General features: G+C 46.8%; 6 protein-coding genes and 1 long non-coding RNA gene across 7 annotated transcripts in view; all 7 read right to left on the reverse strand.

Annotated features, from left to right (window-relative positions):
* Positions 1-1,502: 1,502 nt before the first annotated feature.
* On the reverse strand, positions 1,503-8,279 carry LOC144180435 (acetylcholinesterase-1-like). The gene is made up of 2 exons (XM_077708778.1): positions 6,661-8,279; positions 1,503-2,474 (listed from the first exon to the last, which is right to left on the reverse strand). The coding sequence occupies exons 1-2, from the start codon at positions 8,220-8,222 to the stop codon at positions 2,327-2,329; spliced, it is 1,710 nt and encodes a 569-aa protein (XP_077564904.1). The 5' UTR covers positions 8,223-8,279; the 3' UTR covers positions 1,503-2,326.
* A 5,158-nt stretch (positions 8,280-13,437) lies between these two features.
* On the reverse strand, positions 13,438-30,522 carry LOC144180436 (acetylcholinesterase-1-like). Its single transcript, XM_077708779.1, has 2 exons — positions 28,894-30,522; positions 13,438-13,599 (listed from the first exon to the last, which is right to left on the reverse strand). Exons 1-2 carry the CDS (start codon positions 30,483-30,485, stop codon positions 13,452-13,454), a joined length of 1,740 nt encoding a protein of 579 aa, XP_077564905.1. The 5' UTR covers positions 30,486-30,522; the 3' UTR covers positions 13,438-13,451.
* LOC144179026 (uncharacterized) lies at positions 20,277-23,968 on the reverse strand. The gene is made up of 2 exons (XR_013324127.1): positions 23,527-23,968; positions 20,277-20,366 (listed from the first exon to the last, which is right to left on the reverse strand). It is a non-coding gene; the product is annotated as an uncharacterized LOC144179026 (long non-coding RNA).
* An 11,248-nt stretch (positions 30,523-41,770) lies between the features above and the next one.
* Positions 41,771-45,794, reverse strand: LOC144180437 (acetylcholinesterase-1-like). Its single transcript, XM_077708780.1, has 2 exons — positions 44,161-45,794; positions 41,771-42,163 (listed from the first exon to the last, which is right to left on the reverse strand). The coding sequence occupies exons 1-2, from the start codon at positions 45,750-45,752 to the stop codon at positions 42,016-42,018; spliced, it is 1,740 nt and encodes a 579-aa protein (XP_077564906.1). The 5' UTR covers positions 45,753-45,794; the 3' UTR covers positions 41,771-42,015.
* A 3,229-nt stretch (positions 45,795-49,023) lies between these two features.
* Positions 49,024-52,513, reverse strand: LOC144179027 (acetylcholinesterase-1-like). Its single transcript, XM_077707200.1, has 2 exons — positions 50,851-52,513; positions 49,024-50,320 (listed from the first exon to the last, which is right to left on the reverse strand). Exons 1-2 carry the CDS (start codon positions 52,419-52,421, stop codon positions 50,173-50,175), a joined length of 1,719 nt encoding a protein of 572 aa, XP_077563326.1. The 5' UTR covers positions 52,422-52,513; the 3' UTR covers positions 49,024-50,172.
* Positions 52,514-62,981: 10,468 nt separating this feature from the next.
* Positions 62,982-66,496, reverse strand: LOC144179028 (acetylcholinesterase-like). Its single transcript, XM_077707202.1, has 2 exons — positions 64,905-66,496; positions 62,982-63,143 (listed from the first exon to the last, which is right to left on the reverse strand). The coding sequence occupies exons 1-2, from the start codon at positions 66,437-66,439 to the stop codon at positions 62,996-62,998; spliced, it is 1,683 nt and encodes a 560-aa protein (XP_077563328.1). The 5' UTR covers positions 66,440-66,496; the 3' UTR covers positions 62,982-62,995.
* A 2,251-nt stretch (positions 66,497-68,747) lies between these two features.
* Positions 68,748-69,923, reverse strand: part of LOC144179833 (acetylcholinesterase-1-like) — a 3,996-nt gene continuing 2,820 nt past the window's right edge. The window contains exon 2 of the mRNA XM_077708263.1: positions 68,748-68,898. Coding sequence (XP_077564389.1) covers positions 68,748-68,898 — 151 coding nt within the window. The remainder of the gene's footprint in view (positions 68,899-69,923) is intronic.

Here is a 69,923-nt window from a genome sequence, read left to right on the forward strand (position 1 = left end):
ACAGCGGTCGTGAGATCAGGAACTTCTGGTCATTCCTTCGTGGCAAACTTCACTTGTTGGCCACGTGCCTGATGTGATCAAGATTCAAAAATTACCCAGGCAACACTGAAGTGTCGATTTTCCTTAGTAACGCATTGCACCAACCAAGAACGCACGGCGTGCCTATTAGCTTGCCGGTAACTTTTCAAGTCGCACCCGAGAGAAACAAAACGCAACAACGCAAAATCAAACTGTGCGAGTCTTTAGTCTTTATTTTTTCCTTCTTGGTGTGCGCATGCGCGTAGAAGGGGCCGCCAAGCGTGCGTCCCGCTCGAGCTTTCAACCAACAACAACTATTTTCCCCGACATGCTGCCCCTCGGCTTAAAGCAATGCCGTGAAGTGAGGGTAATAACGAATGCCCGCCGCATGTTCGCACGCGAGATAGCTGCTTACGGCATTTTTTTGTCGTGCTCATGCAGTCACGTAAGGCAGACCACGACACCAGGTTAATGCACGCACTGAGACTGCCGCCGCATAACACATACGTAAAGGCTGCGTGAAGGCTGTATGAATTTTTGTTACTTCGAAAGTCTTCTCCAGGTCGCTTACGCTGCGTGGAATGCGTGTCTATGAAGGCAGTCAACGCAAGAGACTGCGCTCGCTGGAGACTGTACGATTGCACCCCATAACAAATTATATATATATATATATATATATATATATATATATATATATATATATATATATATATATATATATATATAGGGTTTGGAAATGAGGGGCTCGTTAGGAAATACAGAAAGAAATGCCGGCAGTCTACAACGCCAAAGAGGGCATAGGGGTACGGTTAGACAGTTGTTTACCGTTAGTGACGTTACATTATTATTATTTTTTTATTAATTACGTGAGAAAGAAAGAAAAACACGCGCCCAGAGTGGGGACCGAACCACGCTTCTTTCTTTCTCACGTAATTAATAAAAAAATAATAATAATGTAACGTCCCTAACGGTAAAAAATTGTCTAACCATTCCCCTATGCCCTCTTTGGCGTTGTAGACTGCCGACATTCCTTTCTGTATATATATATATATATATATATATATATATATATATATATATATATATATATATATATATATATATATATATATATATATATATATATATATATATATATATATATATATATATATATATATATATATATATATATATATATATATATATATATATATATATATATATATATATATATATATATATATATATATATATATATATATATATATATATATATATATATATATAAAGCAAGTTCTCTTTGCTGCAACGTAGGCCACAATCGTGCTTTTACCTTGTTCGAAGTTTTTCTTCTGTTATATATATATATATATATATATATATATATATATATATATATTACAACGCCAAAGGAGGCGTAGAGGAATGGTTAGACTATTTTTTGACCGTTAGGGAAGTTATATTTTTTTATTAATTTACGTAGAAAGAAAGACCACCCTCAAGCGTCAGATACAGTTGTAGTAAATATAAATACCCCAGAAAGTGAAGGAGACCACAGTCGCCCAGATAGCCGAATTGGTAAGGCATTCGAGATCTAATCGAAAGCCCTGGGTTCGGTCCCCACTCTGGGCGCGTGTTTTTCTTTCTTTCTTTGTTTCTACGTAAATTAATAAAAAAATATAACTTCACTAACGGTCAAGAAATAGTCTATCCATTCCCCTATGCCTCCTTTGGCGTTGTAGACTGCCGGCATTTCTCTCTGTATTTCCTAACGAGCCCCTCATTTCCAAATAATATATATATATGGCAGTTTGTGGGCGCAATGTTTGGGAGCACTGTTGTCAAGACGCGCGAGCCGGCACGTCACGTGGTATTTTTTTTTGTATTTCGCGGGCATCTTCAACTTTCTAATTGGGATTTTTCGCCTAGCTTCGTTGGTTCGAAAGTTGGCTAGTTAAAATTGACTAATTACCTAATTAAGCAACATACAAAAAATAGCGTGAGAAACTACATAATATATATCTTCCCAATTGATAACCAAAAGTTACGTAAAATTAAATGTCATTACGCAACGACCACGAACAAATAATGTCCTGTTAGGACCAGGTTGTAGTATTTGAAGCAACCAAAAACCTTACACAAGGTATTTTCTCATCCAACAAGTGACATCCAGTTTCCTTTCCTTGAATTGATTGCAGTCACCATAGCTCAAAGGGAATAAAAAATGTCAGATACCAATACACCTCCACCTCCTACTCCAGAGGGCCATTTCTTGAACGATGGCTGGTTTCCAGTGGCCAGTGGGTAGGTCGGTTACCAATGCCGCTCACTCCTTGACCAGGTATGGCTTGTATAGGTGACAGGGCTGCTTGAAAAGTGTCCGCTTGAAGCTGTTCAGTTTCATAGCGACCAACTCGGGGTGTTCTGCGCTGTATTGGGGCCAGGTCTCATTTGTGACTGGGACTACCAACTTCCTGCGAATTGAAAGCGAAAGGAGTCACACGTCGAAATAAAAGTAATGTGTGCGTTGCACGTGTTTTGGGCGTGACTTAGGGCATTCAAGGAAGGACCTGCAGAAAAAAAATGACAGACTGGCTTTTTTTTCGTTCATTGCGTAAAGCGCCAGACACAATACCTTCAATCACACCACCGCTGACTTTTACTGCCTTCTTCAAAACAGGGGATCGAGTTATCACTACGTCGGCAGCCGTCCAAATGGTAGTATCATTACTTGGTAGTAATAGCAGTACTATTATTAATGCATAATACATCGCCCTCCTGAATTCTACTTGCCCAAGCACAGAACGCTGTTACATATGGGTTTGTTGAATCTGTGGCTGCCAGCGGGGGTGCAAATTGCGAAGAGTCAGCTTTGGCTAAAGACGAATGATGTCGAATTACGACAGCGTTTTTCAACCGCTTCCGCAAAGAGACTCCCTCTTATCTCCCCCCTGCCCCTCCCTCCTACATCTCACTCTCTTACCCTGCCCTCTCGCTCCCTTTTCTGACAAATACAATGATGGTACCGTCAAAACTGGATCTGACGAAACCCGATATTAGGAATTTCCCGATCTAACGAACAAAGTTGGAATCCCACGCAGGTGCCTATGCGGCTCAATGCTTTTGTGAACTCGAGCTAACGAAATACATTCAGCGTCATTCCCGATTTAACGAAGTTTTTTGAGTTCCTGAAGCTTTGAACACCAGCAAGAAGAGGAAGTCGCGCCCAGTTCCTGGCAACAGCGTCGTCGGCTTAACGAAGTGGCAGCAGATCCGAGCTTCCGCGGCAATCTGAGCGCCGAAACAGACAGAGACGCCGACACGCCGGAGGTTTTGAGCTATGAAGAAACCGTAATGTTAGTTTCCGACGCACAAGATGTGTCAGAGAATGCTGACGGCTTAGAAAACTGCTCAAGATACTGCGCCTACTCCTGGCCACTTGCTCAAGCGCTTTGCTTGGACTCACGGAGGAAACGAGGGCGCGTTCAACGCGCTTGCGTGCGAAGAAAAGTCTGTCCGCCCAATGCTAACGAAGCGCACGCGGGCAAAAATCACAGGTTTCTTGTTCCAGGAAATAAATTCGTTGCGCCCAGAACCCCTAACGTTCATAGTTATTATTTTCACCGCGCACTTTTCGGGCATTGCTAAATTATTCGGCAGGCGAGCGCCCCGGCCCCCCACAATTACGATGCCATGGTGGTTACTGGGATGCGCCTCTCTTTACACATGAAATTTATGGAATCAACTGCTTGTAAAATTGCAGTCCCAGGTTTATGAAATTCTGGATTTATAATTCGCGTTTTCTAATGACTTCGTTAGATTGGGTTATAACTGTATTTGCGTTCAGATAGTGGTTTAGCCTGCGAAATTGGTTCCGCTCGGAACCCGTGTCCTCGCTAATATTAAAATCTATTGTTCAGGTGAAAAAGGCATTCCCTTAATAGCACGGTTGGTGGGGCTGGTTTCCGCTGTTGCCTTGGCACCGTGATCAATTGGCGCAGCTCTACTGATCACCAGGGCACATGTTTTGCTTCCGGTGTCCGCTGCGGCTGTTTTTCAATGTGAGCGAATTATGGGCCTCGGGAGGCAAAAACCCCGGTGTTCTAAGCGGCGGACGGCCCCGAATAAGTCCGTACAGCCAGACAAATTGAAAAAAAAAAAAAAGAGCCCTGGCACAAAACGCATATGAAACGCCGGGATGACGGGCAACAGGAGAGTGTCCTAACTTCTACGAAAATGCGGCTTTCGAGGTGTGCCTACCCGTTTGCATGCTTTTTATGCTTCTAATGCTTCTAATAGCTACTGGCGACACCTTTCTGCTCCATAGCGTGGTTATAACGCTGGTTTTATGAATCCACCAGAATACGGATTCTCAGTATCTCCGTACGGGTTCCGATGGGTCTTCGGACTAGCTAGTCAGATTGTCAAGGGTCTTTGGGTACTGAAAATGGTATTCGGACAAATACTTTGGCCAATGACGATGACATCTGGCGACTGTGGCAGAGACTAGAACAAAACCCAGGGACGGGTGGTGATAGAGAACTGACGCAGCCATTGCTGTACGACTACGCCTCACAGGACACTGCTTTCGAGCTGCACTTGAGTCGGCTTACGTGTTGTGAAAGCAGAAGCATTAAGGCTTATGAAACACCAAAATCGTGTCTTGTTGATTTCATGAAGCTACCGAAGTACAGATTCACAGCTTCTCAGTACGGAGTTCGGAATGGTGTTCGGACGATCAAGTGCTCACTGAAGTGGATTAGCCTATAACAATAACAGATATCCATTTGGGTGCTACGTAAACATACCAACCTAGAAATCCCTCATACCGACTGACGTGAATTAGCGCGCGAAGATGAGGGCCCACCACACGCCTGCGCTGATTCATCCTGATACTACTGTCCAGACCAGGGATCAAATCCTCCCGGATCACACGTGTGTTCTTATTTATTTACTTCTTACAGCGGCAGCCGTCTTCTTAACCGGAAAATATCGGCGCGTTTTCGCAGAATGCGGTACCCGAGGCTTTGGACAACTCCTGCATGTACTAGCGCGTCAAAGAGCCATGGGTGGATTAAATAAAACCATAGATAACCAATTAGGCGCGCCTCACAACTTCGGCACAAAACAGTCTACTTGAAATTTCGAATGTTCATTTTTTACAGACGCATTTAGCTCCCTTATAGCCAGGGGTGCAAGCATAAAGGTTCAAACTGCAGCGAGAATTAAGTGCTCATTTCAGAAAAAGCGACGTGGGTCAGTGTGTAAGAGGCCCATCGAAGCAATGGCCACCTCCCTATGGACGGGGTGACTACTCACACTTTTTATTTTCATCTCTAAAGTCTAGTAGAAACCCAACTTTTAATCCTGTACTAACAGGCTCAGCTCATTAGTCAGCTTATAGCATCAAGCTTGCTGTCACAATGTGGTGGGTTCCGTGCTCTTGTGGCATTGTTAGAGATGAAGCCGCTGACCAAAGAGCTGCTGCTGCTGCTCTTCGTGACAGCACAGGCATTAAGCTGGTTCCGTATCAACACCTCAAACCTTATTTGAGAAGGAAGCTTCGAGACCACTGGCAAAAACAGTGGGATAAAGCAATAGATAATAAATTGCACGTCATTAAACCCAAAATAGACAAACCTCCTACTGAAAAGCATGCCGGATGCATAGAGGTGGCCTTATGCAGACTTAGAATTGGTCACACACACATCACGCACTCACACCTGTTAACGGACACAAACAAGCCACATTGGCATCGATGAAGGGGGGGGAGGGGGGGAACTATGTGTCCTTCATATGCTTATTGAATGGGATATGCATAACATCGAAAGAAAACGTCCCTTTAATGAAGCTTACACATATAACATCCCCTTGCATCCTTCATCATTTTTCTCAGACCATCCCATGTTCTCTTATAAAAAAAAGTTTTTTTGTTACTTTGCAGATGTAGACTTTTTTAAAATACATACCATACAGCTCATAACCTCACCTGTGTTCAATACTTGTTTTAACCGTGTCGGCACATGAGGCTTTACACCTTAGGTGCCTGTGCTCATTATGTTTTAATTATGGCCCTATACACCAACTTCCTTAGTAAAGTTTTTTAAACTATTTCCTTTACTACAAATCATTCCCATCTCATTCCACCATTTTCATGGCGCTCTTTGCCTTTATCGGCCTTGCGCCATTGAACCCGAAATCATCATCATCAACTCACGCTTATTATAAGTGCATGCCGGGAACCGTGGGAAACTTTGGGCTGTGGGATGCGCTAAATTTACAAACACTCTGAAAGAAGTGTTTTGTTAATTATCAGCTACCGTAGCAGTTTCCGCTTCTTTAAAGACAGATATAGTAGAGTCATACAAGGGTAACAGCAACCAATTATCCATCCTCTACACCACGAAAGCCATTTTCTCTGAAAAACCCGTTCACCAACAGCACCCTTTATAAATGACGTAGAGACATGTGACATTGCTAGAGATCTGAAATAGCGTGTATACTATCAATAAACACAGGAACAATAAAGAGCCAAACCTTATTAAAATGAGGAGCGACAGTGCAGTGCGCATTCTACGAACTTTACAATAATTCCGGTCCAAAAACAAACTTAGAATTGTAATAAGAAGTTGTGCGCTGCTTTTTTTAACGGTCACGTACCCTTTGATGAACGAAGACCAAACACCCACGACGTCTCGCATGAAGGAGAGTTCCGAGGGCGGAAACTTGACTGACTTGGCAAGTGCTATGGTCTCCGCTGTCAACGCAGGTGTGAATCGGCTCTCGTCTCGAAAGAATGGCAGGCTCCCAATTGTAAAGGGGATCTCTTCAGAGTGAGTAGGGCCATACTGCTGGGGCCAACTATTGTACGAAGGCCTGTGGTCGAACCGGTACATGTACGAGGACACTTGGTTGTCTGTGGCCGCCGCCGCGAAGAAGTGAGCTGGGCAGTTGAATATTAAGTCAGCTAGCATTCTTCCGAAGACCAGAATAACCCTTTCCCGATCGTGTTTAAAATCTGGTTCGCCGAAGTACTGTTTGACGATGACCTTAGATTTGTCCAAGGGAATCTGAAATAGGACCAAAAGGCACACGGCTGCCCCTTTTCTGTAATCGTCTGACAGCGCATTTTCCAACACTGGCGATCCCTTGAGAAAGAGTTCGCTGAGAAAGGCTCCTTCTTCTGACGTGGTACCCATGAAAAGCTCTTTCACGTGAATTTTCTTCCAATTTTCTGCTGAAAGCAGGTTGACCGGAACGAACTCGTCCCCCAAATGGGGAGTAACAAATTGACCCTCTATTTTGCTTTCGCTTAGCGCTTTGTAGATGATCTTGGCGTCCAGTCTACGCAGGCATTCCAGCGTTTCGGAAACTGTCTTCCTAACTGCAGCTTCAGGGTCGTAACAATTTAACCTTGCCGCCTCTTCCTGGAACTGGTCCAAACCCGGAAAGGCATTCCCCCAAATCAATGAAATTGGCGTTCCGCTCTGCAGTATCGCCCTTTGAAACAGGCCTCGACTAGCGAGGCTAATACTGTGAAGTCCCACGGCCGTAGCTCCAGCACTTTGTCCAGCCAGTGTCACGTCCTCTGGGTTTCCTCCGAAGTGGGCGATGTTTCGCCTGACCCACCGAAGAACTGACAGTTGGTCGTAAAAGCCCATGTTTCCAGATTTGCCTTTTCCAGGAGGCGGGAAGAATCCCAGGATCCCGAGTCTATGGTTGAAGGTGACGTACACGACGTCGGACAGGGCGACAAAGTTGGCCGCGTCGTAGATGAGAAGTCCCGCATCTCCCCAGTGAAATGCACCTCCGTGAATGAAGATTACAACTGAGAGATTTCTTCTCGTGCACGACACTTCGCCGTCGCATAGGCCGGAAGGTCTCCACACGTTCAAGTGCAGGCAATCCTCGGTGGCTTCATCGTACGTTAGGGTTAGGTTTCGAAATAAACTGAAGTTCGTCTGCCAACAGGCCGTAGTCTTTGTTGTCGCGTTGTAGACTCCTTTCCAGGGCTGCACTTCGCGAGGCTTTTCGAACCTCAGTTCACCTACAGGTGGACGGGCGTATGGTATTCCGTAGAAAGCGTCGACCAGTTTATCGCCGACTTTCAGCTGCTTACCCGCCACCAGTCCCGAATGTGTCCGGACGACTGGAGGTTTTGCTGCCGAAATGTCTTGAACACCGTACAAAATGAGCAGGATTAGGCCAAGCTTTAAGTGCATGTCACACGCCAACACGTTCACTGTGGTTGAAAATTCGCTGTACTTGTAAAGCGTATAGCTGTTGAGCTGTAGCAACGACAGTGGAGATCGCGTGCGCAGGAAGCTCGCTTTTTATAGCTTGTTCTGAAATAAGACAAAAAGACGGAAACTTGCGTTTTGTGAGCAAGTTGCCTAAGTTCTCTTCAGAAGATAGCGTTAAGCAACTGCGCTGAGCAGGAAAAAAAAATGAAAAGCACAGTTGTTACTCCGCTGTGGTAATGGAATTGAACGCGATGTTTTATTTGTGCCCCTTGATTCTCTGTATAATTTTGAGTTGCCTAGAAGTCCGGGCAGGTTTTGGACGTGCTACATTCTGCCTTCTTAGCTTCGTTCAATAAAGGGCGTGCGACCGACTAGCTTTGCTGGCTGCCCGTAAGTCTCATTCCAAACTGTTGGGGGAAAAATGTAATTTTTGTTGCCCTGCTGTAACAAGTAACGTATGCAAGTAGCGTTCACGCAGGTTCGCTGGCCAGTGCGTCACTTAACTAGTCGCGTAATCCGAACAGTAAAAACAAAGAATAAAACAGTTTGCTCATTAAATTCCTTGAGCTTCGCACTTGGGTAGAACGCATCCGAACGCTGTGCGTTTGTAAAGCGTCGTAGAATGCATGCAATGAGGACTGCGATGTACCGCTTTCAACTTGAGAGAGCTTAACGGTAACTTTTGCGCACTCGATACGGGGACACAGAAAAAGATGACATCTTTTTCTGTGTCCCCCTATCGAGTGCGCAAAAGTTACCGTTAAGATGTCAAACCAACTAGCCCGCCTATCCGTGTTATTGAGAGAGCTCTGCAGTCACGGGGGAAGAAGAAAACATTGATGCTCCACCCTTTATTTTGTCTCCACAAGCGAACCAAAACATGCAAGCTGTGTAAAAGAGGTGATCAGTGATTGCAAAGTTACTGAATTGCTGTTTAATAGTTCATAGTAATGATTAATAAGGATAACATGTATTACGTTTGTTATGTATTCTAACATGTTACGTTATGAATATTATGTCATGTATTCTAACACGTATTACGTTAGAATAAAGATAGATTAGGGATTTTTTGTAATGATTATGAAGACCGAATAAAGGTGGATTAAGATTACGTAGGGTGGACCGGGATGAAATTAGGTGGTTTAGAGTGGATTAAGATGGGATAAATTGGATTAAAAGAAATGCAGGTGGTTAAGGACTGTAAAATAGCATGGCTGCTGTGTCTACGAGTGGACGTGCATACAAAAGGCCCCCGCCACAATATTAGCCTGGCATTCGCCTTCAACGAAACTATGAAGATTTAAATGCTCAGAGAAATCTTCTATTCATTCCTTGAGCAGAGTCTGTTGACTTCAAAGGGGCTTTCATGGGCGAATTCTCTTCCGAGTGATATAAAACGCGAACTCCACTAAATACGAACCTAAGGGCGACATACTCAAGTTGACGCCTATTGATTGGAGTTTCCATAGTGCAAAGTTCATTTGCAGCACAGCGCTCATGAAGCGGATGTTTAGACAACGTGACGTCATTCGCACCGTGGCCAGCGTTTGCTTTTGCAGTTTGCTGGGCTGTTGCTGGTGCGGATGATGATGATGATGATAAATAAAGCCCGTGGGTCCTAGAGAGATTTCCGGCCATTCAAAGCCCTCGTACTTGCCACCGCACATCGGTAAACGCTGGCGCTGTTGGTTGCACGACTTTCGAGGGTTTCGCTCTGGCTTCTCTTTCGAGGGTTTCGCTCTGAATGGGGGACTTTATGGATGAGAGGAAATTATATGCCAATGTTCACAAATTATATAATCTTAATGCTAGTTAGGCGACGCCCCTGCAATATTATTGCTAGTTGGGAGGCTGTAGCATATGCTTGGTTTCTACACGTTTATTCAGTTAATTTTCAGTTTTCTTTTTGTTTTTATGCTATTGATTTTTTATGTTTGTTATTAATCACGCAAAAGCGCTGGATTAGGCCACCCTCGGCGACTTCCCTGCTGCATTTACAGTTTTAATGCGTAGCACTCTTTGCCGAGTACAACATTAAAGATTCCGCGAAAGTTTCACCTGTAACCGTCATAATAACGTAATTGGAGGTAATTGGTCGGGCAATATTTAGAAAAACCAAGCATTTGGCTGGAAAAAACTCACAGACAACACAGGAGGCATAAAAATGCTACGCAGCAGTAATTCTCTGAATTTATGCAGAATTTTTTCTTTTGATTATTTCGATTGTTTAGTTTTCTGCCACAGGGGATGGTCGCCAGATTTTGCTGAGTCAATAGCCAAATTAGGCGGCTTTCATTTGCTTTATTTACAGATGTGTTGTTCCTTGTTCTTCTTGGTGTTTGTTTCTTACGATGGTCTAAATTGTGGGCTAACGTACGGGATAGCAGAGGACCCCGGCTAGCTTTGCTAGAGAATGCCACGCACCGTACACTAGCCCCTGCGGAATGCGAAGACTCACGCACGGGTTCGGGTACTCACATGCAGCAGACAGGCTGCGGCAATCCAAAGTGAAGCTTTATTGCCTGGCAGATACAGGGCATATACCAGACAACACGACAATCGCTTGTGGGGAGACAGTGCTGAGTCAATAGTCAATAGTGGCTGAGTCAATAGTGGCTCCGTTCGCTCGCTCAAGCCGTGGGACTCAAGACCTCGATATCCGTCATCACGGCCGCGGGAGCAGGGGAGGCATCCCGTGCGACCGATAAGGGCAGAATCTCTCAGCAGAGTCCGTGGAGTCAACTGGGTTCACCGTCATCGAGGCATTCGGAGTGGGCACTGCCGAGCCAACCGATTCTGACCAAATCGCCCAATCGACTCCCGGCGGAATGCGTGCGCGTCTCGCAGTTCAGCTCAGGAGGGTGAGGAGGTCTTCCCCGGTCGGGGAGAGGGTGGCGGGAAGGAAGGGGTCAGGCCGGTCCTCCTTCCTCGGCGCCCTCGCGCACACGTTCGCGGAGAGCCAGTTCGGCACGTCGCATGGAGTCCCGAAGAGATCTCGACTCACGTTACGCACCGGCTGCCCAAAACGGCGGCTGCCGGCTTGAGAAAACATGTGCAGGCGAGGCGTAGGGAAACAAGGGTCCCCACAAAATGTACACCATGATGATGAACTAATTAATGTCTTAACGTCCGCAATTTGTGCAGACCCACAGCAGTACACTGCTCTCTTTGGGATGCGGGGCCAGGAATGCTTACGCAAAGACTGAAAGTCACTGACCGAGAGATCGGGCCCTCTTCGTGATTGCCACGTGGCGAAGCTAACTTGTTGGCGACATGTCTGACGTAATCAAGAATCGAAAATTACCCTATCTGCGCCTTATTTTTCTTCGCAACGCGCTGTATCCAGCCAGAAAACATCGCGAATCTCATGGGTTGCCTCTAACTTCTTCGCCAGGCGCGACGGAGAAACCAAGGCCCGCAAAGGCAAAATCTAAGCATGTGATTGTTCCTTTTTTATTTTTCTCTTATTGGCGTGCACCTGGGCAAAGAGCCGACCTCCAAGAGCGCGAACACTTCGAGATTGCAACCTACAACGATTATTTTTTCCTGCATGCTGCGCTTCACATTTATGCAATGCCTTGAGGTTAGAGGAGTGGGGATTGTAATAGCGATTGCTGGCCGCCAGGTTTGTTGTGTTGTGCGACGGTGTGCTGCCCCTTTTTGGGAGGAGGGGATGTTGTGTTGTGTAATGTAGTTCTGTTCATGCCACCAGGTGGCGCACAATGCTAAGGTGGCCAATTTCCAGCATCATCATCAGCAACCGCAAGCCCGGTTATAAATATCGTGTAACAAGAATAAAGTCTGTCTTTTCCGTGGGTACGAGGTAGCGTCTGCGTCTCTCTGCCACGTGTGGTGACTCGGTGGGCGGAAGATACAACATGGTTGAGCGTAAGGTGGCTGCTTACGTTTAATACTTTCGTGTTCCTGTGCCGTTACGGACGATACACAATGGCACAAGGTCAATGCATGCGCCTAGACGTCTGCGCATAGCACATGCGTGACGTCTGTGTTAAGGCAATCTAATTGGCTCATTTGACTGAAAGAGTTTGCGCCCATCGCTTTCACTTCGAACCATCTATGGCTCCGAAGTCGGTTAACGCAAGTCACTGCGCGATTGCAGTAGTCGATAAATAATAGTATATATATTTTTTTCTATCTGCACGAAATGAAGAAGCAAAAGGTGCGCGAAATTAAATATTATATTGAAATAAACACCGAACAACTGGTGTCATTTTAGGACCCAGTGGTGGTATTCGAAAGTAAACAAAAGCCTTGAAAGAGAAGTTTTTTTTTTTACCTATAGCGACCGAACGAAACCGCGGACAAGAGACGCGGCACCCGTGCCAAGGGGCGGCGGCCCTCTCCAGTCCCCGGGAGTAGCGAGGACGCTCGACCTCTGGGAGCACGAAGTCGAGATTACCGTACAGGCCACGTTGGAGTAGCATTTTCCCTCCCTGAGTGGAGGAAGTGTTTACTTCTGCAGGCAACTCAATTAGGTTCTTCTCTCTTTCTTTCTTGTAACGATGACGTTTAAGATTAAGCGTTACTTCAGTGAGTGACTTCTGACATACCCGCACAAATGTCACATGGCACGGGCATCCCATTCATATAGGACAGTTGCAAGTTGGGCGAGTTGGTACGTGTTCATACTTAATCACAGCGCGAAGGACGGGACAGACAGAAAGATTAACCACTGGACAGCGCCTGTCCAGTGGTTAATCTTTCTGCCTGTCCCGTCCTTCACGCTGTGATTAAGTATCCCATTCATAGAATTGGGCAGTTGAATTGCTTCTTTGGTACGGAACAACTGTAAATGTGGTGAGAGAAATAAAGAGACTTGTTGAAAGTATGCCCCAAAGGGCTGTCAAACATGATGTTGTGCTTGTCATAACCACAACGATGCTTCGAGAAAAAGAAAATGAACACGTGATAATCCTCCCTTGTATCGTTTCCTTGTATTGATAGCAGTAACCATAGCTGTCAGAGAATGCGGCTTTTTAGATAGCAAAATTCCTACGTCGAGGAACGACCACTTCAAGGTTGAGCCGCCAGTGAACCGAGCCGCGAGACACCCGATCGAACTTTTTAATGGAGAAGAAGGGCAAATGTACAATGATGATGATTTCCAACGTACTCTTGGACCTGAGTCTTTCAGGCCATATTGTGATTGCCTTTGAGCGCAGGCCGCAGGTCGGTTACCGATGCCGCTCACTCCTTGACCAGGTATGGCTTGAAGAGGTGACAAGGCTGCTTGAAAAGTGTCCGCTTGAAGCTGTTCAGTTTCATAGCGACCAACTCGGGGTGTTCCGCGCTGTATTTGGGCCAGGTCTCATTCGTGACTGGGACTACCAACTTCCTGCGAATTGACAGTGAAAGAAGTCACACGTTGAAATAAAAGCAATATGTGGGTTGCACGCGTACTGGGCGCAATATAGAGAGTGCAAGCTTTGACCTTCAGAAAAAGAGGGATAGACGCGTTTTATTGCGCATTGCGTAACGTCCCATGCTATCACACCATCGCTGACTGTTACTACTCAGACGGACTCAAAATTCTCGCAAGGCGTACGAGAACCAGGTTGGCAGCGGGCGCCGAAGTGGGGCTCCTGGCAGGACGGGGCAGACGGAGGGGCACCGCGCGCAGCAAGTGCGGGGGTTCGGGTTCCACCGGGGAACGTAGCCCCACCTCTCCCTCGAAAGAAGGGACAGCGAGTGGTGGGAAGCGGGGTTGGGGGGTTGGGGGGGGGGGGGGGGTGGGGGGAGGGGCATTAGGTTTGTTTAATGAATGCGGAATGGAAGGTTGTAACCTTTACACACACACACACACACACACACACACACACACACACACACACACACACACACACACACACACACACATATCTATATATATATATATATATATATATATATATATATATATACACGCAAAAAATCGTTCAGTTTAACAGGAGTTCCGTTTACTGTGATAGATGTGTGAAAGTGCAAATTTATGTGCGTGCCCACTCTTAATACAATTTCATGGAAGTCCAAGCCCTAGAAGGCGAATGTAGCTGATAGTTTTTCACAAAGCAAGAAAACTACAAGAGGTTTAGGCACAGCATTCACAAAGTTGATTGGGCAACAATGAGTCTCTGTCCACTAGAAACTGCATCAATTATTTTTGTTTGAGTCCTTGCAACTGCATCTTCACGGAGGCTAGAGGCCTCAACTTCGCGAGTGCTTACGAGCCGCCGAATTATGAAGAGGGCAACGCGGTAATGAAGCGCGAATTCCACCCCGATGGCACGAACGAGGCGTCAGGAGCCGAGCCCTGTAACCTCGGGGACTGGAATCGAGACCGAACGACTGGAACAAGAACTGCGATATTGCATTCGTCGCGCAAACACGGCTGGCCACTTACGAGACGAGACTTACGAGGCCAACGAGACTAAAAAAAAAAAACACACACACAGAAAGAAAAAAAAAAAAAAACGGTGACGAAACAGCCCGAACCGTAAAAAAATAATTCTCATGCCAGTGGATTTCACAAGCAGTTCCATTTCTGGTTCTGTTTACCCGGTGATCTGGAAATGTTCGTTCCGATTACCGAGAGTTTTTTTTATGTTATCTGAATACAAAACCAACCAACTAACAGGCTACAGTTCCGTTTAAGCGGCAATACCGTTTAAGCGGTTTCCGTTTATCGAGATTCTACTGTATATATATATATATATATATATATATATATATATATATATATATATATATATATATATATATATATATATATCAAGGTTGCAGTCGTCATTGCCAGTGCTATTCGGCTTTTTTTTTTTTTTTTCGAAATATTTAATAGGGCCGAATGACGTGTGCTTGTCACGTTTCTTTTTTTTTTTTTTTTGATTCATTGATAAATAACCGAAAATATAAGTCGAGAAAAAATCCGCCGTTTTCCGGGAGCGGGACTCGAACCCACATCTCCGCATAACCGGTGCGGTGCGTTAGCCATTACGCTATCCCCACAGCGGCTTCTCTCTCGACTTTAAAGCGGGGGTTTATATTTACAAGAGCTCTGAGGCCGGTCAACTCTGAGGCCGGTATATATATATATATATATATATATATATATATATATATATATATATATATATATATATATAGATAGATATAACAAATCAGTATGGGAAATGAGGGGCTCATTGAAATAAGACACAAATAATAATAATACTAATATTTTTATTTTTCTTAGAGGAACAAAATACATGACGGGTCAGCCCAAGCCAGATAGGCTTGTCGGGCTGTACTCGGCAGCCAGTGTCAGGACACTATAAAATACTGCAGGGGTAAAAGAAGAAAGAAAAGAAAAAGAAAAGGGAGAGGAAAAAGAAGCGGTAGTACAATGAAACCACAAGGAAAAAAAATCAAGGAAGTAAGCAATATGTGATGCATACATACAATATGGCACAGGGTTACGCAACTTCAGAGAAGTTTTTCCTTAAATACATTTTCAGAGCGCTTTTAGATGAAATGGAGTAAATAGCAGTGGGCATAGAATTAAATATATCGGAAACATAATAATTGCGTACAAAACGTCCATATCGCGTATAACATCGGGGCGTGCTAAACAAAGGATGACGTCTCAGTGGTCTTGTAGGGACAAAACGAAACAAAAAATCGCTATTCCAAAAATTGCGAGAGACAACAGTGTGCAAAAACAAAGCGTCAAAAGAAGGGTAGGCAGTCAAGAAAGCGAAGGGGAAAATGTCGTAGGCCATTTCATTAACATTGCATTTCATACAGTTCTTTGAAAGAAAGAAAATGGAGAAAAACATGCCCATAGGGTAGGATCCGAACCCATGACCACTGTGGGTTCGGCACGGCAAAGTATGACGATCTCCGTCCCAGCTGACAGAATAGAAACAGCGGAGCTTTCGATGTTAATCAATAGGCGTAATTCAGCTGACATACGGAAGCGTAATATGGAGATGATCGAGCATGTTGTAACGAACAGAGGCATCCTGAAAGCAGTGAAGAGGCTTCTAGGCATGGGGAAAAATCAGATGAACGCACTTTGAGACAAGCAAGGCAATGCCATCACAAATAGGGGTAAAATATTCATAGTAGCCTAGGAGTTCTATAGAGATCTGTACACTAGCCGCGACATTCAGGATAATACAGAAAGAGAAAGTAGTTGAGAGGAGATACACATTCCACCAGTAACGACAGAAGAAGTAAGGAAGGCTTTGAAAGAAATGAAAGGGGGCAAAGCACCTGGTGAGGATCAGATAACAGCAGACCTCTTGAAGGATGGCGGAGAAATTGTACTCGAAAAACTGGCAAACCTGTACACGCAATGCCTAATGACCTCGAGTGTACTGGAGTCTTGGAGGAATGCAAACATCATCCTAATCCAGAAGAAAGGTGACATGAAGGACTTGAAAAATTACACGCCGATCCGCTTACTGTCAGTCGTCTACAAGGTACTTAACAAGGTAATCGCTAAAATAATTTCTGCCACATTAGTTTTCAGTCAACCTGAAGAACAAGCAGGGTTTCGTAAAGGCTATTCAACAATGGACCATATCCACACGATCAATCAGGTGATAGAGAAGTGCGCTGAGTATACTGAACCCCTATATATAGCCTTCATAGATTATGAGAAAGCATTTGACTCAGTCGAAACCTCAGCCGTCATTCAGGCACTGCGGAATCACGGTGTAGATGAGCATTACGTAAGAATATCATCATCATCATCATCATAATCATCATCATGATAATGATGATATTCTTACGTAATACTAGAGGATAGAATACTAGAGGATATCTACAATAAGTCCACAGCTACCATAGTCCTCCATAAGGCGAGCAGTAAAATACCTTTAAGGAAGGGCGTCAGAAAATGAGGCACAATCTCTCCAATGTTATTCACAGCATATTTACAAGGTAAACAGGTGCTCAGAACATTGGATTGGGAAAAGGTGGGCGTAAGGGTTAATGGAGAATACTTCAGTCCCCTCAGATTTGCTGATGACGTTGCCTTGCTAAGTAACAGGGGAAACGAATTGGAAAGCATGATTACCGCGCTGGACAAGCAGAGTAGAATCGTGGGCCTGAAAATTAATGTGCAGAAAACTAAAGTAATGTACAATAACTTCGGGAAAGCACAGCGTTTTGAGATAGGTGGCGAGGCAGTGGAAGTGGTGAGCGAATATATCTACTTAGGCCAAGTAGTGACCCCGAATCCCAGCCATGAGGCAGAGATAATCAGAAGGATAAGAATGGGGTGGAGTTCTTCCGGCAGCCATTCTCAGATAATGACTCGCAACCTACCATTTTCCCTGAAGAAGAAAGTGTATGACAGCTGCATCTTACCGGTACTCACCTAGAGGGCCGAACCAAAAGGGTTCAACTTAAATTGAGGACGATTCAGGGAGGAATGGAACGGAAGATGATAGGTGTAAAATTAAGGAACAAGAAGATGGCGGAGTGGGTCATGGAACAAACGCGTGTTAAGGACGTATTAGTAGAAATTAAGAAGAAATGGGTTTTGGCAGGGCATGTAATGTGAATGCAAGATAACCGTTGGTCACTGAGGGTATCAGAGAGTGGATCCCTAGAGAAGGCAAGCGTGGCTGTAGGCGGCAGGAAGTTAGATGGGCAAGATCAAGAAGTTTTGGGGCATAAATTGACCGCAGTTAGCACAGGAACAGGATAAATGGAGATCTATGGGAGAGGTCTTTGCCCTGCAGTGGACGTAGACTGGATGATGATGATGATGATGACGACGACGACGATGATGATGTAGAGAAGACGTTTATTCCACGCCAAGCTCCGAGTTACATGGATTACATGTACGTACTGCCCTTTAGGTGAAAGGGGCGATAAGGCGTTACGGGCAAGTGTGCGCGTCGTCGCCGCGCAGAACCAGTGGGCTCTTCGTTCAGGGCAAAATCCGGGGCGCGGAGCACCGTTGAGTGCGAATCCCGGCGCTGGCCAGATTGGCTCGCAGCAGCGAGAGAGACGCAGTCCGTTAGCTCCCAGGCGCGTACCGCACGGCGTGATCGTCGAGTGTTAAGTACGGCCTACATGTAAATTCGGAACAAGTAGCCAGAGGTGCAGACGGGTTTTCACCGGCGCAACAAAATGGCGGCCGGATGGTAGAGATAGCGTCGCATACCTTCGGCGTTGTGGAGAGCGTCTCCAGAACCGTCCCTCGCGCAGGGCGAGCATTCCGAGTCCTACCCGTTCAAAAAGAGCCAATAAGTGAGGTTAACAACGAGCAATGGCGGAGCGGCCATCGCGCTGACAGTGTTTTATCGCGCGACGGTCGCTGACGCGTACACCTCGGCAGAAATTTGAAAGCTTTGGCTCCGCCCAATGAAGTGGTGCAGGGGTGAGCTGGCCCTTCGGGAAGTGACGGGGGATGTCGCCGCGCGATTGTACAAACGTACCGAGCGCTCTCGCAATTGCAGCGGACGCTAGGATTCCCACACCAGGTACCGCTGAGTCGAGGACGCTTCTGGGCGATGCGAATCTTGAATTTCAAACTGTGTAAGTAGAAGAAATAATTGAAATGACGAGGAGATATGTGTGTACGACTTCGAAATGCGCGAAAGGAATGCGAGAAAAAATTCATAAGCTGGGTGATCTGGCATTCTGGAGAAAGTTTTAGCTGCGCAATAAGCCCAGCGAGAAGGCGCCGGAAAGCGCAGCCCTTCTGCACGTGTAGGGAGCTCGTGATGTGCATGATGTCGTCAACGGGCAGGCAGGATTTCATCGTAGAGTGCAGGGTACCGCTTGCCGACGAAAAACCCCAGCGAGTTTGAGAATACGGATCCACCTTAATTTGCTTGCGCAGTTAGTTTTGTACGATATTCCTGTGGTTGCTGTGCACCATCAGAAAGGCCAAGAGGTGTAGTTGCGGGTAATGTCGTACTGTGTTTGGACGTCTATTGAGTAAGAAAAAAAAAGGAAAGCTGAAACATCAAAAATCGTATTTTGATTTACCGGTGGCAGCATCTGGAAACAGCTATCGAAAACCGCTTGACGTAAATTAGCGCGCTTTGCTGCGCACTTACAGTACACGCCAATTGCTGCGAAGCAAAAGTAAAATTGTTATTAGCCACAAACATGTATTAATCTCTCTACCGATGGCGGGGTAAAAAAGCTAAATCAAAGAAAATTAACCCAAGAATGATCCTTGCATGGTTCAATGCAGAGGTATAACATTTTGTATGCGCGGTTCAGTTGCCAGTGCACTTATTCTCCGCCAATGAAAATTTGCCCGTATTTCGTTAGGAAGATCCTCAGTTATTGAGGTTTAAATATCGTATTGCACACATGGCCAGGAACGAGTTAAAAAATATGGGAAGTGTATCTCTATACTGCCGCAGCAGAACCTCAAGTGATTAAAGTAATCAACAAAATGCAACCGGATAATATTGTACCAAAATAATTATACTGCCATTGCATGTGTGTAAAATATTCTCACGTCGCAAGGAGGCGTCCCTTACAAAAATGGTTATTGAGATTGAATTGAAAGTCAATTGACTTTACTCAGTACATTGTGTTGACAGTCAATTGACTTTGAATAGAAATTTTGTATTGAGTTCTCGTTGAAAATTGGCCGCCGCGTTTCAATTGAAACTCAACGCTGAGTTTCAATTGAAAGTCTATTGACTATAGTCAACATGTCTGTTGATTTTCAATTGACTTTCTGTTGAGTCTCAATACACTTTTCCTGTTGAGTTCCTGTTGTGACGTGTCAATTGAAAGTCTATTGAGAAAAGTCTGTTGAGTTCCAGTTGAGTCTGTGTTGACTCTCTATTCATTCTCCTGTTGAGTTCCTGTTGAGAAATGTCAAATGAAAACCTACTGAGCATATTCAAGACAGCCCGTTTGATTTCCTGTTAGTTTTTTGTCAAGTTATTTCAACAATTGCATAGTAAAGTTCAGTTAACTGTACTAAATATATACTAAGTCTGCTTCAATATTGCAAAAACATTCTAAAAACTGTCGTCAAGGTGTCCAATGAGCAGGCGAAATAGTGAGGTGTTGCATGGCAAAGCTTGCTTTATTGCTCACGAAAGCATCACGGGAGGGCTGGAGCCTCGCAGGGTCCACTTGCCTACTTGACTGTGTAGCCTGCAAAATACAAGAAACAGACTTGTTTGTTTGCACCAGTCAAGTACGAAATGATGATTGCATCCCTTCTCATTAAGCATGCTGGTTTAAGTACCTGGCTATTTTAAAAGTTACCTGGCTTGTATGTTTGGAAAGCAGGGAGATAGCAGTTCAACAAATGTATAAGCTTTCCTCAGATTTTAATGCCGTAAGCCAGGCTAGCCGCATCAATTAATTCTACAATTGGTAGGGAGTGGAATGCCTTTAGTTGAATGCCTTCCGCATTAAGGCGCCTGAAATCTACAGGAACGACTATGTTTCAAGGCGGCAGGGAGCCAAAAAATCACCCGCATGGGTCCGTAATCGTGTCTTCCACATCTTTCAGGCCCAAAAGAAATCCAAATAGGCCTATAAAGACTGGTAGAGCCACTACCTGACAGGAGAAACCCCAAACCTGTGCAAAAGCATACCTGTCAACCTGTGGATTTTGTTTTTTGAAATTTTAATGCTTGAAATCTCGTAAAACAAAATTAGAAAATTGTCAACTTGCATGAACTTGTTTACAAAACAAGCCTTGATTAAAAAAAACTAGGATCAGATGGTACTGTAATCTAAAGTTACTACATCAGGCAATCATCGCAAATGGCTTTATGAATGGATGAGCACATAATACTTTGTGCTTACCGACTAGTGGAAAAAAATACATGAACCGTGATGGAAAAAAAACGTGGCAAAAAGAACGTGACAGGAAAAATACATAACTTGAATTTCGCAGTCTTTTACACTCTTGTAACGCTGAAGTATGGTGTGTGCCTTGCAGTACGTTTACCAAACAAGTAGCACTAAGCAGCAGCTTAAAGGGATCATATGAGACATGGGTATATCCACATTTTTGCCTTCATCATAACAATGCCAGAGGGGTATACCAGTATAACAAGGCCGTCTAATGCCAGTTTACACACAAGGAGAACACGAAACAGTTTTGTTTGGTGAGGGGAAAAACATCAGTTTCTGTAAATGAGAAATAATTTAAAAGCTTGTATCCCTTTGCTTGGCGAGATTTTCTATACACTAGCAGCACTAAAACAGTATAGTGATACCATGCCGACCAATCATTTGGGTAATTCCTAGAGGCTGAACATCTGTCAAAACAGATTGACTAAGCCCTCGCGCAATGCCGGTGTAGCATCAGTCAGTGGCATGTCTGATGCCACATTCAGCCAAAATGTTATTCAGTGATTTTGCTATTACTCACACCACATTCAGTCCAACTTATTCAAAACTGCTCCGAGAAAGGCAGTCAGCAGGTTGTGATTAGAAGCAATGGCAAATTTCAATTTACGCTAGCAAGTCGAGCAAGTGCTTAAGTCAAAACTGGTATTCATCAGTTTGAAAGTTTGACGCCTGTGCATGTTCTAGCGCAAGCTGCCTAGCACCTGTGACAAAAATTGGCAAATGAGAAATTCACGGAAAGATACATGGAGAGAATTGGCACTTAGTGGTAAAAGACTAATATATGACAACAGTGTGCAGTCTGTTTCCAACTACTACTAACGCAGCAGGTTTTTTTCTGCATTGGTTTTAAAGCCAAAGTGGCTGCTTGCCTTTAGGGTGCCGAGGTAACACATCAGACTTGTGTAAAGATGTTTTGGGTTTAAACCCTACCTTCTGCGGATACATAGTCTCTATTTTCCAAAAGCAATCAATGAATTTGTTATATTCTTGGGCATTATTTTTTTAGCTGGGATGAAATACGGTTTAGGCCACATTTGTCACTGCTCTGCACTCAGGGAACGCTCTTTCTCCAAGCAATCGTTCAAATTAATACGCAAATATATTGCTGGCTGCCAGCACTTTAGCTTGCAAGTATATTTTACCGCCATGTCTCCTAACTGGTTGAACACACTATCCTGTTTGTGACTGGTAGATCTGCCTCTCAGCCTAGCGCTGTCAGGTGTGCTTGCATGGCACAGTATTCGTGCGTTTGTTATTGATCCGACAGGCACTTGTTTGATTCAACCTCTTTCATTTTTTTTTTCATTTTCGTTAACTTCGTTCGTCAAACATTTTATTTATCTTCATCATGGTGTTCTTTCTTTTTTTATGACACTTCGTACTAGGTAATTCATGGCTGCTGCTCCGTTCTGTAGCGGCACTGCATCTGGGATTTTATTCATTCGTCAATTGCCTTCAAAGGTTTTGTTAGATCTTTAGCTTAAGATACATACAAATATAGAACACGCAAAAGCAATACAGCAGCGCGGAAGACAATAAAACACTGATTGATGTCAAAATGTTGTGTGCCGGTACAATAGCCTCCCCCTTCAATTTGTTACACTTACGTACAGTATTTTTGCAAGGCTGAAGTGAAATCATACCCTTTAGGTCGATCTGGAGACGGCGGGAATAAAAACACTGTTCATATACCGACAAATAACCAAGTCGTGAGTATCGCCATTCAGGAAGGTCTGCACAACATTTGTCATGATGAAATGTACAGTGTGCGTCAGGCTTGTCTAGGGCAAGCGAGCGCACGGCTCCGGAGCGTGCTGGCGACATCTGCTGATAACTGCTGGGTTAGAGATAGCTTGCCATTGCGCGTGCGCGGATCTCGGACAGGGTCGGGCCGGTCGTCATTTCGCATGGGCCACTGTTATTTGCAGACGCCACCACCCACGAGGGGCACTGGTCTTCCCCAGTGCCAGCCATGAGCGGTGACAGGCCAGATAGACGTGCCGTTTGACGCGTTTATCGCAGGCAGTTACGTAATCGCATAAAGCAACGAGCGCCAATCTTCTGCATCTCAAGCGCACCAAACGGAAAGCACGCAACAAGAATTCACTGCAGGGATTTCGGTCGAACCTGTTGTGCGATTACGTAAGTCCCTGGGGTGATAATGCACCGCGTCAAATAACGCACTGATCTCCGGCGTCACCGCTCACGGCTGGCACGAAGAAAAGAAGCACCCGTTGCGGGTGGTGGTGTCTCCAAATTTTAGAGGCCAAAGCTGAACGACGACCGGCCAGGGCCTGTCCGAGATCCACGCACGCGCAATGGCAAGCTATCTCTAGCCCAGCAGCTATCAGCAGATGTCGCCAGCATGCTCCGAAGCCGCGTGCTCGCTTGCCCTTGACAAGCCTGACGCGCACTGCACAAGAGCGCTCGGAAAGAATGAACTTACCTTATAACAACGTCGCTCCCAGCGGGGCTCCCAGCGTGGTGAAATTGACGGATTCCAAAGCGTGGCTAACAGGGATGGTAACACCTCACTTCGCAAGCTTCTTCACCGTACGATCACAGCGCACAAACACAACACGACACACAAAGGATGTTCACCGGCGGTAGAAGAGCGCATACGATGGCTTTTCCTTCAATAAATTCGATGTATCGCCAGCTGCACTGCAATGTCTGACCTTCGATGCTGGTTGAAAAGATTCGCACACGGCACATAAATCGCCAACAACACGAGGAAAGCTATAAATTTGCACAGAACAGCGAGAACGACCGCACGACCGCACCACGCCGGACCCCGCACATCCGGGATTGCGACCAAGCGACATTGGCTTGGTTTCAAGTCGGTTTGCGATGGCTATGCCACAGCTACGCATTCTTGTGAAAACTGAGCGTGAAAACATTGATACGAGATATCAAAAAAACCTACGGCGGCTTGTGAGTCCTATGTTAATATTTACAATAATCTTTTATAGAATTATTACCAACCCCTCTAGCAGCAGTAATAATATTATATTGCAGATAACCGAACTCCGCCGAGGTCGCAATGTTGGCTGTCAGCGCCACTGGCGGCAGTGGCAACGCCGCGTACTAGACATTCGTGACAGCGCGGTCACTTCAGCTTAGCGTGGGAGGGTGCCAGAGGAACCAAAAAAACTGGTTATCGCCGGGTGTGGAGGTGGATGGCACGTCTTTTGTGTCCGGGCGCCCGCTTCGGCGAACTGCAGCAGGAGAGAGGACGGAAGAATTCTGGAAAGTCCAATCTTTGAAAACAGCTTCAAAGTTCTTGATCTGCTTGCGGGCGCAAGATATTTGCTAGGCGCTTGTGTTTGAGAAACGTAGTCCGCGGACGTGTTGACATCGTTAGCGAGAGAGCGGTTCGGAGTGTAACAAGCGGCACGCCAGCCCACTAATTTGTTCGGTTTCTCTTTTTTTTTTTTTGTAGTGGCGTGAAGCAGTGTCAGGCTCGTTCTTTCTTTTTGTGACCCTGTGCAGTAAAGATGAGTTGTTAATCAGCGCTTCAGTTTGTCTTTCTTCATTGTTTTCTTCGTTTGTTCGTTCGTTCAGTTCGTGTGAGCGGCGGCGCCTTGGACTGGCGTACGGAGTTCTTTTGCAGTGAAAGAACTGTTTTCACCTGTTTTAATAGAGCGTAGATGCGCGTTTGCTCCTTGTGGAATTCTCTGCATTCCACATTGCTGTTCTGCTGTTGTTATCATAGACAGTTCACGGTATCCTCAAGGAAAGTTATGTATGACGGGGAATAGAACTCGCGTCCTTGGGCTCAGACCACGGCGGGGTGCGCGAGTGATAACTGGAGTAATGAAGTTCACGAGTGAACGACGATGAGGCCAAGCCTGCGTTCGCTTGTTTTAAAAGTTCGCTGTGTACAAAAATTTAATTGTTCTTTTTTCGAAGTTTAGGGATTTACACCAAAGTTTTGCTGTTTTTTTTCTGAGTGTTTATAGGCACAATTTCGTCACTGGAATATTCTTGTGCGTTTGGGTTTATGAGATAAGTATTCATTTCTGCAAAACAGCGCTGTTAGTATCGTGCCTCCACAGAAAAACACTGAATCATCGCACTAGGATGCGATGTCACATATGCCTTTTGTAGATGTAGCAGATTGAATCGCGTTTTAAATGTACCTCCTCCCCACCTACCTTCCCGGAACACAAGGTATCACAGCATTGTATGTGTGAAGAGGTAGGGGGAGTGACGACTTTTTTTTGTCCCCAGAACTGGGACCCGAGATGTGTATCCTGCCCCCCCCCCCCCCCCCCCCCCCCCGCCTTTCCGTTTTTTCCCGGCGAGATATGCATGCTTCATGATTCCGCTCCAACTTTCCCGGAAGACTGACTTCGAGTATGTCCACTGCCGCTAAAGCGGAAGCTTAGCAGCAGTAGTGGAGATTGCTCACTCATTATGTCAATGCGTGCTAAGGTATAAAGAAGAAAATGCGCTGCTATAGCAAGGAAACGATTCCGCGGGAGTCACGTGCCAGAAGAGATGAGTCAGTAGAGTTTTGTCAATGTTTATTTCCATTGTTTTGTGCAAAGCATGTTGCGGCAGTATTTGAGGAAATGCAGTCAAAAATTGTCCAATATAATTGATTTCGCCACTTAGCAGGTATAATTATTATTTGGGCGAAGATGCTGCCAGGCGTTGCGCTGCTGAGCACGAGGTCGCGGGTTCGATTCCCGGCCGCGGCGGCCGCTTTTCTGATGGAGGCGAAAAGCAAAAACGCCCGTGTGTGCGAGATTTCGGCGCACGTTAAAGATCCCCAGGTGGTCAAAATTAATCCGGAGCCCTCCACTACGGCGCGCCTCATCTTCTGCGTTGCGTCGGCGCGTTAAACCCTACAATCAATCAATCAATCGAAGATGCTGCTGGTAAAGGCTACTGGCCTAAGGAGTTTTATCAGCTTTGAAAATTAAGCTCGAACCATAAAACATGGACAAAAAAGAAGGACACTGGTATATATTTAAACAACGTAGCACCAACTAGCTCGACTCTCAATTTTACTTTATTTTTGTCAGTAGAAACTCTATTGAGTTTCAATTAAACGAAGTCATTTGATATTCTGTTGAGTTTTGTCCATTGAAACCTTGTTGACTTTTTATTGACTGCACTCAATAGAAATGTCAATGTATAATAAAAAACATAAAAGTAACCTAGTAGTCTTAATTCAGCAGACACAGTGGGCAGCGCTGAAAAAAATAGCCCTTCAAAGTGTATGTTTCAGCCTGATGAGTTTTGTCAATTGGTTCTCCAAATAGTTTCAATAGACTGGTGTCAATTATTTTTGTATTGCGTTTTCTCAATACAAATCCTTTTGAGTTTCTACTGACACATCTCAATAGCCAATTGAGTTTGAATTAAGTTTCTGTTGATTCAATTAAAACTCAACAGGAAAAGAATTGAAACTCAAAATCCATTTTTGTAAGGGGTCTGTTTACAAATATTTACAAGGCGGGATAAGCTGGAAACGTTGAGGTTACCAGAAACGTAAGTCGGGAGCCGAGCTTCGTCGTTCTCGTCCAATCCCGTGCACCAGCCGCATAGCATGGATCGTATGCGTACATCTTACACGAATTGCCCCGTCGCATGAGCCCCGGAGCAATAACCAAAGTCTCGGTGCTCGCTAAGGAGAATCGGTTCGAGGAAGTTCATAAAATGTCTGATGGGCGACTTAAAAAATACTGCTGGGCGGGCAAGTAGAGGAAGATGTTCTTGTACTCGCCCGTGACAATATTATTCCTCTACATCGAGCCACGTAAAGGGTATTTGTTAATAAAGGTTGCGGCTTGAAACATATTTTGACCTTTTTTACCACACAGCTGAAGAATTGTAGCTTGCTGAAGTCAATTTTTATGTCGTCCCTCAGCCGATTGACATGTCTTCTAAGCTCGCAGCCGGCCGCACTGATTTACGTCGAATAGTTTTTTTTTCTAATTCTCAAATGCAGGCGCAAGTCAACCAAAGTGCGTTTTAAAAAGGACACAATAAATGTCCTTTTGCGGGAAAACCTGACGCTCGTCGGCGGCCGTTCTGAGCGATGCCCCCCAAAATGACTGGTAGCGCAAAAGCATAAAAGGGAAAAGAACGGGGTGATTTTGATTTCGGCATGCGAACCCGAGACCTACGATATGCGAATCCAACACGCGCCTCCTGCAGCCCGGCTGATTGGCACCATGGACCTCGTGAATGCATTATGGCCTTCGACTTATAAACGTTTCCTTAAGTAGGAGTATTTTGATCGTGGTAATTATAGTAGTAACATGGTACCTTTACGCTGACAGCGTATATGCATGCCTGACAAAGGGGAGGGAGAAAGCAAGACACAAGGAGATGACCCAAGAGGAAAAGGATCTTTACGATGCTACTGAGGGGACATAATCGCATCACCGGACGCCTGCAGGAGTAATATGAGCATGCTAATTGCAAACGTTGGAAAACACGTCTCCGCTAGTACCGTATTGGTATGGCAAACAAAGTTTATCAGGCAAGCATGTGAGGCACGCTAAAAAAAAGAAGAAAATGACGCACTGGGAAAAAGGGCCGTGTCGATGGTAATAAGAGGGCACAATGACACCACTGTATACGTTTCTGCATGTCTGAGCCGTCTCTGCTGCGATGAATTCTGGAGCGTCTACCTCAGCGGCAGCTGACGCTCCATGTGTCATGTGTGCTCTCCTAAACTGCCGTAAACAGAAAGTAACAGAACTTTAAAAGGGGATTACAATCCACAGAAACCAGGCCACAAAAAGGGAGAATGAAAGGACACAGCGCTCTTTCCTGTCATTCTCCATTGGTGTGCCCTAGTTTTAACTGCGGAGATGTTTGGCAAATCGTTCGTGTTTGGTGTCCGCAGTTAAAAAGACTAAGAAAACGCCGAGCGCACGTGAGCGCGTGCCTCGCGGTGACCGCCCAGCGCTCTTGGGGCACATTTGTCAAGCCAAGCATACCGACTTTCGGAGATTGGCCAAGATTGTGGCGACTGCCCGGCAGTTAAAAATACCAAGAAAAGGCCGAGCGCACGTAAGCGCGTGACTCGCGGCGACCTTCTAGCGACACCGGCCCACGTTTGTCAAGCCTAGCATACCCACTTAGGGAAACTGGTCAAGATCGGCACAAAAAAGAGAGAAAAAAAACTCCAGCGTTCGCCATATTCGGGGCAACACTTTCGCCATCCCAATCCCCCTGCTGACATTACTCGCTAGTTATGGCTCCGCCCACGACATAGGGCTATGCGTTCATCATTCGCATGCGCTAGGAGGCAGTATAATAGTTCGTATTGGAAGTGCGCCGCCTCACCCGTAGGGATGGGTCGCCCACGGGTCGTCTCAACGTCCGAAGAGGAGGCCACTCACCTCGAGGCTCGTCACGCTAGGTATGGAGCACGGAAACGAGTACACAGAGCCAACACGGACCACGTGGCCACAGAGCGTGCTGCCAATAGACGTCGGTGGGCCAAGTAAAGGTCGTTGGAGTAGCGAAGACTCAAATCGGCTGCCATCGTGGACTAAAACCGTCGTGATGGTCGTGAAGGTTGCGTACAGCTTCGATACCTTCAAGTCTCGCGCGTTAGTGTGGGCTTCCTTCATTTTTTTCACTGTATAGCACCATATAAGATGAAGTACTAACTAGCCAACCAAGCAAGACATTGCCGTAAAATAACAAAAGCTATTTAAAATGAAGAACGCCAAGCTGCACGCACTGCAGAAAAAAAACGCTAGGGAACCCTACAGAGAACAGAAACAAAATAATAATTGCCCTTCACCAACTGCACGAACTCCTGTTTAATAAGGTCACGTACCTTCCCTTGACGAACGAAGACCAAACACCGACGACGTGTCGCATGAGGGCGTGTTCCGAGGGAGGAGACTTCAGGGATCTGAGGAACGCTCGGGTCTCCACCGTCAATGGAGGTGTGAAGCGGCTTTCGTCGGAAAAAAAGGGCAGACTGCCGAACGTGAAGGGAACATCTTCGAGGTGAGTAGGGCCGTACTGCTTGGGCAAAGTGCTGTACGAAGGCCTGTGGTCGAAGCGGTACATGTACGAGGACACTTGGCTGTCTGTTGCCGCCGCCGCGAAGAAGTGAGCTGGGCAGTTAAATACTAAGTCAGCTAGAATCCTCCCAGTAGTCTGAAGCACGGTTTCGTGATCGTGTTTAACATCTGGTCCCCCGAAGTACTCTTTGACAATGACCATGGACTGGTCCAAGGGAATCTCAAACACAATAGAAAGGCATGTAGCGGCCCCTTTTCTGTAATCATCTAAGAATGCTCCTTCTAAATCCGGAGCCGCCTGGAGCAAAGCCTTGATAAAAAAGGCGCCTTCTTCTAACGTGGTGCCCAAGAGAATTTCTTTGACGTGAATTTTCTTCCAGTTTTTCGCAGAGAGCAGGTTGGTCGGAATGAACTCGTCTCCAAAATGGGGCGAACCAAACTGCTGTTGTAGTGAGCTTGCACTTAGCACTTGGTAGATTGTCCTGGCGTCCAGTCTACGCAGGCATTCCAGCGTTTCGGAAACTGTCTTCCTAACCTCAGCTTTAGGTTCGTAACAATTCAGCTTTGAGGCGGTTTCGTGGAACTGTGCAGAACCCGAGAAGCCAGTGCCAAAAATCAACGAAATCGGAGTTGCGCTTTGCAGTATGGCCCTTTGAAAAAGGCCTCGACTGGTCGGGCTGATACTGTGAAGTCCCACGGCCATAGCTCCGGCACTTTGACCGACCAGTGTCACGTCCTCTGGGTTTCCTCCGAAGTTGGCGATGTTTCGCCTGACCCACCGAAGAACAGACTGTTGGTCGTACAAGCCCATGTTTCCAGATTTGCCTTCTTCTGGAGAGGGGAAGAAGCCCAGAATGCCGACTCTATGGTTGAATGTGACGTACACGACGTCGGACAAGGCGACGAAGTTGGCCGCGTCGAAGATGAAAAATCCCGCATCTCCCCAATGGAACGCGCCGCCGTAAATGAAGATGACTACCGACAAATTTCTTCTTGTGCAAGACACTTCACCATCGCAGAAGCCCGAAGGTCTCCACACGTTCAAGTGCAGACAATCCTCGGTCGCTTCATTGTACTTTAGTGTAATGTTACTCAGTAAGTGCAAAGTCGTCTGCCAACAGGCCGTGGTCTTTGTTGTTGCATTGTAGACTCCTTTCCAGGGCTGCACTTCACGCGGCTTTTCGAACCTCAGTTCTCCGACCGGTGGACTGGCGTATGGTATTCCGTAGAACGCGTCGACCAGTTTATCGCCGACTTTCAGCTGCTCTCCAGCCACCAGTCCAGAATGTGTCCGGACAACTGGCGGCTTTACCATCAAAATTTCTTGAACACCGCAGAAAATCAGCAAGAGCAAGGTAAGACCAAATTTGGAATGCATTTCCGACGTCAAAACGTTCATGGTCGTTGGAAACTTGCTTCTGGTAGAGCGTGGCCGCTTTTCTGTAGCAACGACAGTGGCAATGAAATGCGCGAGAGCTCGCGTTTTATACTTGATGTTTGCATAAGAAAAAAAAAAAAACGGAATGTATAAGCCCCGCGTTGGACGAAGTTGGTCAAGTCCTCGTGTCATCTGGACATTAAGCAATTGCGCTTTATATAAGGAATGCAAGACACAGCTATTGCTCTGTCATGGTCGTGATCGTAGGAAGGCGATGTTTTCTTTCTGCCCTTGGACAAACGATTTGCTTGGTTTAATTTGCTATTTACTGAAAGCCGTGGCGGATTGCGACCGAGCTACATGCTGCCTTCTTAGTTTTGTTCTGTGCGGGGTGTTTTGCGGCCATCTTCTCGCACGTCTCATTCCAAACTGTCCGGTAAAATTTAATTTGTGTTGCCAGGCCAAATGTGATGCAAGTAACGTTCACGACGCCTCGCTGGTGCTTCTGTCTCTTATTCAGTCCCATCGACCGGACTCTAAAACACAAAAACAAAATAGTTCGCTCGTACGTCGTGTTAAGCTCAGCACGTGCTCGAAATACGTTGGGAAGTTGTGCGTTCGCAAAGCGTTGTGATCTTGAGTGCGGCGACGGCAAAGCAGCGTAAAACAAAGTAGTTGCATTGCTGCAGTTTTTTGTGGGTTAGCCAAAGGTGTTAATTTTGGTCACTCTGGATTGGTCTGTCTGTCTGTCTGTCTGTCTGTCTGTCTGTCTGTCTGTCTGTCTGTCTGTCTGTCTGTCTGTCTGTCTGTCTGTCTGTCTGTCTGTCTGTCTGTCTGTCTGTCCCTCAATTTAACTGCCCGGGCAAAAGAACTTTAAAGAATGCTTGAACACTAAGTGTATACAGGCAAAACAGTTTTACGCTACCAAAACTGACGCCATGACTGATACATGTCCACAATATATGAAGCAAAGAAAACCTCCATCATATTTGAGGCGAAATATCAGTACGTAACCACGACTACCAGCCTTTTTTCCGACCCGCACTAGTGGCTCCGTTGCTGATTAAAAGGATCACGCAGACAAAACACAAGTTTGGTTCATTCGAAAGGCTGCCTCGTTAGAATCATACTGACATCATTTTTAACCTAAACTCCGCTCAAACAAGCTACATAATTAAGAAAAAAGGAAATGGCCATGCGACTCACTAGCTCATTTCCCGCACTAGAAGATATGACGCCATATGCACAGCCATGCGGTTGGCTGAGGCCGGATAAAGCCAACTCAAGTGGCGCAGTGCTTATAAGCTTGCAGAACGAGCCATTTTCGCTCAAATACAATGCATATTCATTTTATAATAGTAAGAACGGTGGGGTAAACAACGAAAGTTACGAAAGTACACGTAAACATATAAGTACCAGTGCGTACTGCTGTTCGATACTGCGTGCAATGTGCTTGTCATATAGTTGCACAGCCCTGCGGCGCTTTTGTGTTGTCTCACACGACGCTGGCCGATTGGTGTAGGCGACATTGTCTTACGTGTCCCTGCTCGTCGAACATACCCCATGTTTCACGAAGCGATTACTACCTACCTCAACAAAAATAAGCCAGGTGCAAATACGGTCAAAAACAAACCAAGTGTGGGCAGCGGTGTGGAGCAGTATGGTGGAGCAATCTAGGAGTACTGACGGCAAACAACGGTCCGCAGTCGGCTGCAGACTGAGCAGCACACTTTAATTTCGCTTGAACACCCTTCCTTGTGACGTCATGGCAGACGTCACGAAACACACTATTTGGAGGGAGAAGAAAAATTTTAACTTAATTTGATTAATTTTTCAGTGAATAAAGCATCACTCGCTGCCGAACAAGCGTTGTGGGCACTACAAAACACAACATCTTTCGAATAAAGAATACTTATATTTTGTCTGCCTGGCCCCTTTAAGGCATTGTGCTGCTGAGCCCAAGGTCGCGGGTTCGGTCTTGGTTGAGGCATCCGTTTTTCTGAAAACGGCAAGAACAATAAGGGCTGTCTGCCGATATTTTGACGTGAATGTAGGATACTTAGGGGCTCAAAATTAATCCAGCGCGCCCATAGACCAGGTGCAGCCTCGGTGCGTTCCGACCCGAATTTAATTGAGCATTCTTCTAGTTAGAATTATATGGCGGACAGGTTTTTTGTGATGCCAAATAAGAAGAAGGCAACGCGTTACAAATGGTGTCGGAAAGAGGCTCGAAAAACTGAAACATAAGATGTTTTTCGAGCTGCTCAAAAAAAAAAAAAAAAAAGATGGCAGCATCTCAACTCCGTGGATGATGGCGAGGGTGCGGAGTACAGGGACTCGAAATGACATCCAAGTTGCGCCCCGAGTGACATCCGATTTGCGCCCCGACCGTCGTTCGACTTTAGCCGCTTTGCCTCCGCTTGCCGCGCTTTCGTTTTCGGAGAAGCTCGTTGTCTTTGTAGACGTTGAGCAGCAGCGTGACACTTCTTACGTTCGTTTCCGTCCATGGCGGGAAGAGGGTGTGTGATTTCTGGAAGCCGCTTATATGCGCGGTGCACCGCGGTGCCATCTCGTGTTTAGGAGTTGCGCCATCTAGCGTAGTTCGATGCAGTCACTGTGTATTACAACTTGATCACACAACCTGACTACACTGGTGTTTTTGCGCGCTTTCTCGTTGCTAGGTTATGCTTGTGCCTGTTTTCGAGTGTTTTGGAGTGTTCTTGTACCCTGCTAGTTAGTTTCCGCTCAGATTTTCGCTTGATGGTGGTGTGCGCACTGATGGACGCGGACGGACATTTGGAGGTCCCAATGTACTCCGCACCGTTACAAACGAGGGAGTAAGTCGTTTGGCTCTCTGGTACTAACTCACTTCTGCTTCCGGTAGCGCTAGCGAGCGGACGCAGGATGGCGAGCTCCGTCCAAGGAGCGGCTTCGGCGGGCGTTTCGGCCCGCGGTAACAGGATTTCTGCCCAGGATACCGATGAATATCAAGTTCTTTTGCCCCAGTTCCCAACAGGTCAGTCAGTGTTAAATACTGTGTTTCTTCATGCTGATATGCGTGCCCGCCCCTATCGCGTCGAGGACTTCCGTGACACTTTGGCTCGTCTGTCATTGCTCCCCGATGTTGTCGCATTGGGGGCATACCAGATGAGTCACGTATGGGCAGTGACTTTCAAGTCGGCCGAAGGAGTGAAGAAGATTTTGGCCGCGAACGACGTAAAGGTAAAGGACCGGCGCTGCATCGTCGTTGATCCGGGAAACCAGGAGGTTCGCCTAAAACTTCACTGGTTGCTCTATAACGTGCCTGAAGACGCCGTCCGCGTTGCGCTAGCACCTTACGGGCGCGTCTGCGAGGTGCGTAGGGAGCGATGGCGCGTCGATGGCATCCAAGATAAAGGTTCAACGCTGCGTTCGGTGACCCTGAAGTTGAAGGCGGGTGTGACGGTAGACGACCTGCCCCACGAACTTCGTGTTGCGGGAGACAGGGCTCTCGTTGTTGTCGCAGGCAGGGCCCCCCAGTGCCTGCGTTGCAACACCAAGGGGCATATCAGGCGTGAGTGCAAGGTGCCGCGGTGTTCGTCGTGCCGTCGTTTTGGACACGAGGCGAGTGCGTGCGTGAAGTCCTACGCGACTGTCACCGGGCCTGTAAGGGACGAAGAGCTCCGTGAAAACCTTATGGACGAAGAGGACGCGGAGGAGACGGCAGCTGGGACCAGTGACGAGGTGGTGACAACGTGCGTCCCAAAGGTGCCGGTAGTGGCAGACGCTGGCTCTGGCGTTCCTCCGAAAGACCTGCTAGGCCAGCTGAAGACGCCAACCCCGTGCGCTTCGTCGAGCCATGCCAGCAGCATCAAGGTGAAGGAGGTGATGACGACGACGACGCCAGTTCCTGTAGCGGACGTCATGGACATGGAGCTCGGTGGTGCTGTCGCAAAGCGGCAACGGGAAGGCAACGACACCAGCCAAGGCACCGAGGTTACTAGCGTTGAGGAGCCGCCTACGAAAGCGGTACCCGGGCGTCGTTCGGGCTTCAAGTCGAAGCCTAACGTGCCCCCTGACCGACGGACGCCACCGGGTTTACCTTCATAGCACCACTTCGGGGCTTCGAAAGGAATGTGTACTGAAGCCCGTAGGGACGCTGGCGTCGGTGAGGACTATGCTCTTGCGTTGGCTCGGTCTCGCATTGCTTGGTAGAAGCGAACGCGGGTGGCGTTCCAGTTCTTAGACTGGTTTTGTGTTTAGGGTTGATGTAAGTTGAAGGCAACGTAGTGTTGAAGGCAACCGCTGAGCGACAGGTTTGTTTCTCCTCTCAACATGGTTTTTTTAAACAAGCCTATGCGCATTGCCACGCTAAATGTCAGGGGACTTGCTGACCGTAGGCGTCAAAACCAGTTGTATCGACTCGTGACTGACGGCGACCTGGACATTGTGGCCTTGCAAGAGACCAAGGTTGAGAGCGAGGACCAGACCGACCGTATGGTACGGCCCTTCATGGCTCGCTACGATGTTTGTGTTTCTCATGCCGTCGGATTGTCTGCAGGCTGCGTGCTTTTAATAAGGCGTAGTTTAGGTGCGACTCTAAAGGCTGTCACTGCGTCGGAAGCGGGCCGGTTTGTTGTGTGTGACTTTGATTTGGGTTTAAAAGAATGGCGTGTTATTTGCGTGTACGGGCCCAACAACGGTGCCGAAAGAAAGGCTTTTTTCGAGGATTTACGAACATGGTGTAACACTGAGCGGCTGTTGATTTTGTTGGGGGATTTTAACTGCGTGTGTTCTGCGCGTGATAAAAGCAGCCTGTCCAATTTCCGAGATGCAAGTATGGCGGTGCTGAACGACATTGTCACAGATTTCGCACTGGAAGATGTAGGTGATAGCCTTGGTGGCGCTGGGACAGTACAATACACTCATTTTCAGCGCAATAGTCACGCTCGTCTGGATAGACTGTATATGTCGCTTGAGCTTCTGCCTGAGTGCGACGATTACCAAGTGTCCCCGGTGTCGTTTAGCGACCACTGTCTCGTGTCGGTATCACTTGGTAGGATCGGAAAGCGAAGAAACGCGTTCTCTTGGGGGTTGTGGAAATTTAATAACAAGTTGCTTGAGGATGAAGAATTTGTTGAGGCCGTCGTCGTATGTGGACGAAGTATTTTGGCAGTAATGACAACGTTAACTATGCTTCTAAATGGGAACATTTTAAACAGAGGGTTAAAATGAAAGCCCTTGAAAGATCGTCTGCAATGAAATATGAGGAGAAAAGGAAAGAGGCCTGGCTGCGGAGTAGTCTGGACGTTTTTGTAAAGGAAGAATGTAAATCACCTGGCATGTTTAAAGATGATATTCTAACTCTAAAAGCGCAACTTGAAGTCATCGACAGGGAACGCTATCACGGTGCAATTGTACGGGCAAGGGCTGAACGTTTCTTGCTTGGCGAAGCGCCAACAAAAAGAGCACTTAGTTCGGAAAAAAGATACGCTCGTAGGAATGTGATAGCCGAAATTGTGTCCGATGGGGTAGTGTACAATGACCAGAGCAATATTGAGCGGTGTTTCTGTGAGCATTATGAAAAGCTATTCGCGCGTCACCCTGTCGACGTGGTTAAGTTTAAGGAGGAGTTCATATGTTTAATGCCAAAGTTGGCTGAAGAAACCATAGAGTCTCTCGCAAGGGATATCACCGTAGAGGAGGTGAGGAGAGCCATCGACGAGCTGAGCACTGGAAAGACACCGGGCCCCGATGGTTTATCCGCAGCCTTTTATAAAAAGTTTAAAGAAGACCTTAGTCCGGTGTTGTGTAGAGTGTATTTGGAGTCTTATCAGAATGGCGTGCTTCCGCCTTCATTTTTAGAGTCGCATACCATTTTCATCCCGAAATCTGAGGATGACGCTAAACTCAGAGAAATCTCTGAGTATCACCCCATTAGCCTGACGAATGTCGACTACAAGATTTTGATGAAAATATTGGCTTCCCGCATGCAGACTGTGATCAAAGACATTGTTGGACCGCACCAAACTTGCGGAATAAAAGGGAGGTCGATTGTAACGAATGTTCACACGGCCCGGAGTGTTTTGGAATGTTGCGATAGCGTCCAGGGAACTTTAGCAATGCTTCAAATTGATCTGGCAAAGGCCTTTGATCAGGTTTCGCACGAACTTCTTTTAAAAATGTTAGAGCAAGTAAATGTAGGGTCTGTTATTCTTGATGGTGTGCGCATGGTGTATACAGGGTGTACAACTAAGCTCGTTGTCAACAAAACAATTGGCAAACCCATCCCAGTTCAACGGTCTGTACGCCAGGGTTGCCCGCTGTCGCCGTTGCTTTTTTGTGTCTACATTGAAGCCTTTTGTTTGAGTATTATTAAGAGTCAAAGGTTCAATGGTTTTCTACTCGAGTCATGCGAGGTGCGTGTTTTGGCGTATGCGGACGATATTGCTCTCTTTTGTGTCGATAGGAGCAGTATAAGCGTTGGTGTAAACACGCTTAAGACTTTCTGTAAGTACAGCGGCAGTGGTGTAAACTGGCAGAAATGCTTGGGTTTTTGGCATGGCTACTGGGACACTACACCGAGTGTGTTTGAGTGCATTAGCTGGCAGACGACGCCAGCGAAGTATCTGGGAGTGCCGTTGGAAAATTATGTTGATAGTGATCCTTATTGGCACAGGCAGGCTGCTGAACTGCGAGAAAAGGCCGAGAAATGGAAAGGCTCTGGCCTTTCAATGTTTGCCAGGGCCTCAGTGTGTAACGTGTTTTTCATGAGCAAACTCTGGTACGTTCTTCAGGTACTTCACTGTTCGCGTAAGAACGTACAGGCTCTGCATCGTGTGTTTGCAGTATTTATATGGGGGTCCACGTGGGAGCAAACGAGCCGGACGAACTTGTTTCGGCGGGTGCGCGTCGGGGGTCTTTCTCTATCGCATTTGTTTTTGCGACAAGTTGTCAATCGGTTTTTGTTTTTGCGTGACGTGAATGATCCTTTCTTGCGCACTGTGTGTCAGATGAGGCTAGCTAGGGCGCTACCTGATTTCGTTGTTTCTTCTGCGTTTTTTACTTTTGGTGCACCCAGAGGATATTTTCGGGAGGTGGTACTGGCAACAAAGTTTTTACGGGCCCGCTTCACGCTTGAATACTTATCAAACGTGACGCGCAAAAGACTGTATCATGACCTTGCGGATATTGTTTTGCCTGAGCCGATGTACAGATCCGTGTACCGTGCAGGGCCTGGGCAGGACGTACTTAAACGAGTAAAGAGAATGGCAGTGCCGCCATGGGTTAAAACGTTCTTTTTTAAACTTCACGTGGGCGTCCTTCCAGTAAAAACCTGGCAAAAAGAGAAAGGTCTATACATTCCATGGGGGGTAGACTGTTACCCATGCAAAAAACCCGAGACGGTTGAACATGTTTTCTTGGAGTGTTGGGATGGGGTCTTCTTTTGGGATGTGCTTCAGCGCACATTAAAGAAGGACTTCCCCCTGGATGCCTACGGGATCAGGTTTCTACCCATTCAAAGCGAGGATGGGGTACCATATGACCTCGTCATGGTTCTGGCCCTGCACGGCATTTGGAAATCGCGCATGGCCATCCGCCATCGCGACATCGATGCCAAACGGTCCAAAGAGTACTTTTCTGAGTCTGTTCGTCTGATTATTGAAGTGTGGAGGGCTCAGCCCGAGCCTCCGGAATGGTTGCCCGTGTTTGAAACTTTAACAAACATGAAACAATTTTAGCCATTACTCTGTTAGTCAAGTGCTGGCTAGCGTCTTTAAGAGTGTAGTGTTTTGTTTGTGTGTCAAAGTATGGCAATAAAGAAAAAAAAAAACTGTCGTAGCCCAGTGGGTAAGACGACTGACACTAACTCTGTCTGGTCTACCCGACACTGGTTCGAATCCTGCCGGTGCCTCTGTGATTTTTTGCTATTGCGAATGCTATGCGCACGGACGCGGGCGGACAATGTGAGGTCCTAAGGTGCTCCGCACCTAAAAAGAAACAGAAGGTCCCAACAGATGGCGCGCAAACAGTGCAAACGCGGGAAATTTTAACTGCATTGAGTAAACCTCCATCGCATTCGTCGCGACAGGAATGAGGGGGGAAGGAAAAAGCATGCTGGTAGTGTTACGTGGCAGCTGCGGGAGAAGGCTGCAGTCTTTTTGAAATGAGATTTGCAGGGAAGCAAACATATAGGCGCCCATTTTTTTGCATGCCAGAGCGCAGCTTTGCAGTAGCGAGGAAAAAGGAGAAAACTTTAGAAGCCTCCCTCCCCATTTCTTTAAGCCCTTGTGCAGGGCCTGTTTAAATTAAACTACTCTGAATCACGCTTAATGTTTCCGCCCGGTATAAATGTGACACTTATTAGACCCGTTTGTAAGGGCGCGATTCTTCCGTTGACGCTCCCAAGGGAGCATTAGTATAACGATAGATCGGAATGGCTGAAATGTCAAGACCGCCGCTCCTGAAGCGGCTGTTGCGGACGACGTGAGGTCATTCGCGTGAAGACTGTCTTAGCTATTCCAGTTTAGTGAACCTTTGCCGACGCGTTTCTCGCCGCTTCCTTTGCTGTTGCCTGCTCTCACCGGTGAACGGCGACGCGTCTGGCTGGACGGCTTCGGTATTTTTTAAAGCAAATATTTCAGCTTCTCAGTCATGCCGTCTGTAGTCCACCCAAAACGCACTGCGGAAAAGTGAACTTTGTCTGGCGCTGAAAAATTAAAACGCTTCCCGTGGTTGCAATCGAATCTGGGCACCTCGCGTTATGCAGCCCAAGTCTATCCGATCGCGCCATCCCGGCATAGTCGAAGCAGTCTGGATTCGGAGATGGATGCATTGACGGGCAAAGTTGGACGAAAAATGCCGGTAGAGTCCGCTCGCTTCAGGGTTGATTCGCTCGGTGTTGAACGATCGTGGAAAGCTTCCCGTTCCCCCATAGTTGTCGTTTCGACAGGGTGGTAGTTGATTTTTTTTTTACGGTTTTGCTTTTAATTGGGGCCTCCGCCGACGACTGGAAGTTGTGTGGCAACCTTCAGAGATCGCGTAATTACGAAAAAGCGCACGCGACGCTTGCTTAAGCGCTGTTTTTTTCTGGTTTGGGGTAGCATGGCTTCCTGTTCAAGCGTTTCGTCATACATGATGCTGCTCGATGGCCTTCCTCGTATGCCTCCATTATCACTCACAGAGGCAAAGCTGGAAGTTATCCTGCATATATTATTGGTGTTCTATCCCTGGTATTCTGAATGCTTCCTCCACTGGAGCCTCCAGTGGAGGAAATCCTTGAAATTGATTTTTCTATGCAGTGCAAATCGATTTCCCCGTGCATAAGCCATGATAAATATTATGGCTTGTTTCTGTAATACAAGTTCAGTTGGAAGTCAGCGGGCGTCCAGTGTACCTCAGCGTAAGTCTTTGTTCCATTTGCGCTGTATTGTTAAGCGGAATCCTCCCTTCAGACGAATGGACGGACCAAATGGAATGGAGGAGGGGCTCAGAACACGGCCCTGAATCTTTTTGGAGGCCTTTCATTTCCTGCGTGTTTGGCAATGTATGGCTGCGGCCGTGTGGTTTTGTGAACACGGATCACTGTGTAACAAAATAACCACGCTTGGTTGCGCAAGGAATCGCCGTCATCATCGTCTTCGTCGCCGTCCCGTTTTATGTTTTTCATTTATCGCTCTCACCCTGCGATCAAGAGGATGGAGAGGTCAGCGTTAGTAACTGGCCGTCAGCTAGAGCGAGCTGCCCATCTTACCTGCTGGGCGCAATCAGCTGTTGCCTGTTCAGTGCGTGCAAGTTAGCGATCATGCGAGTGCTATTGTACCGCTTCCTCCGCGTGCAACTCTTGTTCTGGCGCTGGCAACGTGATGAGTAGGGGGACGGTCACTCACTCGTCTCCTGCTATGGAGACCGGAAGTCGATTCCCACATGACGTCTGTCGGTGTTATGGCTGTCTGTACGGGACGAAAATAACGCCGATTTTTCTCACAGGGGGGCACTTCAGGCTCTTCGCCTTAATAAGAAAATTTGGTGGCGAAGGATGGACTCGTTCAGTGCAGGACACGAGTGGTTGGAGGTATGGGAGAAGCCTTCGACCTGAGTTGCACGTAAATAGGACGTCGACGACGACGATAATGATGATGGCGGTGTTAATGGTTTTCTTTATTTTCTTTTTACGCTTAAGAGCCTACGGCAGGCGCTTTCACTTTGAAGAGTCGGTGCCTGCGAAGGAAGTCAACGCAAGAGACTTTACGATCGCGTTAGTTGGAAACAGATATTATATATCTTTTCTGCATGCAGGAATTAAAATACAAAAGATACCGCAAATCAAGTGTCATTTTTTTGCAACATAGAACAAATGGTGTCATCTAAGAACCCACCTGCGACATTCCAAGTAAAAAACCTCGCAAACAGGGTTTTATCTTGCCCGTAAGGAGAACGTTTGAGGTAACAGTTTACCCGTAAGTATTTTTATCTAAGCATTTTTTTTCTGCATCTCTTGCCTCCTTTTAACCTATTCCTTCTAGAGTCTGTGAAGAAATGCTGCTAATTGTTTCCGGTCACTGGCGGAGCAAATTCCTTAGGTAAGTGTACTCTCTCTCTCTCTCTCTCTCTCTCTCTCTCTCTCTCTCTCTCTCTCTCTCTCTCTCTCTCTCTCTCTCTCTCTCTCTCTCTCTCTCTCTCTCTCTCTCTCCCCAACACACACACACGCACGCACGCACGCCGATTCATATTGCCCGGGCATCCCATTCATAGAATCGGGATAACTAGCAAACAGCAAATACGAATCTAAATGAGGGAAGTAAGTAGACATAGTGACAGTATGTCTGGAAACCGCTGTGAAACACGGTGCTTCTCTGCCATAAAAGGAACTGTGTGTTGAGGTAAAAAACCTGATCATGTGACAATAAATTTCTCCTTGTGTTGATTGCAGTCAGCATACCTGCAAAGGCACATACCTTCTGAAGAGCAAACGCATCTGCAGCTCTCACGCTTTGTCATTCTTTTTAACACACGATGCCCTTTCTCTGATGGCGAGCGGCTAGACGGTTCAGTAAAACTTGATAGCGGGCTGTTTGATGTAACATGCATTTGAAGGGAAGTTGCGCTTGTTATGCTCACAGGGACAGTCACAGGAAAAAAAAAAAACGTACACTTTCGCGAGAAGAAAGCGCACTAACATTTATTAGTGCGCCGTCTTCTCTGGAAAGTGTACGTTTTTTTCCTGTGTCCGTCAATGTGAGCATACCAAGCGCAACGTCCCTTCAGAAAAGTTAGTAGTGGTTTTGAAAACTTTTATTGAAATTTTTGGATCCTTGAAGAGCAGCCTGGTTGAATGGGGTACTCAATTTGGGGCGCCAACGGCGGACGCTATCCGGCGGGCCCGCTCGTTCTGCCGTTGCTGGTCTTGCGGGCAGCGCCTGACAGAGCAGCCTCCCAAGAGGGCGAGTGTAGGGATGTGCACAATAGTAAGTCCGTGTGGTGGTCGCGGGCACCCCCGTAAAGAAGGGTTGAGGGTTGGCGTGCGGCTATTACTAGCCGGGCAGCCGGTAGATCTTGCTATCAACGTCGCTCACTCCTTGACGAGATAAGGCTTGAAGAGGTGACAGGGCTGTTTGAAAAGTGTCCTCCTGAAGCTGTTTGCTTTCATGGCAACAAGCTCAGGGTGTTTCGCGCTGTATTTGGGCCAGGTCTCGTTCGTGATCGGGACTACCACTTTCCTGCGAATAAAAATGGAGATAAGCCACCTGTCGAAATAAAAACATTGTGTAGGCTGCCCACGCAAAGGGTGTAATATAGGGATTTCAAGCAATCGATTTCAGAAAAAGAAAGTGATAAGCTCGATTTTTCTTGAACACCGCGTGATGTCCCATAAAACAACTACTGCAATCCCACCATCGCGGACTCCGACCGCCGTCTTAAAAAAGGGGTGCTTTAATTATCGCAACACCGGCCGCCGTATTATTACTGCTGATACACTAAATTTCGTCAATGGTACACGACGCATAGGGCCTAAAAAGCATCGCTGTGGTAATGTCTGCGTCCCCATTCACTGGGCGCTGTTCCATATTAGTTCTCTGAATTTGTTGCCGCCGGCGCGGGCACAGCGCAAACACTGAACCTCGGTGAAAAAAATTGGCCCCGTGTTGGTAGCTCCGCCCCAAGTAACAATGACAGACAACAGCGTTTTTTCTGCCCTGCCACAGAATCCCTCTCCTCTATCCCCCTATACACATCACAGGCTGCCCATTCTATGACGAATACTATAGGGGTAGTGGCTTTAGGATAGGGGTTAATCGTGCGGAGTAAGTTCCTCCCGGATCAAGTGTTCTTGCAAAAGCAATAAATTCTGTTTTTTGGGGGGAGGGGGGGGGGGTCAAAAAGGCAAATTTTTGGTAGCGCAGTTGTGGTGGTCGGTTGCAAATTTCGCGGTAGCTCAGTGGGCGAAATGTGAGTTTTTTGTGTTTGAACATTCGACATCTTGACTCATACAACTAGAGATGTAAGTTCTCATGACATTTTGAGGGGCATAAAAACAAACAGTTTTGTTGTTTCTTTTTCAGAAAATATAAAAAAATTGAAAAAGACGATTCTGCACATATCTATAAAAAAATTCGACATCGTTCTTAAGCCGAAAGCCTTGGATGTCTCATCGAATGCGATAAGTGACCCTAGTGGGTGGTGACTACACGAATGAAGCCAAATTACGGCTGCCGTAAAAAAAAAAGGAGCAAAAATATGCACATACAAACTTATTTGTGTTCAAATGGAATCGGAATCCGGGTCGCCGAGAGCCGCAGCCGAGAGCGGTAACTACAGCACTAACCCTGTACCATGCCAGGATGGAACAAGAATTATCGTGATGCGTGCCGCTTGACAGGTGACCGTCACTGCACCTCAAACATGACGCAGCAGTGAAGTCTTCGATAATCGCTGGCCTTCGCCTTCAAGAGTCTTAAGTTGCCAATAAATTTTTTCGTTAGCACTGAAACTAATATCATTGTTACATGCTGCGTCACAATAGTGCCAGCAGAGCTCCCGCTCTCGAAATCTGCGTACGACTTCACGTCAAGGCATTGATTCCGGGAAGCTTTCCCTCACTGCAGATTGGTCGCATTACAACGAATTTCCCCACAGTTTTTTTTTTATTATCGTAGTTGAAAAAAAAAAGAGAACTTAATTTTTCCAAATACATTTTTTTTCAATAGCTCACGTGTCTACATGCAACAGACGATTAAAAATGCTGTTTGGTATCACCAGGAACTAGACCAGTTGGCCTTGTAAAGGGTGCATTGGCACAGTACGCGGTGCAAAATGACGCGCAGCAGCGGCCACACAAGCATCACCCAAGGCTGGTTGTGCAACCTAGGGAGTTGAACCGATTCTTTGAAAAGGTTTGGTTACTACATACCAGGGCAAGCGGGGCCAAGTAATCGTCCTTAACAGCACGAAAGCATTTGCTTTGAGAAATCCGCCTAGTAGTGGCACTTTTATCTAGCTGAACGCAACAACAAGGCATATTTCTCGGGATATAAAATGGCATGTATGCTATCCGCAATCCCCATAAGAAGAAACTAACAACGTTTACAAAAATTAGAAACAACCCTACGGTATTGCTTTGGTGTCGACATGCTTTAAAACACTCGGGTACGCAAACAAATTTAATCCTATATGCCATTTGAAACTGCGGGCGCTCCGTTTATGTACGGGCACATACCCTTTTTTGATGAAAGAAGACCAAACACCAACGACGTCTCGCATGAAGGCGACTTCCGAGGGCGGGAACTTCAGGGACTTGGCCCATGTTCTGATCTCCGCAGTCAGTGGAGAGGTGAAGCGGCTCTCGTCCGAAAAGAACGGCAGGCTCCCGAACGTGAAGGGGACATCTTCAATGTCGGTAGGGCCGTACTGCTTGGGTAAAGTGCTGTACGAAGGCTTGTGGTCGAACCGGTACATGTACGAGGACACTTGGCTGTCTGTTGCCGCCGCCGCGAAGAAATGAGCTGGGCAGTTAAATATTACGTCAGCTAGCATTCTACCGAAGATCAGAATCACGCTTTCCTGATCGTGCTTGACCTCTGCCTCGCCGAAGTACTCTTTGACGATGACCTTCGATTTGTCCAAGGGAATCTCAAATAGGACCGAAAGGCACACGGCTGCCCCTTTTCTGTAATCATCCTGAAGAGCACCCTCTAAATCTGGAGCAGCCTTGAGAAACAGGTCGCTGAGATAGCCGCCTTCTTCTGACGTGGTGCCCAGGAGAATTTCTTTCACGTGAATTTTCTTCCAGTTGTCTGCGGCGAACAGGTTGACCGGAACGAACTCGTCTCCCGAATGGGGCGTAACAAACTGACCCTGCAGCGAGCTTCCACTTACCGCCTTGTAGATTGTCTTGGCGTCAAGTCCACGCAGGCATTCCAGCGTTTCCGAAAATGTCTTCCTAACTGCAGCTTCAGGGTCGTAGCAATTTAACTTAGCGGCCTCTTGCTGGAAGTGGGACAAGCCTGGAAATGCATTGCCCCAAATCAATGAAATCGGCGTTCCGCTTTGCAGTATGGCCCTTTGAAAGAGGCCTCTACTCGCCGTGTTGATACAGTGGATTCCGACTGCCGCAGCTCCGGAACATTGCCCGGCCAGTGTCACGTCCTCTGGGTTGCCTCCGAAGTTGGCGATGTTTCGCCTGACCCACCGAAGAACCGACAGTTGGTCGTAGAAGCCGATGTTTCCAGATTTGCCTTTTCCAGGAGGTGGGAAGAATCCTAGCATCCCGAGTCTATGGTTGAAGGTGACGTACACGACGTCGGAGAGGGCGACAAAGTTGGCCGCGTCGTAGATGAAAAGTCCAGAGTCTCCCCAGTGAAATGCGCCTCCGTGAATGAAGATTACAACTGAGAGATTTCTTCTCGTGCACGACACTTCGCCGTCGCATAGGCCGGATGGTCTCCACACGTTCAAGTGCAGGCAATCCTCACTTGCTTCATCATATCTTAGTGTTACGTTTCTGAATAAATCGAAGTCTGTCTGCCAACAGGCCGCAGTCTTTGTTGTCGCGTTGTAGACTCCTTTCCAGGGCTGCACTTCGTGAGGCTTTTCGAACCTCAGTTCACCTACAGGTGGACGGGCGTATGGTATTCCGTAGAACGCGTCGACCAGTTTATCGCCGACTTTCAGCTGCTCTCCAGCCACCAGTCCCGAATGTGTCTGGACAACTGGGGGCGTCGCCGGCAAAACATCTTGAACGATGCATAAAAGCAGCAAGACCGAGGCTAGACCAAACCTAAAGTGCATGCCCAATACGAAAAAGTTCATGGTCGTTGAAAACTCACTTCACTTGTACAGCGTGGCCGCTGAGCTGTAGCAACGACGGAGCCAATTGCAAGCGCAGGAGCCTCGCTCTCCTTTTATGGCTTCCTCGTACAAGAGAAATACACGGAATATGCAACCTGCGTGTGGTGCAAAGGTTGACCAACTTCTAGTGCCATCGAAGAATTTTGCACCTGCGCTTTATAAAAAAATCAAAGTACAGCTGTTGCTCCGCTGTGGTAATGGAATGGAAAGCGACGTCTTTCTTCTGCCCTTCCAAATATTGTTTGCTCTTTGTAGTTTGCTGTTAAGTGAAAGCCCGCGAAGGTTGTGAGGGAGCTACATTCTGACTTCTTAGTTTCGTGCCGTACGGGGTGCATACGACCGACGCGCTTTTGCGCCACTCATACGCCGCATTCCAAGTGGACCATCGTAATTTTATTTGTGTTGCACGGCGGAGCGCGAGGGAAGTAATGTTTATGCTGCCCCGATGGCGAGTGTGTGTTGCGCCGCCTAAAGTATAAAAAGAAGGGCTTGCTCATCCGACTTTTTAAGCCCACCACGTGCGTGGAATGCATCTAATCCGCTCTCAGTTTGTAAAGCGTTGTGGGCATGAGGAGAATGGCGATGGCAGACTACCACATTCTGCTTGCGAGAGAGCAGCTTTGCAGTCAACAGGGAAAGGAGAAAACATTAATGGCTCCCATACATCCTTTTTTTTCTGCCCTGGTGCAGGGTCTATTCCAATTGAACTCACTCCTATCGGACTACCTGTCTACGCCTGATTTAAAACGTGAAATGTATATATCTCACTCCAACGGCGAAATAATTCTGTTGACACTTCAAAAGGATATTAGTATGCCGACAGATTGGAGTGCTCAGAATGCGAAGACAATTTACAGCACGGCGCTCCTAGAGCGGCTATTTTGGACGACGCGAGATCGTTCCCGCAGTTGCTCGGTTTCGCTGCCACAGTTTAGCGAGCCTATCCAGATGCATTTTTCGCCATAATTTTCGCTGGCGCCAGGGCGGATCAGGGAACGCCGAGCCGGTTAGCTGGACGACTTCTACTATATTGGAGGTTTTTCTGTGCATAAGGGTCTTCCCGTATGACATTAAAATACGTGGCAAGCATCGAGAACTACTTAATCAGGAAAAATGAAGGCTTAATTGGTTAAGTGCTGTTTTGAGTGGTGTCGGGTGTAGTTTCCTCTCAGCGCGCGTCCTCAGAAGGGGAGTTCTTCGACGGGCTTGCTTGTATGCCTTAACAGTCCACAAAACTATAACTGATCCTTCGTGTATTACTGGTATTTTTATGTTTTTCTCTAGTCCTTCATTTCCTGCGTGCTGTGAGATGTGTGTCTGTGGCCTTGTCGGGTTGTGAACACAAAGGGCTGTAAAAACACATTAATGGGTGGGTAACTCTCGTTTTTCTATTGCGTTCGCCGTGTTGGACCTGTGATGAAAAGTATATGAAGCGCCCAGCGTTACTAGCTGAATAGCATCTGGTGGAAGCTCCCACGACACCTGTTGGGTGCTATCAGCAGTTACCTGTTAGCGGATCATATGCCTGTAAAAATGCACGTTGAAACTGACTAATCGTGCATGCAGTGTACATGGAAAGCCGCACAAGCACGGGAAAAGCTCCGCCCACAAGGATGAAAGGGCTTTGAACATATGTTTGGGCCACTTTTATTTTGCGAACAAAAATTTTGTGCGTACAGGCTATTTTTGCGGAATCAGAAATATTTGTTTCATAAAAAAATCACAGACAGAATATGTGAGAATGGGTGAAAACGTTTTTATTTAGGCTCCATTAAACAACCTTCTCAGTGATAACATGGTTCCGTAGAAACTGGATGTCGATTCCTTGGTCAGACAACTGCCGCTTACGCAACCAACCAGAAACCATTGATCATGGATATGTTTCATGTAGTGATGCGGTGATTTAGTGCGCAGTACTATGGCGGCCGCTAGTGCTATTTGACATTGGCGTCGGCGTCGTGAACGAGCGAGTGAAGACAGAAAGAAAATGGCGGAGGAAAAATGTGGCGAAAGTGTAACGGGGAAGGCAGTATGCCGAGCCCGCACGAAATGCTCCTCGGCGGCGACGCATGGCGAAAGTGTGTGAGAGAGGCAGGGCGACATGCTGGGCGGTTGCGACGCGCTGCGAAATGACGTAATAGCAGAGCGTACCCCCGCGCCCTCGGCGGTGACGTGCGTTACTTCCTGAGACGCAATTCGCGGTCCCTTTGTGAGAAGGTCACGCCTCCGACACAGAAACTTACCATCGCTGCTTTCGAGAGAATCCACGAGTGAGTGCTGCCTCAGCGCACTTAAGGACACAGGAGTGAGCGCTGCACAACGAGTGAGGGAACCTGTGGATGAGCCTCGCGTCCTCCTGGTTGCGTGGCTCATTTGAACCACGTGACATTTACGCGGGAGGTTCAAACAGGAGTTGCAGCAATATGCTCGGCAGCGGCGACATGCTGCGAGACAACGGCAGAGCAGCGCGCGCTGCTGCGCGTTCGCTCATCACGCGATCACTTCCTGAGACGCAGAATCTATGCGCCATGACCGAGAAGACTGCAGTTCGTGCTGCGCACCAATTTCGCCTTAGGGAGTATAGTAATCGTCAGCAATGCACGTGTCAGCTATAATCGTGCGTCTCCAATGCATTAAAGAAAAAAAAAAATTGGTGGAGATTATGCGCGCTAGACTCGTATTCCGAAGGCCCGGGTTGGAATGCCAAGCCACCAAATTTTTTGGGTTTATTTTATTGTCCTTGCAATGTCGGCCATTTTTAGGTCCCGACACAAATAAACAAGGCTGTAAATATTGTAAATACCGTATAATGCGCCATTCTATGATTAGTAAGCTGGTAGGCACCCATAATAGCTAAAAAACACGTAACACAAAAATTTCGTGTCAGCACTCTTTTAAGGCTTTCGCCTTAAGAAGCGTACGAACGGTTGTTATTACGCCCTTCAAAGGGACACTGGCCTGATAAATCCGGGCAAATAAAGTTTTTCGCTTCTTTCACAAAACCGTGGGATGGATGCTTACGTGATGTAACCCGACTTTCTGCTTTACCTGTACCGGAAAGGGTGGCGGAGCCGAGAATGTGACAAGATAAGGCTTTGTGAGTTCGGTTATGCTGTGCTTTCAGCTGTGCTTATATTGTAAGAGCAAAGCACGCAGGACAAGGTGGCTCCAGATGGTTTACGTAAACAAACAAATAAGCTTTAACACAAAAGCTGAGGAAGGCAAACGAACGGAATGGGCGAAATGAGTTTATTTGGTGAAAAACACTTTAACGCCCTTTATGCGCAGCTTGCCGTAGCACAGCTGCCTAAGTACAAAACCCGCACGTCTCCATGCACACCCCTAAATGACGAGGCGGCGACGCACGGTAACCAACCTAATCATCGCGTATTCACTCTCGCCGAAAAATCAGTAGAATGTCAACGCTCTGAAAAGAACAATTCCCAGCATATTCACAGCAGCAATTAGGTAAAAAAAACTTACTTTCATAACTCCTCACGTGATTACCATGCTCAGTAAGAGCCATGTACTGTCCAATATAAAGGAGGTCGCGCCGCGCATCGAAAGTGACGTAATTCACGGTATACTGGCCAAAATCAGCCCCATCGTATTGCGTTCTTACCCTTCACGAAGGGACCAGTGTAGCTCTTCACTGGCGCGGCAACCCGGGTACCTTGCATAGGCCACCCGACTACGGCTGCCTGTCCCATCCTGTGCTAATTTAGGCGAAGTTTTGAGACTACATGGTCCTTTTTTTTTAAAAAAAAAGGAGGCAGTTGATGAACCATGTCCACCATGTGCACAACACCCCAAAGAAGGGAGCTTTCTTAGATATTTGTCGTTTTTCTAGACTCCAATCCCGCAAAAATTCTTAAACATTTTGAAACTTTCGTTGTTTGCTGAATTCGCAAACCATTGAAATCTTGAATAGAAATTTGTTTGCAGTGAGTCACCTTGCGACCCTTCCACTTGTGGAACAAAGTGCCGCCAGTATTAGTTCTCAAGTGGCCTATTAATTCATTTCATTTCATTTCATGCACACCACGCTGACATCATCTCGGTGGGTTCTCGGTGTGACCACTGACGCCCTAAAATGTACGATAGGCTATCGAGCTATGAAAGCGAGGTTAGGGCGGGGTCCACACGCCCTGAAAAAAAGTCAGCGGGACTTTAAAAAGACGCCCAATCACGCACCCGCGTTGTCTATTTCAAAAATAAAGACATTGCGAATACTATGTACACAATTCCTTGACTTGCTAAACTACCGCCTTCTTGAATATCAAAGGCACTTTCGCACTTCACTCATGATGTATCACGCATGATGTTCACCTCAGTTGAGACACAAACAAGCTCGAAGACTAGATGGGGCTCCGGTCACCGTTCACTCTTTCACCAAGTAAGGCTTAAAGAGGTGGCATGGCTTGGCGAGCTTCGTTCTCTTAAAGCTGTTTGCTTTCATGGTAACAAGCTCGGGGTGGTCACCAGAATACTTCGGCCACGTTTCGTTGGTTGTTGGTATGTGCAATTTCCTGTAAACACAAAATATCAGGTGAAAAATAATAGCACACTATTGGCTTGTAGTGTATATATCTACTGACAAAATAAAAAAAAATAAACAAGAATACTTTATGGCAATTGAGTATCGTTAGCAAGCTGCTAGTCCAAGTGCGCCGTGTGTAAACTTGTGCTTCTTTACTTTAGTTTGATACAAAGTTGTAAAAAAAGGTTCAAACTCCAGGGCAAGGTTTACAACAAATAAAAACATACTGACACAATGTCTCTTTTAGGGCATGCTATGCTTTCGGCAGCAGGTGTCATTACACTTTATTTCTAGGGATGAATACATGGTTTGTTCTGAACTAAAGCGGTTTTGCTAGATCAGCGACTGCTCGAAATACACAGAAGAAATTCCAGACGTGCGTGATATTTCAATATACCAAACGTATTACCATCTAATATCAGGCACCATCAAAAAGTGTCGTTAAGTGGTGAAAAAAACGCCATAGAACGCATGTTTCAAATCATTCGAATCACATGAGCGCAGCGACAGGTTACGTACCCTTTCTTGGCAAACGAAGACCAGACACCGACAACCTGCCGCATGAACACGTACTCTTCGTCGGTGAACTTGACCGATTTCGCGAACTCTCTCGTCTCTGCTGTCACTGGGGGCGTAAACCGACTTTCATCCGAGAAAAACGGCAGGGAGCCGAGCGTGAAAGGAACCTCGTCAGCGTGAACGGGGCCGTAGTGCTTGGGCCAAGTGCTGAACGAAGGCTTGTGATCGAACTGGTACATGTAGGCGGGGACTCCATCGGCAGCTACGGCCGTGGCAAAGAAGTGGGCGGGGCAGTGAAACAGCACGTCGGATACCAGTTGGCCGACGATCTCGAAAGCGGTTTCCTCGTCGTGTTCCACTTCCGGGCCACCGAAGTACTCTTCGACGATCTCCCATGCCTTGTCGAAAGGAATTTCTAAAACAATGTAGAGGGTAATCACCATTCCTTTTCTGTAGTCTTCGGAAATGGCACCCCCCAAGTCAGGCGATGATTTGCGAATGGCGTCAACAAAAACGGCGCCTTCTTCGCAATTGTTCCCAAGAAGCACTTCCTTCACGTGAATCTTCTTCCAGTTGTCAGCGGATAATAGTTCGTCCGGAATGAATTCATCTCCAAAATGCGGTGCGAAGAGCTGATTTTGTATGGATTGGCCGCCTATGGTGTTGTAGATTGTCTTGGCGTCGAGTCTCCTGAGGCATTCGAGCGTCTCGGAAACTGTCATCCTCACTTCTGCATCAACATCCAAGCAGCCTAGCTTTGCGGCGTTTTGTCGAAAGAGCAGTCCACCCGAAAATGCCTTAGCAACAATTAAAGCAATTGGCGTTCCGCTTTGAAGAATTGCCCTCTGGAAGAGACCACGGCTTGCGGGCGATATGCTGTGAATTCCCACAGCCATACCTCCTGCACTTTGTCCAGCCAGGGTCACGTCCTCTGGATTTCCTCCGAAGTGGGCGATGTTTCGCCTGACCCATCGCAGAGCTGACAGTTGGTCGTAGAAGCCCATATTTCCAGACTTTCCGCTGTCTGGAGGCGGGAAGAATCCTAGGACCCCGAGCCTGTGGTTGAAGGTGACGTACACGACGTCGGAGAGGGCGACAAAGTTGGCCGCGTCATAGAGGAAAAGTCCAGCGTCTCCCCACTGAAAGCCGCCCCCGTGAATGAATACTAGGACTGAAAGGTTCCTCTTCGTGCATGACGATTCACCGTCGCAGATGCCGGAAGGTCTCCACACATTCAAGTGCAGGCAGTCCTCGGTTGCTTCATCGTACTTTAGCGTTACGTTCCTCAGTAAGTCGAAGTCCGTCTGCCAACAGGCTGTAGTCTTCGTTGTCGCGTTGTAGACCCCTTTCCAGGGCGTCACTGCCCGAGGCTTTTCGAACCTCAGTTCGCCGACAGGTGGAGTGGCATATGGTATCCCGTAGAATGCGTCCACCAACTTATCGCCGACTTGCACTCGCTGACCCGCCACCAGACCGGAGTGAGTTCGAGCTATCGGGGGTTCGACGGAGAAAGCCACATGGAGCGCGCACAGAACAAATGATAACTGGACTAGCCGACCCAGTGAGTGCATGTTTTGTATGCTGATGTTGACTGAAGTTTAGACCTTTCTGCCGCAGTCGTTCGGAGCTCAGCAGTGGGTGATAGTGGCGGGAGCATACGCTCAAGAGTCGCTTTTATTCGTGTTTGTTGGACGAGACAAGAATTACGGAGCGCATGTCGTACCCACGTGATCTACCCTTCTTCCCCGTGCGAACATTCCTGCGGCTGTTATTAGAAGCGCCATAAACAAAGTGCTAATCACCTGAAGAACCACACAGGTCTGACATGTAGGAACGAATTTTCCTTGTCCTCTGGCCTTCCGACGACGGTCTGGAGTTATTTTGTCTCGATTGTGGCGGAGAAGCACATGATGCGAACGGCCTCTTTCACCCTCTCTATTTGTAATGGCAAGCAACGCATGGCTTATCTCTAGGAGCAATTTATTTGGTCGGTCGCAGGCAGGTTATCGCCAGCTGCATGCCAATGATTGCACGAAAAATTACGTAATCCTCGAGCAACATAATTGGTCGGCCGCAAGCAATTCGTCGCTAGTTGCATGCAAATGGTTGCAGGAAAAAAAATACTTCATCCTTCGCTGAGTACGGGCCAATTTGAGGGTCACTATCCCTGTTATTCTGAATCCTTCCTCCACTCGAGGCTCAAGTGGAGAGCCTTGAAATCGATTTCCCCATGCATAAGTATTGCATGTAAGGAAGGCTTTGAAAGAAATGAAAGGGGGCAAAGCACCTGGTGAGGATCAGATAACAGCAGACCTCTTAAAGGATGGCGGAGAAATTGTACTTGAAAAACTGGCAAACCTGTATACGCAATGCCTAATGACCGCAAGTGTACCGGAATCTTGGAAGAACGCGAACATCATCCTAATCCATAAGAACGGCGTCATGAATCACTTGAAAAATTATACGCCGATCAGCTTACTGTCAGTCGTCTACAAGGTACTTTCCAAGGTAATCGCTAACAGAATTTCTGCAACCTTAGATTTCAGTCAACCTAAAGAACAAACAGGGTTCCGTAAAGGTTATTCAACAATGGACCATATTCACACGATCAATCAGGTGATAGAGAAGTGCGCTGAGTATACTGAACCCCTATATATAGCCTTCACAGATTATGAGAAAGCATTTGACTCGATCGAAACCCTAGCAGTCATTCAGGCATTACGGAACCAGGGGACAGATGAGCATTATGTAAGAATACTAGAGGATATCTACAATGGGTCCACAGCTACCATCATCCTCCATAAGGACAGCAGTAAAATACCTATAAGGAAGGGTGTCAGACAAGGAGACACAATCTCTCCAATGTTATTCACAGCATGTTTATAAGAAGTATTCAGAACGTTGGATTGCGAACAGGTGGGAGTAAGGGTTAATGGAGAATACCTCAGTAACCTCAGATTTGCTGATGACGTTGCCTTGCTAAGTAACTCGGGGGACGAATTGCAAAGCATGCTTTCCGCACTGGACGAACAGAGTAGAACCGTGGGCCTGAAAATTAAAAGTTATACAGCATAGTTGCAATGGACGAGTTAACGTGGGCGAGGAACGTGCCAATGTTCAGGCAGTCCAGTCACATAGGGCATTTGATTAATTTGGAGATTAGCTATGAACGAAATGTACATAAAGTTGTGCTTGTGTTCTAGAGTATATGTGTAAGCTAGGCGGTACTTATGGAGGCCCTAAATCTTAGGTAGGCAAAGTTTACTAAATAAAGTGGCAGTATGAGCATCTTAACGTGTCTGCATAGCCCCGATGCCTAAAGGCATTGCGGTGCCGTCGGACACGTACTAATGAATGGGTAAAGTCCGAAATGTGAAAAGGCGTGTGAAAGTCCGATATGAACTACGCACGAAAGCATTGCTCCCAAAATAGTCAAATCATTGAGCAAGCCGGCTGGTAGGGAAAACCCCATTCCAAGCTTACACTTCGCAGTGCCTATATCAATTCTCGGCCACTAGAACGCTCTGGCAAGGAATTCATTTGCACGGGTCTTTTTTTACCTGTTTGGGGACTGAGTACAGAATTTTAGGCCTTAAAATCGTTCCCCCCAAAAATGCCTTCTCAGAGCGATTAGTGGTTTTGAATTACGAGCACGTATGTACAAAAACACAATTTGCGCAGCCAGAAGCTTGTTTCGAGCCTACCCAATCCGGTTCCATAACTACCCATCATTCCCATTGAAGCGTAAGCGCCGCTGCCATGTTCGCGTTGACACTAGCGCCAGTTTCCCCTCTAGTTATTATTGTATGAAACTCTATGCCCGCGGCAGTGCCGGCAGGCATGTAATCAATCGAACAAAAAAAATGAGAACCTCCCCCTCGCGAGTGGCACGATCAAATGCAGAGCATTTCCGCTCTTCTCTTCCAGCGTAGACATGGTCGATGAAGTCGATGGTGAAACGTGAAACGTGCCGTGAACCTCCTGCCGCGGCTATGACGCAACGTGGAGCGGCTATGACGCAACGTGGCGCGGCTATGACGCAATACAATCCAACACAATCCACTTTAATCCAATCCAATCCAAATCCAAACCAATCCAATCCAAGCCAATCCAAGCCAAGCCAAGCCAATCCAAGCCAATTCAATCGAATCCAATCCAATGCCCCTCGCGAGAGAGTGTTATAGCGCCGAAATCGCGCCACCACGCGAACGCGTGATGTTGACGTCACGATCACGCCACAGATGTTAGCGACCGGAGCGCGCGCGAACGACATATGTGGTTTAAAGGAGCCATGAAGAGAAAACACAAGTTTGGTTCATTCAAAAGATTGTCTCGTTAGAATCATACTGACACCACTTTTAACGTAAACTTCGCTCAAATAAGCTACATAATTAGGAAAAACGGGAATGGTCATGCGACCCACCAGCTCCTTTCCCGCAACAGAATCTATGATGTCACATGAGCTAAGCTCTGCGATTGGCGGAGGCTGGCAGAAGCAGACGCAAATTAGGTAGAGCTTACAAGCTAGACGAACGAGCGATTTGCGCTTAAATTTAGGGCACATTCTTTACAAAGCAATAAGAATGATGGGACAAACAGTGGAAGTTACGAAAGCACATGTAAACATAGAAGTACTGATGCGTTCTGCTGTTCGTACTGCGCACAGCATGCTTGGTTTAGCTGCACAGCACTACGGGGCTTGGGGTTGTCTCAGACGACACTGGCCGATTGACGCAAGCAACGGTGTCTTACGTGACCCCATTTGTCGAGCGAGTACTGTTTCAGGGAACGAATATTTTCTCCCAGAACAAAAAAAAGCCAGGTTTAAATGCGGGCAAAAACAAAGCAAACGCTTGCCACGGTATGGTGGCGCCATCTAGGTTACGGAACGTAAAGAAACGCGGGAACAAACCAACACCGCTGTACAGGGTGGAGACAACCTTTGAACGGTCCCGTGCCGCCGCAATTGGGCCAACGGGCTCAACGCGTTGTTCTTTTCGTTTCCCACGAGACCTAGCAACGCGAAACAGACAATATGATTCAAACTTCTTCAGTAAACCGCGTTGCGGCGATAATTTTAGCGCGGTTTTGACACAATGACTTGCTTCGGCGGCGAGCGAGCAACCGAAAATGGCGGCGCCAGCGTATACGTGTCTCTACCCTGTACGGCGGATGCGTGAATGAAGGTACTCTAGGCTGCAGAGCGGTCGGTTCCTGTGATGTCATTTGGGACCACGAAAACGCACGATTGAGCGGGAAAATCAAAATTTTAACCTAAATTGTTTAATTTCTCAGTGAATAAAGCACCGTTTGTATCCGGACAAGCGCTGGGGGCACTATAAAACACGAAATCTTTCGAATAAAACCAACTTGCATTTTCTCTTCATGGCTCCTTTAAGCGCGAACCGACCGCGGCGAGAGAGCGCGATGCGAGCGCATCAGCAGCTTCTTGACGTAGTTTAAATGAGTCAAGGATATAAGGCGCATTCGTAGCCTCCCATTCTGTGTCGGCTTTGTGGCGCAGTGCGTAGAGCACCATGTACATTGCATTCCGCCCGCAGGGTCGAGGGATCGAAACCAGGCGCCGGGTAGTATTTTTTTTATATAGTGTAGGGGGAGGGGTGCGGACAACGACGGTGCGGACTACGACTACGGACGTCAACGCGGGTGACATCGTGAGTTACGGATATGCTCTGCATTTAAAAGCCAAATGCAGGGGATCTGCTGGCACCAAATGCATTTCACTAGGGTGATCGGGAACAGAACAGGCTCTGAAAAAAAATAACTCTGTTCAAGGCTAGGTTAACTTAATCTAGGCAGAAAATAAACTCAAACGCGGCGCATGTACGTGAAATTGCCGCGGCATGCTGTTCTGTGCCTCACGGCTACTGCAGTGGGTCAGGCACGTGCGGCAAGAGCCTGATTAGCATCTCTTGGCGCATGCGCCTAATGTATGCTCGCGACGACAAGCGGCATATTTACGCAGGCTTTGCATTTGTGTCATGTACTCAGGAAGTACTGGTCCAGAATACGAAGGGAAGGATAACGAAGCTTGAACATTAAAGGAAAATCCCGCTGCCCCGGGCGGAATTGAAAGGAAAAAAAGTAGAAACAAGAAACTTGGTGAGTGTTTGTGTGCTATACTGTCGCCTAATAAACTTTGTTATTGCATTAGTCGCAACTTAAGCCGACACCCGAAGCTTTCTCATACGCTTGTTTCTTTCTGTAAATCGTTATAGCATTGCAGTAGCACAGACGCGCACTAATCAGTCCAACACACAAGCCACCGGCCGTTGTTGCGTGGTAAATATATTAGCGCCATTTCGCTTGTGCAACTTTGGCGAGAGAAAGTCGCAATAATGAGTGTGCTGAAACATGCATTGCAATAATTCTTGTGACCAAAAATATGATAACATCGTCGTCAAAATAAAATAATGTGGAAAGCCTGTGTACAAGCGTCTTCTGCTTTCCGTGGACAACAGCAGAGCTGTTTCACAAGCGGTAAGTTGCCCGTTGCAGGAAAAATTACAAAGAAAATACCGAGCGCTCGTAAGCGCGTGCCTTGCCGCGACCGCCGGGCGTCTCCGCCACGCGCAGTGGCATTAGAAAAAAATTGGCCGCGTATCTACTCCTTTCGTTGCAAATGTCGTCAAAAGACGATAGTGTTTGCAGACATTTGCCAAGGAAATGCCCCCCTTAGCTTTCCCGCTCACTTCTCTCTCATGCTGTTCCTGTAGCGTCGCGCTTATCCCAAGGTAAACACACCAAAGGTTTGCGCAAGGCGATTTGAATTTACCGCGTTCCACAGCTACAGGCCTTGTTCCTCGATGCCAGCGCTACAGTACGGCGGAGACGCGCGTGATGGAGGCGGCCGACTACAAGGTTTATAGAACCGCGTGGCCGTGCTCCATGTGCGTTCCAAGCAGAACGTGGAACCTAGGTAGTGGAACCTTTCGTTGCTGTTGCCGCGTGATTTGTCATATGCCGCTAGGAGGCGGCGGTTTTCTGCAGTAGATGCAGAATATCATTTGCTATCGAGAAACCAAGCATCCATGAATTTTTTAACAAAAGAACCCTGAAAATATCCCTTGTGTACTAATTTCCTGTCTTATATTTATATAGAACTTATATGTCTTATATAGAACCACGATGTCCTACTGCACGAGCATAACAAGCTGAAAGTAAATCCCATTTAGTGGAACCTTTCGTTGCAATTGCCGTTTGATTTCTTAGATGTCGCCAGGAGGTAGCGCTGTCAACAGTAGGCGACGGTTTCCTGTCGTTGATGTAGTATTTCATCTGCTATCACAAAAACCAAGCATCAATGAATTAATTAATAAATGAACACTGCAAATGTCACTTATATATTCATTTTCTACCCTATATTTGCGCAATGTCTGGTTCTTGTTCAACAAAGTTCGTAAGTATGAACATATGCACCGGGCTTAGACGTTTACATTTGGCTGTGAGTATATAAGACTATTGCGCAGTAAGAATTGTACTTTGGCCGGGTGGCTGAATTGAGTTACAGACAGACAGACGGACAGACAGACAGACAGACAGACAGACAGACCAAAATTTCTGGGTTTAAGTAGCCCAAGAAAGACTATCGTCTTTAAAAATCCCGCCATCTTCTCGAAGTGAATGATGATGAGAGGGGCGAAGCTAAAATGTTTGTCGGTAAAACCGTGAAACATTCGCCCGCACATCACATAAAGACTCGACACGTCAAGCTTACCTCCGCTCCGTTGACAAGCCCGTCGACGACGTCGATGTTTGTGGTGATTATGTAGGGCTTGTTTGGGACGATGAGAATCTCCATTAGTAAGTTGGCGAATTCGGTGTGTGACATTTTAGCCACCTTGGCCGTCGCCTTCTGTAGACCGTCTTGTGTCGCGTACCCCCGGTACGTGTCTTGAGCTCGCAGGCGACGAACGACAACCTCTTCTTCTTCCTCTCCTCCTTGTTGGGCAGCAACGAACGCGTTGAAAGTTTCGACCTCTTTAGCCAATCTTTGGTTGACCAATCGCTAGGGGGATCCTGCCACAATCATCATTAATGTACCGGATACAGAAGCAACGAGGGACGGGACAGGGCCCGAGCAAGAGGAGCTTCGCCCCTAAAAAAATGGCGAAAGCTCCGAGGAGCGAGAAAATGGCGAGCGCTCGTGAGCACATGCCTCGCGGAGACCGCCGAGCCTTGGCTTGCGCAGTCGCTCTAACAAACAAACAAACAAACAAACAAACAAACAAACAAACAAACAAACAAACAAACAAACAAACAAACAAACAAACAAACAAACAAACAAACAAACAAACAAACAAACAAACAAACAAACAAACAAACAAACAAACAAACAAACAAACAAACAAACAAACAAACAAACAAACAAACAAACAAACAAACAAACAAACAAACAAACAAACAAACAGACAGACAGACAGACAGACAGACAGACAGACAGACAGACAGACAGACAAGCACCACCGCGCATGTAAAAAAAACTCCAGCGGTAATGCTAAATTAGAAAAGACACCCCCATTGGAAGAGGGCACCGCGGCGGCCGCATTCTCTAGAAGCCATTATGGATAACGGGAGTTACGAGTGTGCCACTCGTTCCCGAGACAACTTGCAGATCCCGTCACCGCTGCTTCGAGTCGATGGCAAAGAGCTGATGGAAGTCTGAGGATGAATTTGCATCCACCTCTTGCCGCGAAGACGACGGCATCTTCGATGCATACGATGACGATTACTAGGGCCGCAACTGCGCAGAAAATGATACTGAAACTTAACTACCTGTACGGCGATGTTCACCTACTACAGATTCGCCATTAAAGCCTTGCGCGTGAGTGCAAGCCTCCCTGAATTTTTTGCACATAGTTTGTACGTAGTTAGCTTTCTATACAGAGATGTGTATTCAAAGCTTTGCTATCACAATCACTGGGCTTTTGAAATCGCACTAAATATCCTCATTTACCCGCCTACCAGACTGCACCGTAATGCTTAATGTTTTGTCAGGATAACTACCAAATACAATACCATGGTAAATGCACTGAATCAAGTTCCTGACTTGCGTCCTTTTGTTCAACGTGACGGAATTCGTCTTCAAAAGAGGCGTCGTTAATGGAAGCCAGCTTCACATTTAGGAGCGAAAACACGTGAAAAGTGCTTGATTCCAAACATAGAATGACGGGCTGCCCGAAAAAAGGCTGGCAGCTTTTCTACGGTTATGTCATGCCTGCATGGTGGACTTATTCATTTAGGCCGCGGCGTCCGCTTTTCTCAGGGAGGCTAAAAGCAAAAAAACCGTGTGTTCGAGATTCTGGCGCACGTTAAAGATCCCCAGGTGGTAAAATCAATCCGGAGCTACATTAAACCGGAGCTACATTAAACCGATGTAGTTTCGGCGCGTTAAACCCCACAATTAATGAATGAATCAATAAATCAAGGAATGAATGAATGAATGAATGAATGAATGAATGAATGAATGAATGAATCAATCAATCAATCAATCAATCAATCAATCAATCAATCAATCAATCAATCAATCAATCAATCAATCAATCAATCAATCAATCAATCAATCAATCAATCAATCAATTCTTGGCGCTGCCCCAATAAGCCCGTTTAATACTTTTTCCAGGAATACGCCACGGCGCTTAGCAAAATGGAGGACGAAGCGTCACGCGGACGCCTTAGCGGGAGTATAATTCCCGGGCGTAAATTTTGTGTGAGTTGCTCTCACGTGAATTTGCCTTACTCGTAATTGTGGCTGAACTGTGCGCATTGGTTCGTGTTATACTTTATTAAACTATTTGCCGGAAGTCTCGGAAAAGAAATAATTCTTCGGGGCCCACAAGCCTGCGTATGGGCCTTGAAGGCGAAAGCCTGATGATACTTCTCAAATGCTCCTTCACTGCTTAATTGTATTCGAGTTTCTTTCTTAGTTTTCGTTGCTTTGCCTTCGTCGTGATTCACTTCGGCGATGTCCTTTACTGCTACATTGTGTTTGCGTTTCTTGCTTCGCTTTTGCTTCTTAGTCTTATGGCACGAATGAAGTCAACAAGTTTGGTCACAGTGCACAGACGCCACAGCTTCCGCGGAATCAGAGTTCTGCGTGACTGTGTTTTACTCGGGCGCCGTCACGTTTACGTGCACGTGGCATGCGCTATTCTAGATTTTAAGTGCAGCGCACTTGAAGGGCTCGCCTTGTCGTCGTAGCTCGATGTAACGGTGAATGTCAAACGACTGCTGGAATGGGGTGGTGCCGCGATATAACGAACACAAGGAGAGCCCAGAGTTCCGTCGTAGGGTGTCCCGTAGAGGCTTCGAAAGCCAAGTGGTTTACTCATTACCGTTCGAAGTTCGTGGAACGCTGGCGCTTGTCATACATCTCCCCGTTATTTAGCGGAAAAAAAACTGATTGAAGGTACATTTGCCCAACTTTATATATAATTAACCGGCAGCGTCCGCGTTCGTTTAGTTCGGAACGCTCGTTGGGTTGGTTTTTGCCATAGTAAGCGAAAAAAAGTGGCAGTGCAACGCCGGCACCTGGGGAGAAAAAGGAGGCACAAAAAGAACAGAACTCCCGCCGGCGGTGTTTCAGCCAGGGGGCGCGCGACCACTACGGAGGCGGGAAATATGAATTGTTTTGGGTGGTAGCAATGAGCGGATAACGGCGCTACAGCCCATTACGGCGAATCACTTTCTCCGCACTTCCGTCAGCTTTCACAACGAGTGGAACGGCTTTAATTTTATTCCACCGCCCAGAACGTGTGGGGATAGGACTGTGGCAGAACACTGTTCTGCTGCTCTGGAAACGCGGGTTCAAATCCCATACGAAATAATGTCTTTTAAGTGCGGAGCGCCTAAAGGGGCCTGCCTGTCTTCGTAGCTTGGCCAGGGTCGCGGTGCCTAGCCCACGTAGTCCCGCAACGTCACGCAGCCAAACAGATGCTTCCAAAAGATCCCTGAGTGGTGATTGTTTCGATCCCGACCAGGGCAAGCGCTTCCTCCGGTCGGCAGCGAACCGGGGTCCCTCGCCGTGCGAAGTTGATGTCAATGCCATTGCGCCACAAACGCACACGTTACGTATGGGCGAAGTGTAGGGCGTAATCTTTGCGCTTCGCCGTTGCCACGGAGGCGGCCGTTGCTAGACCGCAAATAAGTACACAGTAAAATAAATTACGGAAAACATCACAAACGAACCCATTGATTACACCAAACTAATGAAAACTCAATCTCCTTATAGGCCTTTTCAGGGGCTGCGGCGCTTCAATATTTGTAACTTCACATCAGCGGCTATTTTGTTTACCGGACAACGACACCAACGTCGGTTTTCCGCGGAATGTGGCACTTCAAGCCTTAATGGCTTTAGTGGTCACCATGTGAACTCTTGCAATGGCGTCACACAGGCTGCCTGTGTAGTTCGACACCACTCCAGTTTTCACAATTTGTATTTTTCCTAATTACTCATGTTTACTTTCAATGCGCAAGCGTTTTTAGACGGCTCACCTTGAAATATGTCCATCCGTCTGTCTGGAACGCTCGGGAAATAATGTGCTCCATAGGCATAAATGGGCTATATGGGGCAATTGATAAGGACCGTAGGGCCTTCAAAGAAAATCGGGTCTTTTATTAAGTGAGATGTTCTTTATCAAAGCCCCCAGGACATTTTCGAGACACCATGACTAACATACGTATAGGGGTATGTGTGGATAGGAGCCCGTAAAAGAAATGTTCATGTAGTATCTGACAGTGTCCAGAGAAAACTTTGCGCATTTTTTTTTGTTCAGAGATTATACTATAGGTTCAGGAAGGTTAAAAAAGGCTTCAAATCCGTCATATTTCCTTCCGCTGGCAACCAAGAGTGTCGTCATGTATGACGTCATGAATTTGGCGGAGAGGATGGTGAGAGAAAATGGCACACCTGGCCGCACTTCTATTTTGGGAAAAAACAAAACCTGTGTAAATGGCCAGAATAACTCAGAATAAATTCAGTAGAGGCCCGATATTTCAGATCTGTTTTGTGCGTTTGTGTTTACGAAGAGGGCGTACAGACTAAGTAAGCACTCAAGACGGTTGCCTGGTACCGAGGCCAACAAATCTAGCTCAATGAATGGACAAAGCTTATTATAAATAGAATTTATTCATGGTAAAGAAACGGTTTCCAAAGTTTGCAACGTTCGTGAAAAGACTGCACAGTGAAATTATTCGGTCGAAGAAACACGATCGGGTACGTTGGGGCTGAGTAGGGTGGCCAGGAGAAGTTTTGGTGTGACAGCGCTGGGGTCCTGCGAATAAAAAAGCACACATTACACTGAGCACGTGTTCAGTAAAAAAAAAAAAAACGGCTCGAACATTGAACTCAGGAGGAAGGGAAGATGATGGCAATTTTTGTAATCCAAAGCGTTCTTTTTGCGCCCCACCAACGCCTAACTTTCCGTCCTCAAAAGTGCGGCCCATTATGCAACACTGTTTTGGTAACTAATCGCATGTATCGACAGACAAACGCATTTCTTAATAACCTAAAGTACAAGAATGGTTCATGCATGTCAATATTCTTCAGCGCAAAAGAAACCATCAGTACATTTGAGTCATAACAGAAGTCTCAAAACACAAGAAAAGGTATGCACTAATATTTGAAAAATGAGTTGAGTTTGTTTAAAAACGAAGTAATCTCTCGTCATTTAAATTAAAACAAAAACTGCGTTCAAAAGAAGCGGGATAACTGCACAAAACAAATGGGGCTCTGTTGCGCCCGTCAACAGTAGTGCCACCACGCGTCCAGGGCACTTCGGGTTCAGGGCACTACGACTAACTACTGCACGTAGCATGATATATGTTCGCACAGGTTCACGTTTATCAAAACATCTAGTGCTTCCAGATGTCTGTCAGCGTGATGATTCTGGCCTAATTTAAACGTAAAGCATTCTTCGGCTACAAGTCACGTTTCAAAGGGCTGAGCGTCTGGATTCTAACTATTATATCAGGTGCGCTCGAAGACGTCTTAACATTCGCAATTAACGTGAAAAGCACGCACTTACGCGCGCGCGCGGACACACACATACGCGAACACGCGCACACGCACACAAACACACATTCAAGTACACATACGCACACACGCACGCACGCACACACGCACGCACGCACACAGACAGACAGACAGACAGACAGACAGACAGACAGACAGACAGACAGACAGACACACACACACACACGCACACACACGCACACATTCTTTAATAAAACCCTTTATAAAAAAGCATTCATTAAAACTATTTTAAAGGACTGGATTTTTGGTCCCTTATCACGAGTGCTCTCGAACACGTGATAACAAAGATAAGCAATTCTCCCAATTATTCAAGAAATTTTAAGCACTTCCGAGCAATTCGAAGTAATTCCAAAAATCAAACAATTAAGAAAATACCAAGTAGTTACAAGAAGTGTTAAGTAATAACCTGTAATTCTCTTGAGTAATTCCCAATAATGCCAAGTTTTCAGAAACATTTCGAATACATACAAATATTTTTAAGTCATTACAGGCCATTAAAAGAGAACCAAGTAATTCCAAGCAAATTTATGCGATTTCAGCTATCGCATATTATCCCGAGTAATTTCACGTAATTCTAAGAAATTTAGTGGGTACTGCTATGAAACGAGACAAGGCTTCGCGTTTAAAAGACAGTCATGTGAGATTAATTGCTTCTTAAATTTTCTTGTGCGGTGTTGTATTGCGTGGTAACGAGCTCACGCAGTTCTAATTTTAAATCGAGTTACCTGTGGGTTCTAAGCGAAGAGCTTTTCACTACCCGCAAGCTTTTCGTTTCTCTCTGCTTGGCGGCTCGCAGGCACACCCGCGTTACTTGCGAACAGGCCGCGAGAGTACCGGCGCTAATCAAAGTCACCTCGAAATGAACTGAAACTGTCTATAGGACATGCGTATATATGAGGTTTTGTTTTCACTTTGGCACGAGCCTTTCGTCCCCAGTGTTTGCACTTGCAACTCTCCATGGAAGCACAATCTGCCCGTTAGGGGTAACGGCAATGCTTACCCACTCTTCGTGAATTCGTAGAGAGAATCTATCAGCTCCTCTGCGAAGCCTTCCTCTTCCTCACTGAAAGAGATTCCCGCGAGTCGCTTCATTCCGTCTTCGTCCAGCACACTGTTCGTGTGCTCGCCTTCCTCGTTGGAAAGGCCAGCGGTTCCATAGAAGAAGAAGATGTCGTCCGCGTGCGTAACGCCGAAACTCTCGGGCCAGAAGCTAAAGGATGCCCGGTGGTCGAAGACATATCGAAATGTTGGAACGCCGGTATTGGAAGCTATAGACGCAAAGAAATGAGTCGGGCAGTGGAACACGCCATCGGAAATGACTCGTGCGAAGATCGCGTACGCTGCTTCTTTGTCGTGCTCGACGTCGTAGTCACCGTAATAACGAGCCACTATTTTCCTGGCGTCCTTGATTGGAATTCCCAATGTTGTCGCCATGAAGGCCATCACCGCTAGCCTGTAGTCGTGTTCGAATACCGCGTCAAGTTTTGGGCTAGAGTATAGGAGGCTGTCAACAAACAGCGTGCCTTCATTTGGCGTTGTGCCCAAGAGAAGGCTTTCAATATCCATACCAGCCCAGGTAGCGGCGGCTTGGGGATCGGCGGGCATAAATGAGTCCCCGATGACCGGGAAAAACAATTGGCCAGCGGGGCCCTGTTTTTCCACAGCGCTGAGGATTGCCTTTGCATCAAGCTTTCTCAAACAGGCCACTACGTCAACCGATTTCTCGCTATCGTAGCATCCCAACGGCCGCGCTATGCTCCGCATTTTACCAACGGCGCTCTGGCCTCGCCACAAAATAGAGCTAAACGGTGTTCCGCTCTGCATCACAGCCCTCTTGAACAATCCCCGGCTGTGGGGTGACACCGCGTGAAAACCGACCGATATTCCCCCCGCACTTTGCCCGACTAACGTCACGTCTTTCGCGTCCCCGCCGAAGCTTCCGATGTTCTCTCGCACCCACGTAAGCAACATGTGTTGATCCCACAAGCCGTAGTTTCCGGGAGCATCTGTTGTACGCGTTGCCAGGAATCCGAACACGCCGAGCCGATAGTTGAACGTGACAAAGATAACGTCGGACCTTGAAACGAACTTCTGCATGTCGTAGATGGGTAGCGCCGAGTCGCCCCACTGGAACGCCCCGCCATGCACAAACACGATTACAGGTAACTTTGCGTCGCGGCGTCTTTCCTTGGAGCGCGGTATGGCGGGTCTCCAGATGTTGAGGTAGAGACAATCTTCGGAAGAGCCGTTGTAGTGAAGTGTGATGCCTTTTAAGAACCGGAGGTCTAGTTGACTGCAAGGGATCGGCTTCTTCGTGGCGTTTAGCACTCCTGTCCAAGGTGACACGGGCCGAGGTCTTCGAAAGCGAAGTTCACCCACCGGTGGTTCCGCGTACGGAATACCGTAGAAAGCGTCAACGAGCTCGTCTCTCACGAGGATCCGTTTGCCCGATACGAGCCCTGAGCTTATTTCAACCACGGGGACTTCGGCTACGCAACACGTGAACACAGAGCCAACTGCAGCAAGTAGCAACATTTTCTGCCCAGTCGTTGTCAATGACTTATGAGCAGAATTGGCTGCGCACCGAGAGGGAACGAGGGCTTTTAAGTACAAGGTCGCGGACACGTGACGGGCGAACCATTCACGGGCGTACCATTCACGTGCGGATATAATTACATTGCAAACGGATGGGCAACACACATTTTCGAGGAACGTGTACCGCTCGGCTGTTTACTCGATAGAGGGACATCATTGCCCAAAAATAAACCTCCGACCGGTTTTTCCGCGTGTTTCTTGTTGGTGAACACTACGAAGGGTCATCATAGGTGATACTATGGTTTCCATTGATCCGGATAAGGAGAACGTCAAGGAAGGTCCACGACTGGAAAACAGAGGGATGGCTGGAAAGAAACAGTGAAAGAGAGAGAGAGAGAGAGAGAGAGAGAGAGAGAGAGAGAGAGAGAGAGAGAGAGAGAGAGAGAGAGAGAGAGAGAGAGAGAGAGAGAGAGAGAGAGAGTTTATTGCGTGCATAATTTTGGGTGGGATCATTGGCCATATTTTTGCATGTTTTTTGACAGGATCGTCGTCGCGATCATCGGCCACTGGATGAACAGGTGCTTCATCCAGTAGGCTTGCTTAGTAGTTCAAATAGAAGAGGACAATGCCTCGAACTGGGCGGATGTATGGGGTGTACAAACAAAAGGACGCAATCCCAGCCTTCACTATATCCGGAAACACATCCAAAGCTAACATCAAAAAGTTTGTACGCACGCGATTTGAACGGGGGAAATGTGATCACCTGGCTCTAGGGGTGGTCGTCGGTGACTTTAATGTGGACGCATCTAAAGCAGATCAGAAGTCGTTCCTTCAATTCGTGCTGGAAGAGTCGGTGTTATAGGAGGCTGTAAAGTCGAGTATGGCGCGTGGCGTCTTAACCAATTCTTGCTCTATCTCCCGCAACCTGCGTCTTGCACAAACAGGTACGTACCAGGGGATGAGTTTTAGCACAATGGATGAATGACACAAAAAATCTTGGGTGCGAAAGGCATAGATAAAAGGCGGGTGGAACCTAACCTAGCTAACCTAACCTAATATACTATAACGTAACCTAAGTCAACTTAAGCTAACCTCACCTTTTTTTCAGTTTTCTTTCCGCGGTATCACGGTCCCGAAAAAGGCTGTTCACACGAAATTTAACATCGCCTAACCTAACCCATCCTAAGTTAAACCTAGTCTAACCTAGAGTTGGCAGAGGAGCATCGCTCGTGATACCGTGCTTTCATTCATTCTGTACGCCCTACAGGTTTTGCCATGGAGGAAAGAATTGGTTTTGTTTATCACCTTTCTCTTCAGGCCATCCCGCCCACTGCGCATCAGTTCTGGGTAGTCGTCTCATTCATTCCATGCGAGTGAAGCGTGGCCCGAACTCCATAAAATTTGTACGTAGGGCGGGAAAGACCTTGAGGGCCAGGAGGATATGGTCAGCCTGTGTAATACTTACAGCATGCTTGGTGGGAATCAGTTGTACCAGTGATGTGGTGGCCCTGGGCTGTGATGGCTGCGAGGGTGGCGGGTGACCGGAGTGACTGCTTGCAGTCGAGGACGGCGAGTGCCAGCGCAAAATGTGATTTTTATACGCTCGTTTGCATTCTTTTTTCTCTCAACCTCTTTCGTTACTGGTATCTGTATATTGTCATCGTTGGTGCCAATTGCGAGAGTAAACCGTACAGACTTTGTTTTAACGCCTGTAACCATTATATCCCTTGGATAAATATGGTTTGGTTCCGATCATTCCTTGTCACACCTTTTGTGCGCCTGAGTTTTTCAAGTTCAGCTGTTTTCAGTCTTTGTCCTTGGACTTCCGGTTCCACACGACATCGTTTTCGATGTATGAAACATCACTGGCGCTGCAACACCTTACTCTACTCACGTAGAATACCCCTGAAATGACTTTCTAATTCTTGCTCTTGCGTGAATTCTTCTGGGAACTTTATTGATAGAGCGCCTGGACATCCCATTCCAATGCAAGAGACTGGCGATGTTCGCAGACGCCGACTCCCTCCGCAGTGCCTCATACGCAGACTTCGTACCACTCGCCCTTCGGTTTGTCGACTGTTACTGAACCACCCAGCCACCCGTATCCTAGTTGCAGAACTTCCAAGGTTAAAGACTTCTTGTTACTGAACGTTACATATGAGTTGCTGACTATTCTCGACCAGTTCCAGTATAGTTGTGATTAAGGTGGAAATATTTTATTTCAGCAAATACCAATCCATGCTCAGAAATTTCGCGATATTCGTTCTAATATGCACGGATTCGTACACGTTCATACATATGTTTTTTTTTATTTGTGGTTGAGGTACGGCTTCCACAGTTTGCACCTCTCTTCCGTGTTAAAGTCAACAGTGAAGTTGTTTGGCCTCAGCACCATGCTTGGGTAGGTGGTTTCGGAGTAGGCTGGCCAGCTGCTGTTGCGGTCAGAAAGTTCTGGTTTCCTGCAAAAGCAATTTCATTAAAAATAGATTAGCAAGAACATCTATGCATGCAATAAGGAGTATGCTTTTTGGTAGGAAAGCACGGGCTCTTGGGTAGAAACGTGAACCCACGTGCTTGGAGGTGAGTCAATAATTTTCGTTGATTTTTTTAATTGAATTTTTTTCTAATGGTGAACACTATGTCTTCGGATGTAGAACTGGTGGTTGGTACCCGCATACCGGGAGTCCTTTGGATTTTATTACGATAAAATGACATTTCATCTCAGGGACGTAATGACATCATTTCATGATAATTATAAAATGACATTGTCCTCTTATCATCATAAGAGTCATCATCGTTATTTAATTATCGTCGTCGTTGTAATCCTTTGCAAAGTAGTAGTAAAGAACCTTTATTAAAAAGGAGGACTCTTGGTCACGATGGATGAACGAGATGGGAAGGGAGGGTGAGGGAAAATAAATGCTGGAAGTTCCCAGTTGTTCGAATAAACGGGCCAGTTGTTGGAATGTGCAGTTAACGGGCCGGTTCACGGTAACAGCAAGAGAGTTCGCAAAACGAATGCCTCTCTAATAGACCCTCAACTGCTCCTGTCGTGCGATGCCCGAGCGCACTCTGTGCCCGCTAGTTGACTTATTTTATCCCTGCGTCATTACTTGTATTCGATAGTAGGCAGAATTATATGCCTACACAAGAATCCAGCACTTCGCCTGTTGAAGTCGTGGCTATGAAGTCAAGAATTTGCCAGTAGCCATCCGACCGCACTTGATGTGTAATACTGCCCGGTGTTATGGCGTTTGTCGGCCTTATGAATTAGGTACACCTTCCTGTAAGCAATACTTCACAGCTCTTGCTCGGCGGCCGTGCTTTTGTCTTTGTTGTGCCCGATGTACAATTATTATAAGTTGCCGCCTACTTTTGACCGGATGTGCTAACATAAAGCATCACTTCGGGTGAGAAGCTTGTTGTCTCGATATTTAAACGCGAGACATAGTAGTGCAGAACATTCTGCGTGAAGGCTCGAAAG

Source organism: Haemaphysalis longicornis, unplaced genomic scaffold, assembly GCF_048455015.1.
Source record: "Haemaphysalis longicornis isolate Haplotype H1 unplaced genomic scaffold, Haemaphysalis longicornis Haplotype H1 scaffold_4, whole genome shotgun sequence".
Lineage (NCBI taxonomy): Eukaryota > Metazoa > Arthropoda > Arachnida > Ixodida > Ixodidae > Haemaphysalis > Haemaphysalis longicornis.

What these genes read in the sequence shown, in the direction of transcription:
- LOC144180435 (XM_077708778.1), bottom strand. Translation starts at nt 8,222, where the DNA reads ATGCACTTAAAGCTTGGCCTAATCCTGCTCATTTTGTACGGTGTTCAA. An exon ending in TGGTCTTCGTTCATCAAAGG is followed by an intron (nt 2,475 to 6,660) that starts GTACGTGACCGT and finishes TTCAATTCGCAG; the next exon opens with GAAGTTGGTAGTCCCAGTCA.
- LOC144180436 (XM_077708779.1), bottom strand. Translation starts at nt 30,485, where the DNA reads ATGAACGTTTTGACGTCGGAAATGCATTCCAAATTTGGTCTTACCTTG. An exon ending in TCTTCGTTCGTCAAGGGAAG is followed by an intron (nt 13,600 to 28,893) that starts GTACGTGACCTT and finishes GTCAATTCGCAG; the next exon opens with GAAGTTGGTAGTCCCAGTCA.
- LOC144180437 (XM_077708780.1), bottom strand. Translation starts at nt 45,752, where the DNA reads ATGAACTTTTTCGTATTGGGCATGCACTTTAGGTTTGGTCTAGCCTCG. An exon ending in TCTTCTTTCATCAAAAAAGG is followed by an intron (nt 42,164 to 44,160) that starts GTATGTGCCCGT and finishes TTTTATTCGCAG; the next exon opens with GAAAGTGGTAGTCCCGATCA.
- LOC144179027 (XM_077707200.1), bottom strand. Translation starts at nt 52,421, where the DNA reads ATGCACTCACTGGGTCGGCTAGTCCAGTTATCATTTGTTCTGTGCGCG. An exon ending in TCTTCGTTTGCCAAGAAAGG is followed by an intron (nt 50,321 to 50,850) that starts GTACGTAACCTG and finishes TTGTGTTTACAG; the next exon opens with GAAATTGCACATACCAACAA.
- LOC144179028 (XM_077707202.1), bottom strand. Translation starts at nt 66,439, where the DNA reads ATGTTGCTACTTGCTGCAGTTGGCTCTGTGTTCACGTGTTGCGTAGCC. An exon ending in TACGAATTCACGAAGAGTGG is followed by an intron (nt 63,144 to 64,904) that starts GTAAGCATTGCC and finishes TTTTATTCGCAG; the next exon opens with GACCCCAGCGCTGTCACACC.